The following is a 62,500-nucleotide window of genomic DNA, read 5'->3' on the forward strand; positions in this document are numbered from 1 at the left end:
GGCCGAAGTCACCTGTGCGTGCGTGTCTCACGCCGGCCTGAACATCGTCAGCGGCGACGACTTTGGATTGGTCAAACTGTTTGACTTCCCCTGCACAGAGAAGTTTGTGAGTCAAGGACATTTTTATTTGAGCTTTCCAAAATATGTGTTTGTTGGGGTTTTTGAGACACACATTAACCCTCCTGTTATCCCCCGTTATCAAAATGTCTATATCAGAAATATGGGGTTCTTTTTAACCAAATTACCCAAAAATAACATGGATGGTTCCCTACAACGCTTTGCGCAAGTACAATTAATGATCACTATACTTTTCATTAGACTTTGAGTGTTTTCTTCAATTTTATAGCATTTGATTAAATTGTAAATGGTTTCTAAACAGTATTCGGACTAAACTTTGACATACACCAGTCTGTGATTAACCATCAACATAGGCTACATTACTCTAATATTAGTCAAAATAAGTCATAATTTCTGCTTTTTTGACTCAAAAATGTGGTATAATTTCCTTCAAAATAGGTTTATTGACCATGAATTCCAAAAATAAGTGTAACAGTAGTGGTAATAAGTTGGTGATTGGCGCGTATACAGTACGGGTGATAGTGGACAAAAGGGCCAACAGAAAATTCTAAGGTTCGTCAGAGACCAAACCTCGTCAAAAAGCCCAATATTTGGCCGAATCCTGGATTCGGTGCATCCCTGATGTCTTCTTCTGTGTCTGCAGGCCAAACACAAGCGCTACCTCGGCCACTCGCCTCACGTGACCAACATCCGCTTCTCCCACGAAGACAAATACGTGATCAGCACAGGAGGAGACGACTGCAGGTAAATCTGAAACATGTAGTAGTAACATAAATGTTTTCTTTCCATCTGTCTGACATCTATAAACCAAGGGGGTAAGCCAGCATCCAGGAAGCATACCTCCTATGGCGCCATTTTGATGCTAACAAGCCATGACCTCCCGTTAGCATCCCATTGACTCCCATTCATTCTGACGTCACTTTGACAGAGAATAACTTTACATCTGAAGAGTTTAAAGACTCTATTTGTCCGTTGTTTATTTCTAAAGAAACACGACAATGTATAAAAGGCTCCATTACCTTGTAGCTCACGTTATGGCTCCGTAGCAGACGCTTTTATAAAAATAGGCTAACGATTGGGTCATAACCACGAGACTCACTGTCACACAGTAGAGGAATTACCGTATAGTACAGGAGAAGCTCACAGGCAGTTTGGACTTCCATTAGCTGTTTAAGTTTAATTACTAATGTTAACTAGCATTTTAGTTAGCAATAATTAGCCTGTGCCTATGTTATCTCCTTACATATACCTACGCCGAATTGCTATATTTGTAATTAAGTGTTTGTCTTTTGATGTCGTTTTAGCCTAAATCCCTGATTTGTAAGTGTATTTTATTTTATTACCCTGTGGCTAATGCGCTCTGTATAGCACTTTGGTCAGCGCGAGCTGTTTTTAAATGTGCTATAGAAATAAACTTTACTTACTTACTTACTTACGCTCTCCGTCTCTGTAAGATTGGGAATGATTGAGATTTCTCTCGGCACAGCTACCAGAAGACTTCACACTTTCAGACAGGTTGCTCACGTCACATCTACGTCTTCAAGCTCAGCTGGAGGCTGCTCAGTAACGCTCAGCCAGCACCGGGAAAGAGACTTCACTGGTCTCGGTCGAAGTTTATGGCATCGCTGTGTCTATTTCTGTAACTGTCTATGCTATAAACTGACCAGTTGTAGCGTCACGCCTTAAACTGTCCACGTCTGTTTGTGTGTTGCAGCGTGTTTGTGTGGAAATGCGTGTAAACGCAGAGACTTCCACCGTCTGGTGACGCTTTTTCTCCAAAGCGCCTTAACAGCACCACAAGTGGATCCAGGGGGGGGGGAATCGAACCCACAACCTCCAACCTTCGTTTTAAGGAGATCGATGCAGATGGAAGACGACTCGCTGTTGTAGCGACACAAAGTCGACTTCAGTGCTGACACGTTTGGATCCTGTTCGACTGAGACGCTTTATGATGGATTTCGTGAGCCTGAGCTGGAACGAAGGAAGAGTCGGAAAAGAACCTTGGACTTTTTCTCGGTCTGAACTTTTCTTTCATTTGGATTCACAACTGCCCAATCAGAAGCCAGCGAGTGACTCGATACGACTCTGCCACAGTGGAGGGGAGAGGTTTAAAGGGGCACTATGCAGTTTTGGCAATTTCTTCGCTGTTTTCTCACTTTTTGCTGGCAGGTTTCTCTATAGAGCTCCCCCTACATCTTCGGAAAATAGATATTTGGCAACACTGTCGTAAAAACTCATTGGCAACCAAGTCCACTGAGGTAGACAGCTAGTAAGCCCGTAACAGACAGCGATCATAATAAAAACCTTTACAGACAATAGCAAACATCCTGAGGTCACATTAACAAGAAATACAAAGATTAAACTGTTAAGGATAATTTCCGTGCGCACAGAGAAAATAAAACACAGAGAATGGTTACTAGTGATATATTGCAAAGGTTTTATGTAATTAATTAAAATTAATTGCAGGGGAGCTACAAAGCAAAGGTGTCATTCAGTTTCACACACAGAAACACATTGAATATATATAGTGGTTGCAAGTGTAGAAGCCTACGCTTATTGGAAAGCAGCCAAATGAATATTTTTACAAGCCAATGACAAGGTTTCTTAACAATTTCCAGTAGCCAATAGCAAGCTTTTAAATGTCTTGAGTCAAGTTTAGCTTGTCCTTCAAACATTCTGACATATTGTCTTCTTCAATGACAAGCTGCAACATACAGATTTTATAAATAGTCTCAAGCCTCTCTACAGCTCATCAATCAGTGAGACAAAAACCCTTTACATAGGTAATCTGACTGCACCCAATGTCATAGCTCATACAACAGTGAGACAGTTTTGAACAGATGCATTCAGAGAAATGTTGAAATGATTAACAAAACTTGAAGGAACATGATTTTTCTTTAACAAAACTGAGTTTATCCCAAAGATACTTACAAGTGCAACAGCAAGAACGCCAGGTCAGCATCGGATCTGCACGCTTCTGTTTGTCTCAGTTCTCGCCGTTCTGAAAACGCAGCTCCTATGTTTACTCGTGTCTGACTCCTCTCTCGGAGGAACAGAGGAAGAGGAAACCTCTTCCTCTGTTCCTCCGACAATGCTTTCCTAGCTTTTGTGTTTCTTTTTAACTGTCTCAGCCATGACGATAGTGTGAAAAACTCCATCGCTACCTTGTTAGCCAGTTTCTGAATGGGCGTATGTGTGCAGTGCCGTGAAGGAATTCATTACATGGCGACACCTGATATCACGCCATACTTCCTGACGCTGAGGTTGCAAGGGTGGTTTTTCCACTCACAGGCGCTAGGGGGGAGCGAGACGACCACCATTCAACCCGAAAAAAAGTCATATAACCATTCCAATGACTCCGAAGCTGTTCAGTTAAGGTAAATTAAGCTAAAAAAAAAACCCTGCATAGTTCCCCTTTAACAGGCTGTTGTCCTCGGGTCAAATTTGACCAGTTTCCAAAGTTTCTACATAAGAAATTTGGGGGTTTCTTTCAAGCAAATTGCCCGAAAATAACAGGGATGGTTCCATACGACGCTCTTCGCAGGTAAAACTAAGGATCAGTTCACTACTATCATTGAATTTTGGGTGTTATAGTCAATTTTATAGCATTTAAAAAAGTTTCTAAACAGTATCCTGACTAAACTTTGACAGTCTGTGATTATCCATTCAATCATAACTATTTAATAAGTTGATGTTAGTGGTGAATCAGGTGGTAGTGGAAAAAGATTGCAGAAACCGTTACAAAAAGGCTACAAAGATCTTGAAAAAAAGATTCAAAATCCTTGAAAAAAAGGGTGTATTTTCAGACATTTTAGTCGGGAAGACAACACAAGGGTTAAGTGTCCGAGGCTGTGTCTCATTCGGCATACTTCCGTCAGTACGCTGCTAATGTGCACTGACCACTTACTGCCGTAGAGCCCACTTCGGATGATTAGTAGGAACACTTATGTTAAAACACTTACCGGAAATGTCGAGCGGGATGAGCGTGTCGAACGCAACACATGTGAACACAAAATCTGACGAAAACCTTTTAAACTGACCTTTGTCAATCAAAATAACAGACAGATTCAGCAACTTTACAGCCTATTTCAATCAGTAGAGACTTCGTTGCAGATATGCAAACATTTATTTGTAAGTTACAAGTGCAAAGTAAGAAGGTACATAACTCTGGAGATTAGACTCCATCTTAAAAAGGTATAAATATATATATATATATTTATGAGGTTTAGAAAAACCCAAACATATCCCCCGATGGATTCTAGACACTGGTGGTGGCGACAAAAAAAAAACGGACGAAAAAAGCCAACAGGGAGCCGTCAGCCGGAAGAAGACCGAGAACACCGTGGTTGAAGATGCCTGGAGGTGGAAGGGGAGGAGGTTTAAAACATGGTTGTCATGCTGTGATTGACATACGTGCCCGATTCTGATTGGTTTGAACGAACGTCATTCCCACAAACCAGCTGATCAGTTTAAGAGAAGAGTGTAAACGTTAATGAAGTCTCCCTGACAGAATTTGCGCTGAGCTACATTTCTCGCTTAAAATGTTTTCAGAAACACGTTTCGGTGAGCTATTTTCCTAAAATACGAGATCGTATTCCGAACGAGCCGCCATGACATGTCGGTTTGAAATTCTCGAGCAGCCAGACCCACGTGACGCGTTCGTCCAATCAGCTGCCAGTGGTCCCTCCCCTTTCCGCTTTGTAGTCAAGATGGCGCCCGTTTAGTGCGAGTAGAGTCCATCGTTCCACACTGAACTTTTGGACTGTTTTTAGGGTGGTCATCCTGGTACTTTCAGTGCACTGACTTTTTGCGTTATCTACACTATTCACTTAAAACTAAGTGTTTGAAGTGTGCAAGCTTGAGACACAGCCGAGTCTCAGAAAAATTTTGAACATTTTGAATTATCACAAAGAAAAACCCAGAATGCATCAGTTCAGGGGCCAGATGCATAAATCTGTGTGTACACACGAGACAGAAATGTATGTAATGTATTTGTTTTCATCAGATGTATAAAGTTTTCGTGGAACCTGTCGCCCAGCGTGCACGAGCCTCATCTCTGTGCAAGAATCATAGTCTGTAAAGTGACCGAAGCTGTCAGATAAATGTGGTGAAGTAGAAGTAGAAAGTGGCATTAAAAGTAAAGTACAACTTGTACTTATCTATTTGAGTACATGTACTTAGTTACATTCCAGCACTGGTAAACACTTTCACCTATAAGGCAGAGATCGGTTGGTGCTATAAGTCTCTGATCAAATGTTAATACACAAAAGGGATATTTATTTATTTATTCATTTTATTTGTTAGGGACTATGTACAATTTTTAACATAAATGTTGCCATTTGATGCATTGTACCAGAGTTAGCCTTAGGCTAATTTACATCTGCAGTCCCCCACACACACACACACACACACACAGACAGACAGACACACACACACAGACACACAAACACACACAGACACACACACACACACAAACACACGCACACACACACACAGACACATACACACACACACACACACACACACACCTGTTCAGCACCATGTTGAAAAACAAGAAAATAAAAAATCAGGATGTTAGGAAATTGAAACTAAATTAGCTGTCAACCTAAATGAATGGTGTTGTATTATTAGATTCTGTGCATCTTTTATACATCTGCCTCCTGGACACTGCATTCAAGTCCCTTTTGGGAACAAAACAACAGTCTAAACTGACCGGACCAATGGAAGGACAAACTAACACGCTGGTTTATAACTGGTGTGATGACGCTGCTGTTAGAAATAATACCATTCCTATTGGAGGTTCTGTACTGTGGGGAAGCCCTGAAAGGCAAGGTTGAGCTTAAGCTACAATATAAGTTAATAGGGCAATTGTGCACCTTGTATTTACCTTCACAAAAGTGCTTGTTTTGCCGCGGACAGACTCAGATTATTATTCTAAGTGTCTGACAACATTATGGAAAGGATTTATAAGGATGTTGACCTTTTTGTTAAAGAGTAAGATCCTTTTTTTTTTTACTTAAAAACCCACCAGACTCCATGTAAATAAACAATAATTTAAGCATCGTAAAATACACTTCATTCAAAGTTGACAGAAGCAAAATAAAACTATGAAAGGCAATTTTGGGTCGTCTTTCCACTTTTCCAACCATCACAACTCTAGTTTTGGTTGAAATAAACACATAGTTTACAGATTTACATGTGAAAATATATTGGCTCTATACACGCTAAAAGTACTGTTTTTTAAATGGAGTCTGGTGGGTTTAGTGCTAGCGACCTTAGAGCTGTTTCTGGTTAAACAGAAAGGTCTTAAAGAGGTAAAGGCCTATCTCTGTAGGGATCCTTTCCATAATTTACACTTAGAATATTAATCTGAGCCTATCAGTGGCAAAAGCTGAACTTTTAGTGGACCAAATTGGCGATGCACATTTGCCCGATGCCCAAAAATACTTTTTCTTTCACCTTGCCTTTCAGGGCTTCCATAGTTCTGTGTTTGCTGGGAGAAAAGATCTGTTTCATATTTGTAGAGGTTGCGTAAAGTTTGTCTGTAACGGATTTAAAGGACAATTCCTGTGCAAAATGAACCTAGGGGTTAATAACATACAGTAGGTGTACCGAGTCGATCGTTCCCTGGGATATGTTTTCATCCTAATCAAATCCGTCTCTAGCTTGAAATAAGCTAGTGCGAACAGCTGATTAGCTTATAACGCTAGTCTTCAGGGCAGAGGGTAAAGTAAAAAGAAATCTCTATTTCTATACCACTAACAAGGCTCAAAATAGCACCACACTTCCACGGTAGCATAATGAGGGTCCCTACATGTAAACACAAGCACTGATAACTTTGTAAGTGTACAGACAGTTTATTAAAAACATAGATTATAAAGACACTACCGTTCACCGATACAGGCGGGCGCCATCTTGGGAAAACAGTCACGACCAGTCGAACGACGAACGCCGTGCAACCAGTAACCAGTAACATAGCTCAAACACGGCGTTCGTGTTGATTTCTTTTTACTTTACCCTCTGCCCCGAAGGCTAGCGTTATAAGCTAATCAGCGGTTCGCGCTAGCTTGTTTCAAGAGACACAGAGAGACACATTTAATTAGCATGAAAACATATCCGACAGAACGGTCGACTCGGTACACATATGTTATTAACCCCTAGGTTCATTTTGCACCGGAATTGTCCTTTAAAATCACTTTTCATTTCAAAGAGCCTTTACTGTATCAGTCGTTGGATATCATCACACTGAAGTGCCTTTCTGGATCTTTCTACCTGTGTTGGTTTTTCATAAAACTCTTTCTTCATTTAATCCATTATTGAGCTTATTTTGTACTCCGTCTGGTGCTACACTGAGAATGTTCAAACTTTAATTTATTCATGAAAAAAAACTGTTTTCTTTGCTGCTGCTTTTTGCATCCTGATAGTGACCATCCGAGGAAAAAGAAACACATGTTGGGATGAATATTTATGGAAATATCTAAATGTTATTTATGCCTAAATTACAGTGTGGGTGACTGTCCACTGACTGTCTGTCTGAATACTAACTTTTAACTGTTGTGAAAAGTGTCAAAAGAGAAATGTTTGTGTGAAATGAAAAAAAAGTTCCAGATGTTACATTTGTTGACTCATTTAACCTCAACATATTTGATTTCCTAAAGGCAGGGCTGTAGTACTTGAGTCCGGATTCGGACTTGACTCACTTTTCTGTGTTTTTTTTTTTTATACCTTAATTTATCCAGGTAAGTCGACTGAGAACAATTTCTCATTTGCAACGACGCCCTGATCACATTCACACAGTTCCACATTCATACCTGGAAGCTGCCCAGTACAACCACAGTCTGATCTGCTGGCCACTGAGCAGCTCCACTGGAGCGGTTGGGGCTAAGGGCCTTGCTCAAGGGCACCTCAGTGGTAACAAGCTCGCTTCTCTAACACCTAAGCCACCACTGCTGTCTTGGACTCATCTTGGACTCACTGGTATTTGGACTTGCTCTTGTCTCCGTCTCGGCCATTGGACTCGCCAAATATTCTAGCTAATATTCATTGATGAAGTGCGCTCATTCAGAAAACAGGTATTAGAACGGTCATCGTGATTGGTTGCCTGGTATACTCCTGGCTGCATCATATACCTCAATCATAAGGTATCAATCATTTTCATTTTAGCCACAGACACGATGTCAGCAAGCACTTTGTACTATGAATTCTTCAGGACAAGTCATAAGTTCAAGAATGGGAACATTTCCATTTTATATTTTAAGTAAATAATGTGTCCTAATTTGACCCTTTCTTTCTACGATCTCGACTCGATCTTTTGGACTCGGTCTTGTCTTGGACTCGGTCTTGACTTGGACTTAAACCTCTTTTTTACTCGACTACCGTAGTCCTGGTATTGGACTCGACAAAGGTGGACTTGAATACAGCCCTGCCTAAAGGACATAATTTTGCATGTTCAAAATGTTTTTAAACGCTTATTTGAGCCCATGAAATAGAGATGTTAATTATCTGATTGCCATATGCCATATTTTCCCTCTGGGCTCACCAAAACGGACGTAAAAGCATATTAACCATTCACAGCACGTGATCGCTAGTAAACATATTACATCTTTGATGTCATTTTTCAGTTTTTTAAGAATCGGCTTAGGAATCGGAATAGTTTTAAAAGTACATCGGAATCGTAAAAATATAAAACAATACCCAACCCTAGTCATGTAGAGAAAAAAAAGTACATGTAACTGACATCTTAATGATGCCAAAGAAAGTGGTAAAATAATGCAGACTGTGCTGTGGGTGAGCTGCAGACAGTCTGATGTACAGGGTGTCTCTGCAGAGTGCATGTGTGCTGTGTTTCTGCAAACTTCATTTATTAAAAGAGAAATATACCGAGAAGCCAAGGAACGTCCACAAAAAAAAAGGAAATACATGTCGCGGTTGTTGAAGATGTAAAATGCTGCACTGAGATCAGTTTGGGTTTGTAAATGTTTTGCTGTGTACAGGTTGTCACGTTGTGTAGCGCTTTTGATTTCCCATGATTTGTATCATACTGTACATGGAAATATATAAATGATGCTCAGATGCATGAATTTATTTTTAAACCAAAACATGTTTGTGGATGATAGATGATAATTTTATGGTGTGAATTATGTTCACCGGTTGATTTTTATACCGAAGTGATTGTGATCAAAGTGTGTGTACGTGTGTCAGTGTATTTAACGAATTAAATGAGACTTGTGCAAGAAAACTATTTTTTGGTTATTTGTTTTAAAAAGTTAGCTTTTTATTATTTTTTTTAATTATTGGTCTAATGTGGTCCAGATGGGAAAAAAGCAGTGAAGTCCTAAGTCATGGTATAGTATGTCAAAAAAGTCAAAAATAGTCATAGTATAGTATGTCAAAAAAGTCATTAAAAAGTCATAGTATAGTATGTCAAAAAAGTCATTAAAAAGTCATAGTGTAGTATGACGAAAATAGTCATATTATAGTACGTTGAAAAAAAGTCAGAGTGTATGTCGAAAAAAAAGTCTTAGTATAGTATGTCGAAAAAAGTCATAGTATATCATGTTGAAAAAAGTCATAGTATAGTATGTCGAAAAAAAAGTCATAGTATAGTATGTCGAAAAAATTGTTGTAGTATAGTATGGGGAAAAAAAGTTATAGTCATATAGCTCTTTTCTAGTCTTAACGACTACTCAACGCGCTTTTACATAGTACAGGAACCATTCAATCACATTCATACACTGAGGCTGAGGCTGCCGTACAAGGTGCCACCTGCTCATCAGATAAACATTCACACTCATTTACACTCTGATGGCTCAGCATCGGGAGAGATTCTGGGTTCAGTGTCTCGCCCAAGGACACTTCGACATAAGACTGCAGGGTCAGGGATCGAACTGCCAACCTTCCAATTGGTAGGCTACCACTCTACCACATGAGCCACAGCCACCCCTAGTATGTCTAGAAAATAGTCAGAGTATAGTATGTGGAAAAAAAATCATTGTATAATATTTCAAAAAAAGTCATAGAGTAATATGTCGAAAAAAATCATTGTTTAATATTTCGAAAAAATAGTCATAGTACAGTACGATGAAAAAAGTCATAGTAGAGCATGTCGAAAAAATAGTCATAGTACAGTACGATGAAAAAAGTCATAGTAGAGCATGTCGAAAAAATAGTCATAGAAGGGTATTTTGAAAAAAGTCATAGTATAGTATGTTGAAAAAAGTAGTGAAAAGTCATAGTATAGTATGTTGAAAAAAAGTCATAAAAAAGTAATTGTATAGTATGTCATAAAAATTCATAGTATAGTACGATGAAAAAAGTCATAATATAGTATGATGAAAAAAGTCATAGTATAGCATGTCCAAAAAGTAGTCATGGTATGGTATTTTGAAAAAGTCATAAAAAAGTCATAGTATGTCATAAATATTCATAAAAAGTCATATTATAGAATGTCGAAAAAAATCACAAAAAGTCCTAGTATAATAGGCTGAAAAAAGTCATAAAAAGTCATAGTATAGTATGTCGAAAAAAGTCATAGTATATTATGTCGAAAATAGTCATAGTATAGTAGGTCGAAAAATGTCGAAAAAAGTCATAGTTTAGTATGTTGAAAAAAGTCGATTTGTGATCAAAGTGTGTGTACGTGTGTCAGTGTATTTCACAAATTAAATGAGACTTGTACAAAACTGTCTTTTGGTTATTTGTTTTGAAAAGTTAGCTTTTTATTTAGTTAATTACTGGTCTAATGTGGTCCAGATGGGAGAAAAAAGTCATTAAAAAGTCATAGTATAAAATGTCGATAAAAGTTGAAAAAAGTCATAAAGAGTCACAGTACAGTATGATGAAACAAGTCGTAGTACAGTATGGCAAAAACAAATGATTGCATGTAGTATGTTGAAAAAAGTCATAAAGAGTCATAGTATAGTATGTTGAAAAAAGTCATAGTATAGTGTAGCAACCCTTGGATCCAAACAGAGACTTGACTTGACTGATGCATAAAGTGTCTTTTATTTAGTTTGCCAGACCAGCATGACGTTCAACATTATAGTATAGTATAGTATAGTATTTTGAAAAAAAGTCATAGTATAGTATTTTGAAAAAAAAGTCATAGTATAGTATGGCGAAAAAAGTCAAAAATTCATATTATAGCATGTCGAAAAAAGTCATAAAAAGTCATAGAAAAGTCATAAAAGGTCATAGTATAGTATGTTGAAAAAATAGTCATAGTATAGTATGTCGAAAATATAGTCATAGTATAGTATGTCGAAAAAATAGTCATAGTATAGTATGTCGAAAATATAGTCATAGTATAGTATGTCGAAAAAATAGTCATAGTATAGTATGTCGAAAATATAGTCATAGTATAGTATGTTGAAAAAATAGTCATAGTATAGTATGTCGAAAATATAGTCATAGTATAGTATGTCGAAAATATAGTCATAGTATAGTATGTCGAAAATATAGTCATAGTATAGTATGTCGAAAAAATAGTCATAGTATAGTATGTCGAAAAAATAGTCATAGTATAGTATGTCGAAAATATAGTCATAGTATAGTATGTCGAAAAAGGTCATAGAAAAAGTCATAGTAGAGTATGTCAAAAAAACTCATATTATAGTATGTCGAAAACATCGTAGTATAGTATGTCGAAAACGTAACTGTAAACTAAATTGACTGCATTTATATGGTATTTTTCTAGTCTTAACAACTACTCAAAGTGCTTTTACATAGTACAGGAACTATTCACACACCGTGGCCGAGGCTGCCGTACAAGGTGCCACCTGCTCATCAGATAAACATTCACACTCATTTATACTCTGATGGCTCAGCATCGGGAGCAATTCTGCATTCAAGGACAATTTGACATAGGACTGCAGGTACAGGAATCAAACCACCAACCTTTCAATTGGTAGGCATCAATTTGGCAACAGCTCTACTACATCAGCCACAGCTGTCCCTAGTATGTCAGTATGACGAAAACAGTCATAGTATAGTATGTCAAAAAAAGTCATAGTATAGTGTAGCAGCCCTTGGATCCAAAAAGAGAGTCTCGACTGATGCATAAGGTGTCTTTTATTTAGTTTGCCAGACCAGCATGACGTTCAACATTCGTTTCATCCATCGTCACCTTAGCACCATGAAAACTGTATTGAAAACAAACACAACAAACATTTAACACACGTGTTTTCACAGATACAAACTTCATTATGTGAACAAACATTTGAGGATGACAAACATTAATTACACAGCAAAATAGACCGTACATTTATGGAAACAATTTCTAAATTACTATGAATGAAAACATTGTACTTTGCCTTGTCACCAAGGAATGCAAAACGATACACGGTCGTCCTTTGTCAAGTTCTCAAAGTTCATAAATGAAACACAAAATCTCAGATAAAGTCCTGCAGGCCCAAACACAGCTGCGTGCCCTTCACACACTTTGAAAGCTACCTTTCAAAGCTCATCTTCCATTGTGCGAAAACTACGGCGCCACCAAAGGGATTTCAACATTGCGGGTGCACTGAATTTCCGGTCAATCACATAAAAATTATATTAAAGCACATACAAATATTTTACCCATTTTACTCATTATCTCAGCAGCATACATTAAAACTCCAAAGTCGTCTTTTACATATAGTATTTTGAAAAAATAGTCATAGTATATTATTTTGAAAAAAAAGTCATAGTATAGTTGTCGAAAAAATAGTCATAGTATAGTATTTTGAAAAAAAAGTCATAGTATAGTATTTTGAAAAAATAGTCATAGTCTAGTATTTAAAAATAAAGTCATAGTATAGTAGACTGAAAAAAGTCATTAAAGTCATAGTATAGTATGACTAAAAAAGTCATAGTATAGTACGATGAAAAAAAGTCATAATATAGCATGTCGAAAAAAGTCATAAAAAGTCATAGTATAGTATGTTGAAAAAAAGTCATAGTATAGTATGACTAAAAAAGTCATAGTATAGTACGATGAAAAAAAGTCATAATATAGCATGTCGAAAAAAGTCATAAAAAGTCATAGTATAGTATGTAAAAAAAGGCATATTATAGTATGTTGAAAAAGTCAAAAAAAGTGATAAAAAAGTGATAAAAAGTCATAGTATGTCGAAAAAAGTCATAGTATAGTATGTCAAAAACATTCATAAAAAAGTCTTAGTATAGTATGTTGAAAAAAGTCATAGTATAGTATGTCGAAAAAAAAGTCATAGTATAGTATGTCAAAAAAGTCATAGTATATCATGTTGAAAAAAGTCATAGTATAGTATGTCAAAAAAAGTCACAGTATATCATGTTGAAAAAAGTCATAGTATAGTATGTCGAAAAAATTGTTGTAGTATAGTATGGGGGAAAAAGTCATAGCCATATAGCTCTTTTCTAGTCTTAACGACTACTCAAAGTCACAGTAGAGTATGTCGAAAAAAGTCATATTATAGTATGTCGAAAAAAGTCATAAAAAGTCGTAGTATAGTATGTCAAAAAAAGGTCACACAATTCACACACATTCATACACTGAGGACAAGGCTGCCGTACAAGGTGCCACCTGCTCATCAGATAAACACTCATTTACACTCCGATGGTGCAGCATCGTTAAAAAAAACATAGATAATTGTAGTATAGTAAGTCGGAAAACGTCAAAGCATAGTATGTCAAAAAAAGTCATAATATAGTATGTCGAAAAAAGCAATAGTAAACTAAATGGACTGCATTTATATAGCGCTTTCCTAATCTTAATGACTACTCAAAATGTTACTCATAATACAGGAATCATTCACACACATTAATACACTGAGGCTGCCATACAAGATGCCACCTGCCACCAAATTCTGTATATTATATGTCTCTATATGTATAATTCAGTGTCTCACCCATGGACATTTTGACATAGGACTGCAGGACCAGTGATTGAACCACCAACCTTCCAAACGGTAAGCAACCGCTCTACCACATGAGCCACAGCCACCACTAGTATTTCGAAAAAATAGTCATAGTATAGTGTGTCGAAAAAAGTCATACTATAATTTCAAAAAAATAGTCATAGTATAGTATGTCGAAAAAGTCATAGTATATTATGTCGAAAATAGTCTTAGTATAGTACATCGAAGAATGCTGAAAAATGTCAAAAAATGTCAAAAAAAGTCATAGTATAGTATCTAAAATTTTTTGTCATAGTATAGTTTATCGAAAAAATTGTCATAGTATAGTTTGATGAAAAAGTCATAAAGAGTCACAGTATAGTATGATGGATTAAGTCGTAGTACAGTATGTCGAAAACAAATGATTGTATGTAGCATGTTGAAAAAAGTCATGAAGAGTCATAGTATAGTATCTTGAAAACATCGTAGTATAGTATGTTGAAAAAAGTAATTGTAAACTAAATGGACTGTTTTTATATAGTGCTTTTCTAGTCTTAACGCAGTGTTCGAATTACGAATTACCCATGAAAGCACCAAAGTCAAAAATCTGAGGGGGTCTCTCATATCTGAAGGTGTCTGCCATATGTGGCATTGTAATTTAATCTTAATCAACGCTCATTATCCATCTCTGTGCGATCTCTTACCATTAAAGACGTTAAATTAAAATATAGGCTACTACAGACGTAGACCTGAGCCTACCCTACGCTCATGAACGCAGCATGACTGCACTTCACCACCCCACCAAATGTGGCGGTGCTGCGGTGCAAATTCAACTCATGTTTAGTAGGCTACATGTTAACTCAAAGATTCGCAGAAAAAATATAAACGTTGGAGGCCATTAATCGGCGCGCAAAGTCCTTGAAATCCATTCTGCAGTAAGCATCATATAGCCATGGCAAAAAGAAAACAAGGCAGTTTAATTAATTTTGGTTTTACTAAGAAACTGTGTAGCGATGACGTTAATAGCACGACTAATTCACCGGCTGCAAGCCCTGTTAGCACACCTCCCCCCGGGGTGACAACGCAAGAAGAAGCTGAAGAAATAATGTCCTCTCTGGCTGAAGATGATCCTAACCCCTCTTGCTCCTCTCTCCCGTTAAATTGGAGCAGCCAGCAGTGGAGAGACTGGAAGAGCCCATATACATGGCTGTTTGGTAAGGATGGAAGCTTTGGGTGCGTCGCTATGGTCTAATTGAACGGAGGAATTCTGGTATTCTTCGGTAGCCTGAGTAACTTTAACAGTTGTTCATGTGAAATCTCAAAGACAGCCTGATGCTTTGTTTATAGACTATTTGTGGCTGTTTACAGTTTGACCTATCTATTCCTGTTGATAAAGTATGATAGGGTAAATCGTGTATAGTGCATACACTTGTAGCTGTTATGTATCTTTGTAAGTCATTGTAAGTCGCAAGCGCACGAAAAAAGTCATAGTGTACTATAACTTTTTTCGACATAGTATGCTATGATTTTTGATTTATAATGTAGCCTGGCTACAGTGCTGAAAAGAAACCTTGGTTTGTTCTTATTTTCTTCTATTAATGATGAGTTATTACTGATCTGGCATTTCTGAGGGCTTTCCTAAGGGTTTTCAGACTGTTTTGCCAATCTAAACGAAATTCTTCCAGTTTGGCGGAGCGCCATTTTCTTTCAAGTTTTTGCGAAGTTTGTTGTCATTTGCGAGTTATACCAAGGTGCTAGTTTCCTTTGTGTCATCATCTTCTTCTTGACAGGAGGAACAGAGTCTAAAGTAGTCCGTAGCGAGGCCGTAGCACCGTCTACAGATTATCAATTTGGGAGGGACTAAAGTTAAAGCAAAACTGCATCATTGAAATGCTGTTGAAATAATGTGAAATATACATAGATTTAATTTAGTTTCATTGTAATGGGCCAAAACACCTATTTGAAAGGTCCCATGACATGGTGCTCTTTGGATGCTTTTATATAGACCTTAGTTGTCCCCTAATACTGTATCTGAAGTCTCTTTTATACAGGCCTTAGTGGTCCCCTAATACTGTATCTGAAGTCTCTTTTATACAGACCTTAGTGGTACCCTAATACTGTATCTGAAGTCTCTTTTATATAGGCCTTAGTGGTCCCCTAATACTGTATCTGAAGTCTCTTTTATATAGACCTTAGTGGTCCCCTAATACTGTATCTGAAGTCTCTTTTATATAGGCCTTAGTGGTCCCCTAATACTGTATCTTAAGTCCCTTTTATATAGACCTTAGTGGTCCCCTAATACTGTATCTGAAGTCTCTTTTATATAGACCTTAGTGGTCCCCTAATACTGTATCTGAAGTCTCTTTTATATAGACCTTAGTGGGCCCCTAATACTGTATCTGAAGTCTCTTTTATATAGACCTTAGTGGTCCCCTAATACTGTATCTGAAGTCTCTTTTATATAGACCTTAGTGGTCCCCTAATACTGTATCTGAAGTCTCTTTCCCATAATTCAGCCTTGGTGCAGAATTACAGCCACTAGAGCCAGTCCCACAATGAGCTTTCCTTAGGATGTGTCTGTAGCTGAGGAGGAGAGAGGGGGGCAAGGTGTATGGTGAGGGTGTGGCCTTGACCAACTGCCACTTTGCTTGTTTGAAAGCCATGAAGTCTCTCTCTCATGGGGGGGCCAAATTCTCTGGGTGGGCAAAGCAGAGAAAGGGGAGGTAACCTTGCTCCTTATGACCTCATAAGGAGAAGATTCCTGATTGGTCCATCTGAGCTTTCATTTTCTCAAAGACAGAGCAGGATACCCAGGACTCGGTTTACACCTATCACCATTTCTAGCCATTGGGGGACCATAGGCAGGCTGGGGGAACTCACATTAATGTGAAATTTTCATGTCATAGGCCCTTTAAATGTAAATGTTACAGAAAACCTCTGTCAATTCACCTGTTTAACCCCAATAACAAAGTTAATCTTGCACACCACTGTTTCCCAAAAACAGACCAATCATGTGTTCAAGGATAACTCAGATCTTACATGTCTTGCATAATGTTAACACTCATAAGAGTGACGGTGCGTACTTGCTGGAAACAGGAAGGAAACATCTGGTTAATAACCAAAGTACCCACATACCTACATGTGTTCACTTGCTGTTTCCGCTAAAACTTACAAGTGGCCAAGGCTACATGTTTAAAGCAGGAAATGTACGTGACATTAGGCTCACAAGAAGATGTAGAGTCAATGTCAGGACACATTTTGTTCCACACGTCAGTGTGTCAAAGTCAGGAACTGAGATCCTGATTTCAACCAAGGGCCTTTTTCCCAAAATCACACAAAAGCTATCAGGTGATCCTTGAATCCATCTTACAAACCTTAAGAAACTCCACCTCATCTTTTCAACGACCCTGGATTCGTGCAACAGCTAGCATGCAAACGCGTATTAATGTGAATAAACTATGAACTAAAGCTGTAAAAGATGAATGTAGCGGAGTAATTAAAGTAACTAGTAACTAAAGCTGGAACAGATGAATGTAGTGGAGTAACTAAAGTAACTAGTAACTAAAGCTGGAACAGATGAATGTAGCGGAGTAACTAAAGTAACTAGTAACTAAAGCTGTAACAGATGAATGTAGTGGAGTAACTAAAGTAACTCGTAACTAAAGCTGTAACAGATGAATGTAGTGGAGTAACTAAAGTAACTAGTAACTAAAGCTGTAACAGATGAATGTAGAGGAGTAAAAAGTACAATATTTCTCTCTGAAATGTAGCGGAGTAGAAGTAGAAAGTGGCATGAAAAGAAAAGACGCAAGTAAAGTACCTCAACATTTGGACTGAAGTACAGTACTAGAGTACATGTACTTAGTTACATTCCACCACTGATCATTACTGAGACACAAACAGCTGTGCAATACACTAAACTGTGAATTAAATAAAAATAAAAAGTAAAAAGCAGCAGCACATAACACTGTTATTAACAACAATAATGAAACAGCAGCACAACATGTAGGCTACATTTTCTTTTTTTTGGACCAGGCCGGCCCACCACATAAGATCACAAATACCACCCGTCCTTGCGCTCCCCTGAATATGTATAGCAACTACTACTAATGCCATGTAATGAGTCAGCAAGAATCAGTGAGAGTTTAAATACAAAAGACACATTAAATTCAAAAAAGTGCCATTTATTAATATAATAAAACGGTATACTCGTCATGAATCATAAACAAGCTAAATATATATATATATATATATATATATATATATATATATATATATATATATATATATATATATACACTGCATATATTTTTATCATTTCACGACTGAAGAGGCCCTGTGCTTTATTTTGAAGAGGTCTATCATGAGTTTTTGTCTGCCAATGCAGATAGAAAAGCTACAATTCTCATTAAGAAAGTTTGCATGATGTGCAACGTGTATCTAGGCTACTTTAAGGACACAAATGCACAAGCACAAGCTTAAGGTTCGATGAACCTTAAGGTGGTGTTTTGGTTATTATTAAGATGTAGGCTACTTTGGTGAATGAAAGGTAGGCTAATATAGCCTAATAATAATAAAACGGTGAGAAAATGATCAGTCAAGACTCAGATACCCGCGCACTTAGCCAAACTAATGCAATGATACAGTATAGCATGCCTATTTCTTTTATTGTTGTAGTGTTATCATCAACAGTTTGTCCACCACTCAGTTTTATCAAGGGGTTAAGTGTTTTAAGGGGAGTTGTGCTTACCGCAGGTTGTAGCCTCACTCCCTCATCTCTGTCCCTCTCCTCCTGAGTCTCCTCCTCACTCTGCATGTCACTGTAGCCGACACCAGCACCACTATCATCGGCCACGGGAGCTGTTGAAGGTCCTGCTACTGCCCAAAACATGTCTGTCCATTTGACACATGTGGCAGCGTTTCTTTTTCTCACGCAGCTTCTCAGCACCTCCTTTGCGTTTCTTCTCCATGATCTCTATCACTGTTCTAGCCTGGCAGATGCACACCCGAAACTGCATGCAGGCAGAAACCCCAAAGAGGGTGCTGTTTAAAGATATGCTGTCCTCTTCATTGTCTTGGTTAACGTTATCCTCACCTAGCGCCACTTCACAGCTAGCTGCTGCTGCTGTAGCGGCATGTTCATCGCTGTTGTTCATCATGTCTGTATCCCCAACAGTAGTCGTAAAAAAAGTCTGTCATCTTTGGCAGTGTTGCCAAAGACTTATCGGCGTCTTTTTTCTTTTTTATTTGAGCCGCTTGGTTAACTTTGTTTCATTTTCGCGTTTAGACTCGTCTTGCTTTGTCTCTGTTTGTGTACTTCCCAGTTCTCCTGTCACTTTGTGTTTATCTTTCACGCTGCGCACCGTTATGGACTAGTCCATTTCAATGTGAAAGTAGGGGGTGTATGGAAACAAATAGTCTATGTGATATTTTTGACTAAAGTGTTTTCTGGCCAGCCCAGAGTCAATTGAAAAAAACAATGGGTCGCCGATCTAGGCCTAACACTTTTATGGGCCGGACAAAAAAAATAAAAAAAAGTGCCACGGGCCACCGGGAAAGTGCCCGGTATGCCAGATGGCCAGTCCGCCCTTGGGTAGCAGTATTTTTCGGCCTCTTTCTGTGTCCTCTCCTCCGCAGCAACAGGTGGAGGGGGGGCAGGAATTCCCTCCATCTCTGCCTGGGGCACGGCTGACCCACGAGCAGGTGAACTGTGTCTGCAGCAAGTCACTTTGGGTGGCTAGAACCTCTGACCCGGCCCCTCTGTCTCAGACTCCCTCCTATGATTGGATGGATGTGACCCAATCTACCAATCACGTGCTTGTTTTTTTTTTTAAATGTTTCCTATGGGCCAATTAGGGTCTTTTTTTGTTCGCGCTGAAGTAAATTCAAAATAATAATAAATTGTCTGGCCAATCCGGGTGCCCCTGCAGACGTGGGGCCCCTAGGCTGCAGCCTACGCAAGCCTGTGCATTAATCCGCGCCTGCATAGGTCACAACTACAACATTTACATTTACTTATGCATGTGTAGCATGTTGATTGGTCGCAATGGGTTTAATCACACTCACTCTCTCTGGACCAATCAGGAAGTAACTGCATGCTATATAGGCAGGGGGTTTGCCCTCTTGACACTCCTTACTCTTTGTCGCCAGGTTAGGGTTAGGGTTAGGATCACCCTTGTGACACGGACGATAGCTTTGCCTTTCTTTGGCTTGCCCATGCTTACTAATATGTGTATTAGGGCTGTTGGAATGAATACCGAAATTTGAATATAATTCGAATAGTAAAAAAAAATCAATACTATTCGAATGCTGAAATTACTATTCGAATGTGGATTTTTTTTAATAAATATGTTGGCTAACGTTAGCTAATCTCCCTCTTCTCGCCTTGACCTACCCGCATGTGTGATTCATGTCACGCTGTATGAACAATAACAGAGGGAGTGAGAAACACAAGGCATTGTGAGGTCTAACGTTATGTACCGAGTAACGTTAGTACAACATCACAGAGCTGACGTTACGTAGCGAGTAACGTTAGTACAACATCACAGAGCTGACGTTACGTAGCGAGTAACGTTAGTACAACATCACAGAGCTGACGTTACGTAGCGAGTAACGTTGGTACGCGGGGGAGTGACAGGCTCCGGCTGGAAATCGTAAGGAGGACGGCATGATTTTAACATGACTTTAAAATCGCCATCCACCGAGCCAAAATGCTAATGTTATCAATAGTTAGCTCGTTCTGGTTTCCTAACTGCGTCGGGAGGTAACGTTAGCGTAGCTGGGAGCTTCATGGAGAAAGCTAAAGTTTATGTTAGCTGCCCTACAGCTGTCAGTTAGCTTCCACGTCATATTATCTTCTTACAGCTGTATTCTCAGTAACTTGACAATCTGCTGGAAACAGGTTGCTTATAGCTAAATCACTAAAATAGTAGTGACAGCACCATTTGGCTTGGTTATTAATGCAGTTAACATCGTTAGTTACTTACCTAGTTTATGACAAATGGTTTCATTGTGCTAACCGAGCACCGTTAGCCTTTACAACAGAGCCGCTTCATTTGTTAGATCATGTTTCATTCCAGAGGTCTCTGTTGATTTGTGTTTGTCGCTGTGTGCTCGTGGTGGAAAATGAACGTAAACAAAGTTGCGTGCAGGTCGCCTCAAGGCCAGTCTAATGTCCCTAAAGTCCCTCTAGTGGACAGAACGTGTAACAACAACCACATGCTTGTAGTGGCATTGCCAATGCATAAGCCTGAGTAGTGTAGAACATATTTAACAGGCTGCAATTGAGCATTAAATATTCAAATATTATTTGAATATTAAAAAAAATCTCAAATGGAATTCGAATAGTATTATAGAGGAAGATTGACAGCTCTAATGTGTATGGAGATTGGGGTCTATGTTTATGGGTTTATTTGTTAAATTATGATTAAGTGATTTTTGGTTAATTTATATTTCTTTTGTTTAAGTTCTGATAGAAAGTCTGTTATTTCTGTTGAAACTTTATGATTTATCTGTTAATCTTGGTTATTTTTGTTTGGCTCTAGGCAGCTATTGAGTCACCTTTGCTGCCTAGATTTGCCTTAGATTGAAGTTGTTTTTTAATTTATTTTTGGTTTATTGATTTATTCCCCCCCCCAATAATTGAACGGTCTTTCTCCCACAGTTGCTACCGTGTGTGTGTGTGTGTGTGTGTGTGTGTGTGTGTGTGTGTGTGTGTGTGTGTGTGTGTGTGTGTGTGTGTGTGCGAGTGTTCACATGTGATTGGGGTCATCCTTCCCTGAGATCCCACACCCCTTGACACTGTCCCTCCACCGGTAAGGCCTCAGCACTTATTTCCCACATTTAGTGTCCATGGTATTTTAAATGGTATTTTATATTTGATGTTTTTAGTAATTGTATTAATAAAATCATTGTCTTTAACGGAACTACGTCTCTGGCTTTGTGCATAATTCGAACCTGTGTGCTTTCTGTATTTGGTGGTTTAACTATCGAGCTAGTCAAATCCTATTCTCGGGGTGAAATTCCCCGGGTGGCATTGCCGGTTTATTCCTTGGGTCTGGGCGTTGAGCAGCCAAAAAGGCGCTCCACACCAAAGAGTCCCACTCGCCACACATGTATATCTGCATGTATTTCAAAATGTAGGCCAAGTATTTACTTAAAAAAAAAGAAACAGGACCATATTGACACAAAAAAGAATTTACAGCAGAATGCACCATTTTATAACAGCCTACAAGTCCAGCTGAGATGATGAGACCATTAAACAGTAGTTGATTGACAGAACTGTTTGGTTTGTTTAAAAAATATGAGGATTTTTCAACATTCAGTACATTCACTTTTAATATTTCAAGTACATTTTCCTGATGATACATACTTTTACTTAAGTAACATTTTCAATGCAGGACAGTATGGTAGTAAGTAAAAGAGCTGAATACTTCTTCCACCACTGGTAATGATGTTGTGATTTTGCCTCAGTAAAGCCGGGTGTTCTACACTGCTGTTGATGCTGTAGCCTCCCTGTTGGTTTAGAAAGCTAAAAGTGATTACCAGCTTGCTGTTGAACTGTGAATCCAGGGAATTCTGCTGCTTTGCTGGTTAGTTACATTTCCATTGTAATTGTTTTGGTGCTGTGATGGCAGAGGATAATATCTGGTATTCTTTCCACTTACATCTCTGTTGATGTTACTTTTATGATATAGTTTTATCATTGTGTGTGTGTGTGTGTGTGTGTGTGTGTGTGTGTGTGTGTGTGTGTGTGTGTGTGTGTGTGTGTGTCTCAGTTCAACTTATTTGCGTGTGGACCATGTATTGCAATAAATAAATTTTTCCAGTAAAGCACAATGATTAAGGGGGGGCCTCACACAAAGAGCAGCCTAGGGGCCCCTGCCTATCGCCATTTCTAGCCACTGGGGGACCATATGTAGGCTGGGGGAACGCATATTAGTGTTAACAAACCTCATAAAGTGAAATTTTCATGTCATAGGACCTTTAAATGTAAATGTTACAGAAAACCTCTGTCAATTCACCTGTTTTAAAACCCCAATAACAAAGTTAATCTTGCACACCACTGTTTCCCAAAAACAGACCAATCATGTGTTCAAAGATAACTCAGATCTTACATGTCTTGCATAATGTTAACACTCATAAGAAAGACGCTGCGTACTTGCTGGAAACAGGCAGGAAACATCTGGTTAATAACCAAAGTACCCACATACCTACATGTGTTCACTTGCTGTTTCCGCTAAAACTTACAAGTGGCCAAGGCTACATGTTTGAAGCAGGAAATGTACGTGACATTAGGCTCACAAGAAGATGTAGAGTCAATGTCAGGACACATTTTGTTCCACACGTCAGTGTGTCAAAGTCAGGAACTGAGATCCTGATTTCAACCAAGGCCCTTTTTCCCAAAATCACACAAAAGCTATCAGGTGATCCTTGAATCCATCTTACAAACCTTAAGAAACTCCACCTCATCTTTTCAGCGACCCGTGCAACAGCTAGCATGCAAACGCGTATTAATGTGAATAAACTTGCATTAAGATAATATTACTATATGTTCAAGGATATTTAAACCTTCAATAAGCTCATCAAAACAATCAAAACACCAACATATAACACAAACTTAACATGCATCTGCTGATTACTACTTGTGGTGTTTTTCAACTATAACCTCTCTCCCCCCTCCCCTCCTTACCACACTACTTTCTGTTCATACTCATTTCATCACTCTTCCTTCAAAGAGGAGGCGTGGATTATTATCAACCTGCTGCATGTTGTGTAACTTTCCCATATTTATTGTAGACTGTTTGGATGCAGAGGACAACACCTCAGACATTGGTGTAGGGAACTCATTCGGTGTCTTGCAGCTGTCAAAGGTACATTTTGTCACATTTAATTTATTTTTTTTATTTTTATTTAGAATGTTTAAAAAGCTAAAGATATTGTAAATAGTCATGAAAATGATTATGCAACCTTTAACAAGCAGACAGCTGGGGACTGTACTGTCTTTAAACCAACTATATTTCATTTGGGTTTTTCCCTACCTTAAATTGTAAGCCTTATCGATATGTTATTGTGTAACAAAGACAGAAAATGTAGTTTAAGAAACCGGCTAAAAAAGATATAAGGAAAATCTAAATAAAAAAGTACATTAGCTGAAGGAAAAATTAGAGAAGAAATATGGGCCAGAGGTGTCAAAAGTATTCACATTCATTACTCAAGTAGAAGTATAGATACTAAGTTTTGAAAAGACTTCTGTAGAAGTTGAAGTATCAACTCAAGCTTTTTACTCAAGTAAAAGTGTAAAAGTACTGGTTTCAAAACTACTTAAAGTATAAAAGTAAAAGTAATGTAAGGGGAAAAAATGCCATTAAGGACAAAAGCTTAGCCCGCTCTACAGGGGCCTAATAGTGCATATATTGATAGACAGATATTTGATATTGTATTGCCATTATTGTTATTATTACTATTTTGCTTAATATTGGCTTAGCAACTTTAAAAACTGTTTACTGTTAATTTTAACTATTGTAAGATTCATATTTCATCGCTTTGGACAAAAGTGTCTTCTAAATACAATAACTATAACCCTTCCCAAAAGCTACAATAAAGCTGAGAGTAGAATATGCCCTGGAAAAGAGCACCAATACAAGAGAAGCTAATTAAGCTATTCAAGGAACACTGATGCTTGTATCATCACTGATTTTATAGATCCACAGACTTTTCAGCTAGCCAACAAGCTAACTGCTAGCATTTTCAATGTAAGCTTAGCAGTTAGGTTACCTGACAGCCACTAACTTTAATGTTACAGCCAAACTGCTTGTTGTCCTGACAGTTAATTTGCCTACTCCGTACCACATCGTCATCTACTCTCTCTTCCATCTTTTGCTCACTTGCTCCCATGGCCCTGTCACGGTCACTCTCCTCCTCCTCCTCGGCTTCTTCGCTGTTATGATCACTTTGTTTCTGCTACTCTGTATAGCCAGCCACCTCGCCTCCTTCCTCTACTTCAGGTAATGCTGGTGGTGAAGCAGCTGTAGATTCTTATTTTTTTTCTCCTGTCATTTCTCTTCACCTCCGTTGCGCTTTGGTGGTCGTTTGTCCATTTTAACGTGGCTGCTAAACTTCCAGCATAACTATTAAAGCTTGTGTCTCAGGGCGGGAGGCGTGGCCATAGTGAGATTCGGCCCAGAGTGGGGAAGGGGGTTCCTGGATTTGATTGGGTCAGGCCAGTGCCAATAAAGAAAATTAACCAATGGGCCGCCGCCAGTTCTTTATGGGCCGGCGCAGCCAAAAAAAGAAACAGAAAAATGTATTTATATCGGCGATTCGGCCCAAAAGTGCGTCGGCCCACCGAGAAAATACCCGGTATGCTAGATGGCCAGTCCAGCCCTGGGAGTAACGAGGCTATTTTTAATGTAAGGAGTAGAAATTACAGATAATTGCGTGAAAATGTAAGGAGTAGAAGTAAAAAGTATGCTGTAAAATAATTACTCCAGTAAAGTATAGATACCCAAAATTTCTACTTAAGTAAGGTAACGAAGTATTTGCACTTCGTTACTTGACACCTCTGGATAGAGCATACACAATTAATGGGAAATTAAACAACAAGAAGTAGAACTACTGTGTAGATATTTCACAAATGTGGTCCATATATCCGGATCGGGCCGAATTTTTCTTTCCGGGCCCGGCTTGCGTCCGACACAGTTCAAATCTCATTTTTTTCTCCTACTAATGACACATGTATGTTTGTTTGTGTGGAAAGCTTTTATTAAGCAACTGTAGGAAGGCATTCGGAAATGTCAACAGATGAGCTCATCGGCTCACATTGGGCATCAAACACACATTAACACAGGCACGCACCTACATAATAAGCTGTTTTAAATTTAAAATGTTCAACGCCTTATCGCGCTGATGTGACCGAGCCTGACCCGAACGTAATTTCTAAATAATACCTGTCCAAACAGGTCGGGTCAGGTATTCATCCTCTTACAAAGGCTATTTCTTACAAATGTTGTATGTATGTATGTATGTTCTGAAACATCATTAATTCACGGAAAGATATTTGGGAAATAATGATAATAATGATGATAATAATAATAATAATAATAATAATAATAATAATAATAATAATAATAATAATAATAATGAGCTTAGATATGCAAAATAGTTTTGTGTGTCATGAAAATACGATGACTGAGGTTATGTTATGTAACCCAAGACAGGTTACAGTCATTAACTGATTCAGTTAGAGATATTTAGTGAAATTTAATCTTTACACAAAAGATAATGCAGATGGTTTATCAAGTGGATTAGTCAGTCTCATCCAAAACCAGAGGGCAGAGGGGTAGTAGAGGAGCATCAGCACAGAATGTCCTAAACAAATGTAATTAACATTAATCATTTTAATAAATTACTGAAACACGGACGAGGTTCTGCGGCTGCACGCATTTTGTTTTAAATGATTTGATGTGTGAGTATTCTATATATGTATACTGCATTTGTAGGAACTGAACAATGTTAGCTAGATATTAAACAACATGTTTCACGTCTCTTTTTATAACCTGATCTCTTAAACAGGTTTCACTCTGAACAATGGAAGAATTCATCCAAGATGTTGTGACATGCATAATCTTCTTTATTGGACTTCCTTTGGCCCTCGTAGCCATATCTTGTCTTCATTCTCTGGTACGTACATTATGACTGAGATCTATTTGTGTAAATTGTCTGTCTGTAAACGGTTTCTGAGTTGCTGGAGAACCAAATGCTGCTGCCCTGACTGAGCTCTGCGGGGCTCGGTGGGCCGCTGCCTGTCCAGTAACCCAGAAAGAGTGACTTTGCGCTGGCCGCCGAGCCCTGCGGGCTGCTGATATCTCTGTGCCTGAGTAGCAGTGTTTCAGCTGTAGCCTACTTCCCAATATAGTCCCAAGTCAATATCTACCTAGGAAATCATCTAGTCTTAATCTGCATTGCTATTTTTACTCACTGTGAATATGCAGGCCACAAGAAGTAATTAGGTTTTGTTTTTGTTGTTGTTGAGTAACTTTTACTCACAACATGCTAATGGCAACAAAGGATTCTGTTCATTACGCTAAGCTAAGCTAGTGGCAGTGCCGCCGGACTAAGAGACAAAAATGTGTTTGCCCACCTGTATAAATATAGAGGAGACAGTGAAAAACCCAATTTCAACAAACGGTGGCGTATTTCTTTAAAATGTAAATTAAGATGAGTGGATCCTGCAGACATATTTGGGAGGAGGAGTTCAGAACATTTACAACAGCTTTCTTTACTTTAACCAATGTTTTCCTGCAGGTGCAAAAGGATAATGTCGCTCCGATCTACGTCATCAACCTTCTCATTTCCGACCTCATTCAGTTCTGCTGCATGATCAGTTTTGTGGCACAACCTTATGACCTGCATATTGTCGATGGTGTTTACTTCTCTAGTCTGATGGCCAGTGCTGGCTTCATGGTGTGCATCGCCCTGGAAAGGTATCTGTCTATCCAGAATGTGTGTAGCTACTTCTGTGTCTGACCTTTGTATTCCTACCTCATTCTGAAGCTGTGTCTTACATCTTGTATTACAGGTATTTGGTCGTCGCCTGCCCACTGTGGTACAGCTCCAGACGAACCATCAAGATCTCTGTGGTGGTCTGTGTCCTGGTCTGGATCCTTTCTCCCGTCTGTGTCATCCCTTTGTTTAACCGTGATTCTGAAGATTCCACAAGCATCATCTTAGTCGGCATCTTTTTCCTCCTTCCCCTCCCACTGCTCATATTTTTCCTGGGTGGGACCCTCAAAGCCCTGTCTGCTTCCATCTCAGTTCCTGCTGATGAAAAACGTCGAATTGTGGCAACGTTGGTCCTGCTGCTGCTTATTTACACGCTGCTGTTCCTACCCAGACCCATAATGGTTCTGAAAGAGGAAGACATTGGTGGCTCAGTGATTAGTGTGTTTCTCAGGTTGAGTCCTCTTGCAGACTTAGTTCTGTGTGTTTTCATGAGGAAAGGGGCCATAGACAAGTTTTTGGCCTCTGTGTGTTGTTGCTGAATGGACAGCAATGATGTCAGCAGTTCAGCAGTATAAGTGATGACAACATGTTTAAGCTGCAGGGCTTCCGGAAAGTTATCTGAATACAGGAAATTAAGTCTTTGACGCTCAAAAAAAGGGGGATGGGGTGGAGGGTTTAACAATAATAGTTTAACCCCCCCATAAATTTATGATAATGATGAATGTAAAATATTAACTGTTATAAAAAAATTATAAGTGGTTGGCTTTCTTGATTCAATGTAATTGGCAAGCAAATAATTTTTTTTTCACACAAACCTCCCCAACTCTGGGTGGGACTGGGTTGCGCCCAAACCTCACAGCACATAGCATGGCCAGCACAGCCGGTGCGCTTCATGAGTTTATTCAGTAAGCAGAGAAGTGTAAAAGACCGATCCACAGTCTGGGCTTCTTTTCCTAGAACTCGTATTTCTTTCAGAGGACTTTGTTCAATAAATCCATATTCTTCGATCTAATATTGATAGTCTTTTTTCCATATCTTATTCATTTTAGGTCATTTTATTGTCGTTAGCTATGATGCTAAAGCAGTTTTAGCATTCCCATGATGCTTTGGAAAGTTTCTGAACAATCAGAGGAGTTGCTTTCAGGGCCCATGAAATAAAGTCGGAAATATACATATTTGACCTACCCACAATGCTGCAATATATAGTATTGATTTTGGCTTTTTGAATTGATAGACATTTTGAAATGAGACATTTGAATATAGTGCTCACTGCTCATATGCCTACATGTATGTATCTGGATAAGTTAGTAAATTACATTTGAGAAATCCCCTTGATTATGTCTGATATTTTTGGCAGGGGGAAAGCAAGTGTTGGTTTCTCTTTGCATAATGAAAATGCTTTTTTGTTTGTTTTTGACTTGTCTGCTGGGCTGATGTACTGATGTATATTGATTTTTACATTTTGAATTGAGTGCTGTGCTTTTTGAATTCGACATTTTGAATTGAGACATTTGAATATAGTGCTCATTGCTCATATGCCTACATGTATTTAGTTGGACAAATTGGTAAATTACAGGGTAGTGGACGGGGGAGGGGGGGTGGCTTTGAGGTTTAGTTTTGTCTTAATACGGGCTTGGCTGTAGTGCAGGGAAATATGATCCGCCGTGAGCATGGTGTGTTTTATTTTGAAAATTAACCGGATGTTTTATTTTGCTTCTGTGCTCGAGTTCCTGTCCCACACTATCTGCCCATGCTTTTGACTGTTTGCTTTTCGCCGTTGCATATGGCTTGAGTAGAAGTACTGCTGAAAGAGGGAGTTCATATCTGACTGCTATATCGGCTAGTGGAAAGTTACTGACAGTTTGTGTAGAGCGCTGACAACAGAGGAAGTAGGCCAACCATAAACTATTGAATTATATTTGCTTAGCTTGTGGGACACATATGAACGGAACATGTGCGACCATAAACAATTGACCCTGGGAGAAGCGGCCTTGACCGTGAGTACTTAAAGGTCCCATGACATGGTGCTCTTTGGATGCTTTTATATAGACCTTAGTGGTCCCCTAATACTGTATCTGGAGTCTCTTTTATATAGACCTTAGTGGTCCCCTATTCTTTTTTCTAATTTTTTTTTTTTAAAACCCCCCTTGGCCCCCCCTTATTTTTTTTACCTTTTTTTTAAAAAACACCCCAATTTTTTTAGTCTCTTTTATATAGGCCTTAGTGGTCCCCTAATACTGTATCTGAAGTCTCTTTTATATAGACCTTAGTGGTCCCCTAATACTGTATCTGAAGTCTCTTTTATATAGACCTTAGTGGTCCCCTAATACTGTATCTGAAGGTGGAGGGTGGGGGTGTGGCCTTGACCAACTGCCACTTTGCTCGTTTGAAAACCATGGGGTGCCAAATTCTCTGGGCGGGCAAAGCAGAGAAAGGGGAGGTAACCTTTCCCCTTATGACCTCATAAGGAGAAGATTCCTGATTGGCCCATCTGAGCTTTCATTTTCTCAAAGGCAGAGCAGGATACCCAGGGCTCGGTTTACACCTATCACCATTTCTAGCCACTGGGGGACCATAGGCAGGCTGGGGAACTCATAGTAATGTTAAAAAACCTCATAAAGTGACATTTTCAAGCCATGTGACCTTTAAGAAAAATCATTGGTTGTAAAGATCCCCTCGGGCAGTGCTTTTCATACACAGGGGGACAAGAGCCCATGATTTGGGGACATCTAGGGTAAAAAGTAAAGCCGAACTCTTGCCTCGCCTTCGGGTTCCCTGATCCGAGTGAGGGCCCTTTTAGTACGGGCGTGTGTGTCTCTCTAAAAAACTAGCAATCAGGGAAGTATCTAAAATAATTCCTTTTAATATAGACCAAAACATCCGCTCCGCTGACAGTAACTGGTGTTGCCGTACGGCAGAAGAGGGCATAGTAGACGCGAGGGTTACTGAGCATTGTTTAGGTACAAACTTTTTCCTCGCCATAGCCTGTCAAGTTCTTTTGATAGGCATACGTGTTCATTACAAGATACGGCCATGAGAAATTTGGTGATCGTTGTTGAGGTACATTAAACCACGTTAAGCTTTTTCACATTAAGCAGAATGTCCTGACAGGCAGCGTTGTGAACAGAGAAGCGTGCAGCCTGCGCAGCAGCAGAGCGGCTGTGTCTGTACCTGCCCTGTGGGGACAGAGATTGTTGTGGATTTTTTGCATCTGTCGCTCAAGAATTATATGTGTTATGGACTTCTTTTTTTTAAAGGGGTGATAGAATGCAAAACCGATTTTACCCTGTCATAGTTGAATAACAACAGTTCGGTGGGTAAATAGGACATACATAGAAGCTCAAAGTCCCATTGACACCTCTTTACTATGAAAATCTCATATTTTGAAACTGCCGCTGAAAACGGGCGAATCCCAACAAAGCTGAGTTGCTTACGCAAGCGTCTCAAAATCCGGAACCTTAAGAGAACGGTCACGCCCCAACATTTACATAGGCTACACTGACCTGAGATCAGGTAGTCTTCCGAATCTAGGTCACGCAGATCTCTGCTATTCCATTACAAAATTCACTTCTGAAACTTTTTTATGCGAGAAATCAACTATGTAAAGCTCAAATATGGGCGTTTTACGAAAATTGATGGCTAATTGCAAATTTTGTCCGACTGTGTGTCGGAGTTCAGCGCCGGTGCTGCCTGTGTTGCTGCCTCGCCGCCTGGCCTGCCTTCCTTCACACACCCCGGCCTGCTCTGAGGTACTTAGAGCTCCGTTACGGCTTGCAGCCCACAGCACTCCATACCCGCGCAAAGTCACCGGTTTTTGGCAAATGGACTACTACACGCCGCTGCTCTGACAGAGCTCCAGGGCCTGCAGCTCCCCTCTTCCTGCTAACTAAATGCCCAGTGTGTGTGAGTAAGAGCGCGATCAGCAAGCTTGTTGCACCAGCAATCTGTTACCACAGGTTCCAGTTAATCTTTTAATGTGTGTAATTATAATGTGTTGAGTTATTTAACAAACAGACGTGGGGAAATAAACGCTGCTTGTCCGCGAGTCTCATTGATAGAACCTGCGGTCTGGATGTAGCTGTATCAATAAGAGGTTCGCTCCTCCTAAAATTGCTCTGAAATTCACAAATATTCATTAACTTGAAATCGGACACCGTTGTTAGCTTTATAAGACATTTAGAGATGTTGTATAAGTGGCGTGATGAAATTCAAACTGTAAATATACAGAAATTACGCCAAAAATGAAGCTAACTATCTGTGATTTTAGCTAGCTACACATAGCTAGGATTGAAAGGACAGTCATAGCTAACGAAACCCCACATTGTTCCACAATTAATTCATTAACTTGAAATCGGACACCGTTGTTTGCTTTATAAGACCTTTAGAGATATGTTGTATAAGTGGGCGTGACAAAATTCAAACTGTAAATATAGCTAGTTATGCTGACAGCCAGCCAAGATTAACTGGAACTGTTGTAAGAGATTGCTGGTGTAACAAGCTCGCTGACGCGCTTATCACTCTCACACACGGGCCATTTAGCTAGCAGGAGAGAGGGGAGCTGCAGCCCGGGGTCTGTGGAGGAAGGCAGGCCGGGCGAGCCGGCAGCAACACAGGCAGCACCGGCAGCTGAACTCCGCACAAAGTCTTACCAAATTTGCAATAAGCCATCAATTTTCGTAAAACGTCCCATATTTGAGCTTTATATAGTTGATTTCTCGCTTAAAAAAGTCTCAGAAGTGAATTCAATAACGTAATAGCCCGACAAACAATGTATAACTTTGCAATGAGACCTGCTGTCGAGTCTCCCATGTGTTTCTATGTGGTTCGCTCAAACCAATCAGCGCATAGCTCATTCTGAATATTCATGAGCATACCATATTTGGAAGAAAAGCTCTTGTTCCAAATAGAGCCATATTCACAGGGTAGTTAAGGGCCTAATAAAATAGCATTCTGGCAATTTTCAGCCCAACCAATGTTACATACCCCATTAGGAGACCTTAAGGAACAGTGTGAAATACCCTATATAATCATTCTATCACCCCTTTAACTAAATTGAGCTCGAGGTTTTAAATTGTTACAATGTAATTTCAAATCTGCTTACAGTTTTTTTGGATAGCTTACACACTAAAATTAAAAGTAGTACACTATTAGCAAAACCGTACACTCAAGAAGCAAAACATCAGCCCATATTTGCACAACTATAAGCACACACCAACCCTTGTCAACTCCCTGTTGCAAAACTCTACACACAGTGATTTGCAAAACACTAAACACACTTAACATACATTACACACAAAAATCTATCATGAAGTCACTTCCTTGCAATACCAAAGCACTGACCGTCAAATTACCGCACCGTTCAACCAATTGGTTCAACACAGTCATCAGGTGTGCAAACACTTGTTTGCTTAATTGTAGACACACCAATCAGGTGTGTAAGCACTATAAAAAGCAGCAGAATCTGTCAGAATCTGACAAATGAGATCCGCGCAACACTGGTTGACCACGTTGTCAACCATAGCCTAACGCTGAGGGAGGCTGGACTGCGAGTACAGCCAAATCTAAGCCGATACACAGTGGCAAGTGTGATAAGAACATTTCGATTGGAAAATAGGTATTGTAAAAATATCATCATATCAAACACATCTGCACGGTTTCAGTAACTGCTTACAGTACTGTATTCTATGCACTATCAGCACTTCTGTTACCTTTTCCTGTGAAATTACTGTACTATTGTATACTGTTATTTTTTTTCTACATAGGATTGAGGGTCGGGAACGACGAGGGGGAAGGCCTCCTATGTTCACAGAACAGCAAGAGAGGGAGATGGTAAACATGGTTTCGGCCAACAATGCTATAACACTCAATCAGCTCCAAACTAACATTGTCAATGACCACGCCAGTTTCAACGATATCCAGCAGGTCTCAAAATCACCACTGGCACGCATCCAAAAAAAAAACATATTCAAATGAAGCAAATTTATCGAGTGCCTTTCGAGCGCAATTCCGACAGGGTGAAATGACTGCGGCATGATTATGCAGAGGTGTGTATTCACTTTAGCAGTGTGATCTTGCTTACTGTCTTATAATCTTTTACTGTATTGTAATATGTATACTACATCTACACTAAACTACACAATTTAGCCTGACACTGTTCTTCAGAGAGTTTTACGAATGGATGGAGAGGAGATCCAGCATGAGTTCATTTACGTAGATGAGGCTGGGTTCAACCTGACGAGAACACGAAGGAGGGGAAGAAACGTCATTGGCCACAGGGCTATAGTCCATGTCCCAGGGCAACGTGGGGGTAATATAACACTCTGTGCAGCCATTACACAGAATGGGGTCCTCCACCGTCATGCCTATTTGGGCCCTTACAACACAGCACTCATACTTACATTCTTGGACCAATTGCACAACATAACAGCAGCAAATCAAATCGATCATATGCAATACATTGTTGTCTGGGACAATGTGTCTTTCCACCGCTCTGCTCTGGTTCACAACTGGTTTCAGCAACATCCACATTTCACCGTCCTATATCTTCCACCATACTCTCCATTCCTCAACCCTAGAGAAGAGTTTTTCTCGGCATGGCGGTGGAAGGTATAAGATCTCCGTCTCCAGGCTGAGGTACCCCTCATCCGAGCCATGGAGGAGGCCTGGGACCAGAGGGAGGTAGCAGCAATGCAAGGATGGATTCGTCATTCAAGACCTTTCTTTCCAAGGTGTCTTGCTAATGACAACATTGCCTGCGATGTTGATGAAATTCTCTGGCCAGATCCAGCTAGGCCAAGAGACAATGTCTAGTTTTGTAGTGTTTGTTTTTTTACAGTAAACTTACAGTACAATACGTAAAGTGACATTTTGTTACAGTATTATGAATCTCCATGTCAACATTTTGGGCGTGTTGAGAAATAAATGAGTTTCTTCAGTCTGCAACATTGGTCTTGTGTAGTGTTTGGTGAATTGACATTATATTTGTTCTTTGTTGATGGTAGCCTACTCTAATCATAGGGAAGTAGAAGTGCTGAAAGTGTTTTAGGTTTATCACAGAAGAGTGTAACTCGTGCAAACAGAGTATAGTAATGTGAAACGTGTGTGTTTCATATGGTAACAAAGTGTGGTTTCTAAACAAAAGTGTATAGTTTTTACAAGAGTGTTTAATTATGCAAAGGATCTGTAGTGTTTTGCTAATTGGGTGTGTGGTTGTGCTAAATGTGTGTAGTGTTTTGAAAACACGGGCCCTGTTTTGAAAATCATGCTTAAGCAATCCAAAAAAACTGTAAAAAAATAAACATATGTTTATTTAGCATGTTTGTTTTGTCCATATGTGCTCGTGCTGTGTTCCCCAGGTCTCAGCTGCTACAATGAGTTTTTTTTTTTTTTTGCCCCCCCTGGCTCGAATGTCAAACTCCGCCTATGCCTGTCACGGCTGCTAGCAAACTTTCAAAAGGAAAAATTAACAAAAAAATAATTATTTATGAATTTTGGGTGCTTTTATTAAATTTTCTAGCATTTAAAAAAAAAATTGAAAAACACCACAAGTAGTAATCGGCAGATGCATGTTAAGTCTGTGAAATATGTTGGTGTTTTGATTGTTTTGATGAGCTTATTGAAGGTTTAAATATCCTTGAACATATAGTAATATTATCTTAATGCAAGTTTATTCACATTAATACGCGTTTGCATGTTAGCTGTTGCACGAATCCAGGGTCGCTGAAAAGATGAGGTGGAGTTTCTTAAGGTTTGTAAGATGGATTCAAGGATCACCTGATAGCTTTTGTGTGATTTTGGGAAAAAGGCCCTTGGTTGAAATCAGGATCTCAGTTCGTGACTTTGACACACTGACGTGTGGAACAAAATGTGTCCTGACATTGACTCTACATCTTCTTGTGAGCCTAATGTCACGTACATTTCCTGCTTTAAACATGTAGCCTTGGCCACTTGTAAGTTTTAGCAGAAACAGCAAGTGAACACATGTAGGTATGTGGGTACTACCAGATGTTTCCTGCCTGTTTCCAGCAAGTACGCAGCGTCTTTCTTATGAGTGTTAGCATTACGCAAGACATGTAAGATCTGAGTTATCTTTGAACACATGATTGGTATGTTTTTGGGAAACAGTGGTGTGCAAGATTAACTTTGTTATTGGGGTTTTAAAACAGCTGAATTGACAGAGGTTTTCTGTAATAAACTGTATAAATTTAGAAGTTAATGAACAGTTACATTTAAGATAGGTGTTTTGGTCTATTACAACAAAACTAAATTAAATCTATGGATATTTCACATAATTTCAACAGCATTTCAATGATGCAGTTTTGCTTTACTTATCCAGTGTTTGACTACAAAGGCTGCACCTGCTGGAAACTGACAGTAGTAGAACGTGTATGCCTATTACAATTGTATCAAAAAAGTGCACATAAACATAAAGCAATAACAAAAACATCAAACCAAACATTTTTATGCAGCTCTTATAAATGAAGGACCATACGTTCCAAGTTGATTTAATTTATATAGCACTTTTTGGGCGCTTCCAAAAGACAAAAACATATGTATACAATACAAGCATAAAACACAAATGTTCTTGGCCTTGTGAACATTAATACAGTGGTGTAGTCTAATGTATTGTAGTGGGTATACTGTACTGTATATAAATATATTGGCCTATATATATGGGCCAGAATCTACCTTTTTGGTGGGGGCATATCATAGTGGGGGCTCTGGGTGTCCTCCCCCAGGGTTATTCTGAGTGTCAAAGACTTCATTTCATGCTTTCAGATAACTTTCCAGAAGCCGTGCAGCTGAAACATGTTGTCATCTTTCATAATGCTGAACTGCTGACATCATTGCTGTCCATTCAGCAACAACACACAGAGGCCAAAAGCTTGTCTATGGCCCCTTTCCTCATGAAGACACACAGAACTAAGTCTGCAAGAGGACTCAACCTAAGCAACATAATAAACAGTCCCCTGAGGAAGGTAAGTCTGAATCCATCTTTCAGAACCATTATGGGTCCGGGCAGGAACAGCAGTGTGTAAATAAGCAGCACCAGGACCAACATTGCCACAATTCGACGTTTTTCATCAGCGGGAACTGAGATGGAAGCAGACAGGGCTGTGAGGGTCCCAAGTTCCCAACCAGGAAGAATATGAGCAGTGGGAGGGGAAGGAGGAAAAATATGACTAAGATGATGGCTGTGAACTCTGAAGAAGCTGAAGAAATACAGAAAACCATAGTGATGACACAGACTGGAGGAAGGATCCAGACCAGGACACAGACCCCCACGGAGATCTTGATGGTTCGTCTGGAGCGGTACCACAGTGGGCAGGCGACGACCAAATACCTGTAATACAAGATGTAAGACACAGCTTCAGAATGAGGTAGGAATACAAAGGTCAGACACAGAAGTAGCTACACACATTCTGGATAGACAGATACCTTTCCAGGGCGATGCACACCATGAAGCCAGCACTGGCCATCAGACTAGAGTAGTAAACACCATAGACAGTCTCCAGGTCCTTAGACTGGGGTTTTAAAACAGCTGAATTAACAGAGGTTCTCTGTGATAAACTGTATAATTGTAGAAGTTAATGCACAGTTATATTTAAGATAGTTGTTTTGGTCTATTATAATAAAACTAAATTAAATCTATGTATATTTCACGTTATTTCAACAGCATTTCAATGATGCAGTTTTGCTTTAATTATCCAGTGTTTGACTACAAAGACTGCACCTGCTGGAAACTGACAGTAGTAGAATGTGTATGCCTATTACAATTGTATCAAAACATAAAGCAATAATAAAAACATCAAACCAAACATTTTTATGTAGCTCTTAAAAATGAAAGACCAGATTAAAAGTTTCAAAAGAAAAACAACACAGATGTGGTGCGTCCCCTCGAAACTGATAAGCCTCGTGGTGCATTCAAAGTTATTGGACTTGTCTTGGACTCGACAAAGGTGGACTTGACTACAGCCCTGCCTGAAGGACATCATTTTGCATGTTCGAAATGTTTTTAAACAATTATTTGAGCCCATGACATAGAGATGTGAATCACCTGAAACATGTTAAATCCCACCGTGGTCATTTAAAGCCTTCTTCTTTAAAGTCTGGCTGATCCAGTTAGATCTCATTCTCATTTTGTTAAATAAAACAGAATATGAATCTCACAGATATTTATTGATATCACACACACAGCAATTAAAGCTTAGCCAATCTCCTGTCTAAAACACTTCTCATATTTATTAGGAGTCAAACAGTGAAAAATCATGACATTTGCTTATGCCAATACTCAAAAAATAATAATGTCATATTTATTGATATCACACACACAGCAATGCTACACAAGCATTTGTGTTGTCTAAAATCAGTTCTCCTATATATTTGGAGTCATCCAGTGCAAAAATAAACATATTGAACATTATAACTCCTATATAAAGGACAAACTAGTTACATTTCTTACATACAGTGTATCAATCTTGGATGTAACAGTATGGATTAATTGCACAAAGACGCCGAAAAACTCTGGACTTCTAGGCTGGATACAAAACCTTCTGTAAGGGCTAGGAAGACACCAAATTAAAGACATCAGCAGAACGGGGAGACTGTTAGCTTTCAGCTCCAAAAGACGGTATGTTTCTACTAGTTATTATTATAAAGTTACTAAGTTATGAATCAGAAGTGCCATTTGGCGTTAGGTGTGTGTTTGGGGTGTGCTACAGTCATCACTGTGATGATTGTGTTTGATCTGCCCATCTTTCAACTCTGTTGTCCCATTTTCTGTTTTATTTGTTTCATATATTTATGCCTTTTTAGGCTTTATGTAACTGCCTTTGTGTGAGCAGTCACCGTTTCACAGTCACGACAGGTCACCATGTATAATAATGATAAACATTACATAGACTAACAAACTAATACAAGCATATTTGATTGACATTTGTTGAAGCCATCACAGTGAAACAGGACAAGTTTACTAAACATTCCCAGCAAGCAGAACTCCCACAGTATAGTCAAGACAATATTTTATAGTATCAACAGTAAGGTGTCTATTTATAATGGCGGATAAATGAATATTTAAAAAATAAAATACAAACAGACAAAACACCCTTCAACCATGTTCTGAGTGTTGGTGTTGCATACCCTGTCCACCAGAGGGCACTCTGTTGGCAACACTTGTGTTTAACCCTTTAAGTTTCATATCTTAAGTTTGTATTTTTATACATTATATTCATCAGAAATTTAATATATTTTGATGTTCGGTTGTGACAATAAAACAAACAAGTTTATTTTTTAAATGGCATTATCATATTATTTTAGTGAGGACTCATAAATAACTACAAATAACTAATGTTAGAGAAATCTGTTTATTTTTTGTTACGGGTTTCTGGATTTGTTTTTTAATATATATCGGCCGATATATCGGAATATCGAATTTTTAAATCACCAAATATTTCTATCGATATCGGCATTAAAAATCCTTTATCAGTTGTGCTCTAATAATAAGCATAGTTTTCTGTCACGAAATGTGTCTAAAGACTTTGAAAATATGTTATGATTAGTGTTACACACTGAGTTCCTGTCATGTAGGAAGAGAATACTTGTAACTGACATCTTAATGATGCCAAAGAAAGTGGTAAAATAATGCAGACTGTGCTGTGGGTGAGCTGCAGACAGTCTGATGTACAGGGTGTCTCTGCAGAGTGCATGTGTGCTGTGTTTCTGCAAACTTCATTTATTAAAAGAGAAATATACCGAGAAGCCAAGGAACGTTCTCAAAAAAAAAAAAGGAAATATATGTCGAGGTTGTTGAAGATGTAAAATGCTGCACTGAGATCAGTTTGGGTTTGTAAATGTTTTGCTGTGTACAGGTTGTCAGGTTGTTTTGATTTCCCATGATTTGTATCATAATGTACATGGAAATATATAAATGATGCTCAGATGCATGAATTTATTTTTAAACCAAAACATGTTTGTGGATGATAGATGATAATTTTATGGTGTGAATTATGTTCACCGGTTGATTTTTATACCGAAGTGATTGTGATCAAAGTGTGTGTACGTGTGTCAGTGTATTTAACGAATTAAATGAGACTCGTGCAGGAAAACTGTCTTTTGGTTATTTGTTTTAAAAAGTTACCTTTCTATTTAGTTAATTACTGGTCTAATGTGGTCCAGATGGGAAAAAACAGTGAAGTCCTAAGTGATGGTATAGTATGTCGAAAAAGTCATAAAAAGTCATATTATAGGATGTCTAAAAAGTCATAAAAAAGTCATAGTATAATATGTCGAAAAAAGACAAAAATTCATAGTAAAGTATGTTGAAAAAAGTCATTATATAATAAATGACTACATTGCTGCATTTATATAGCTCTTTCCTACTCTTAACGACTACTCAAAGTGCTTTTTACATAGTACAGGAACCTTTCACACACTGAGGCTGAGGCTGCCGTACTCATCAGATAAACACTCACACTCATTTACACTCTGATGGCTCAGCATCGGGAGAAATTCAGGGTTCAGTGTCTTGCCCAAGGACACTTCAATATAGGACTGCAGGGCCAGGGATCGAACCACCAACCTTCCAATAGGTGGGCGACCACTCTACTACATGAGCCACAGCCACCTAGACTCAGTATAGTAAGTCAATAAAAGTAATAGTATAGTACGTCGAAAATATAGTCATAGTATAGTATGTCGAAAAAAGACATAGGGCCCTATTTTAACAATCTGAAACGCAAGTATCAAACGTGAAACGCAAGTAGCTTTGTGGGCGAATCTCGGGCCTGGGAGCGCAAATACATTCTTTAATTTACCGACGTGCGTCTGTGGAGGAAAAAGTCCGCTGTGCGTCGGGTGCTAAATAGGAATGATACATGCGTCGGTGTACAAAGGCAATTGCGCTGAGTGCAAGATAAGGCCCTTAGTATAGCATGTCTAAAAAGTAATAAAAAAGTAATATTATAGTATGTCAAAAAAGTAGTCATAGTATAGTATGTTGAAAAAAGTCATTAATAGTCATAGTATAGTATGTCAAAAAGTTATAAAAAAGGTGGAAGTTTTCCTTGAAGCAGCAGAGTTTAGTAAATATCAATGTTCTTAATGAAAACGAATAAAAGACTGTATGAGAATTAAACCAAAGTCTGGTCTTTGAGCATTTATTTACATTTGCAAATGCAGAGAAAACAGTTTCACAAGTACCACGGCACATCTGAAAGGGTCTTCTAACCTAAAGTCTAAACATCCACACATCATATAGTGAAAACCTCTGTTAAGCCACCCCTCTACACTTATCTCTTAGCATGGCCATAGTTGAAAAGAGGACATCATAACAGTCACACCACTGTCTCACCTTCCCCTCTGCTCTCTGTTCCTATAGCCTAAACAACAGTTTATCTCAGGAGGAACTTTATCTGCTAAAAGTTAAACAAAATGAGAAGCTAGAGTTTCTTAAAAATAAAATTACTAGGCTGAGATTTCATGGCTGCAGCTGTCCCTCTCTGGTCTTTAAGAGTCTAAGAGGAAGGAACAGGATTTTGTGGAGGTTTAAAACAATCATTAAACAAATGGTTAACATAATTAAACAAAATGGTTGAAATTAAATTTGCCATCACAGAAAAAATAGTCATAGTATAGTAGGTTGAAAAAAGTCATAAAAAAAGTAATAGTATAGTAAGTCAAAAATATAGTCATAGTATAGAAGGGGAACTAAACAGGCTTTCCTAAGATGTATTGCCAAAAAGCATTGTTACCACAGAGAAATAATCTACCAAACACAAATTTCCTTACTTTTTGTGCTAAGTTTAAATATTTGAGGCCTGGCCTCTGATTGATAGGAGGTCAAAGATGGAGTCAAACAGTTTGAGATTAAATACATGATATGGAAAAGAGTTTTATTTTTCATCATGTTCAGTGATGCACTATTTTTGATATACATACAGCACAAACAGTGATTGTTCATAGTTGTTATTGGCCATAATGTCATCACAGTTGTGTTTAAAAGAAAACTGACCTCTAAGACTTTAGCTGCTAAACGAGGTGCTGTTTGGCAAAAAAAAACAAAAAAAAAACACATCACACCTAGAAGACAGAGAAGTGGATCTGATAAACTCTAAATGCAAACCAACTGGGCTGAATGTTAAAACCAAAACAAGGTGCCTGAAGTTGCACAAACTGAGTGTGTTGAAGTACGCAGAAAAACACAAACTGGTCTTCAAACACAAGTCAGTTTTTCTCTTCACAAAATTTCATTACTGAGGTTTACTCTGCTAAACTCTACAATTTAAGTTAATATGAACAGAAAAATACATCACACATATATATCATGAGACAGGTGCGTCAGAGAGGGACGAGTGGGTCATAAGTTGCAAAGAGAAGGTGATTGGTGCAAACCCACAATCCCCTCCTACAAAAGATGGCTTTTGGCTCAGTAAGTAATACCATTTGCCTGGTGAAGGTTTAGTACCAAAACATTGCCAGCTATTAAAGCTACAGTATCTCTGCAAGTTAGACAGTGTGCAGAGGTTTCTTTGCAATTCATCCGTATGTATTTATCTTTTTAATTATTCAGATGGCACTGCCTTTTTATACTAACACAGGGGGGCACCAAATGTTTAATCCTACATATAAAAGACATTAAGCCTTAAAGGATTTTTGACAACCTCTGGTCCGTCTGGTTTTATTTTCTATAAAAGCTTGTAAAACATCAACCCTGTTGTCCATAGTCAATCTATGAACATCATTTCTTTCAGAAAAAAACTGGGCTATTAGAATATTTGTGCTGCAGTGAGGTCACTTGAATGTTAAAAAAAGGTTGTAGGACCATAAAGACAAATAAATAAATAAAACAGAACATGAATCTCACAGATATGTATTGATATCACACACACAGCAATTAAAGCTTAGCCAATCTCCTGCCTAAAACACTTCTCATATGTATTAGGAGTCAAACAGTGAAAAAATAAACATTGTTACTTATACACAGTGGACAAAATATCTACATTTTTTCAAGAAAAGTCCAGACGCTTTTGTCCTCATGACATTCACTTATGCCAATACTCAAAACATAATAATGTCATATTTATTGATATCACACACACAGCAATGCTACACAAGCATTTGTGTTGTCTAAAATCAGTTCTCCTATATATTTGGAGACATCCAGTGCAAAAATAAACATATTGAACATTATAACTCCTATATAAAGGACAAACTAGTTACATTTCTTACATACAGTGTATCAATCTTGGATGTAACAGTATGGATTAATTGCACAAAGACCCCGAAAATCTCTGGACTTCTAGGCTGGATACAAAACCTTCTGTAAGGGCTAGGAACGGGGCAACTGTTAGCTTTTAGCTCCAAAAGACGGTATGTTTCTACTACTTATTATTATAAAGTTACTAAGTTATGAATCAGAAGTGCCGTTTGGCATTAGGTGTGTGTTTGGTGTGTGCTACAGTCATCATTGTGATGATTGTGTTTGATCTGCCCATCTTTGAACTCATTATCTTTAAATTGTCCCATTTTCTGTTTTATTTGTTTCATATATTTATGCCTTTATAGGCTTTATGTAATTGCCTTTGTGTATGAGCGGTCGCCGTTTCATGGTCACAAAAGGTCACCATGTATAATAATGATAGACATTACATAGACTAACAAAGTAATACAAGCATATTTGATTGACATTTGTTGAAGCCATCACAGTGAAACTGGACAAGTTTACCAAAACATTCCCAGCAAGCAGAACTCCCACAGTATAGTCAAGACAATATTTTATAGTATCAACAGTAAGGTGTCTTATTGGAAACCATATCAGTAGAAGACAGAATCTGTGTTGTCTTCTAGCCTTTGTATTTGCCTACATGTCTCCTTCTGTTTCTCCCCTCTCTCTCTCTCTCTCTCTCTCTCTCTCTCTCTCTACATGAAGCTGACTGTGGACATGTTGTCATCATTCATACTGTTGAACTGCTGTCATCATTGCTGTCCATTCTGCAACAACACACAGAGGCCAAAATCTTGTCTATGGCCCCTTTCTTCATGAAAACATACAGAACTAAGTCTGCAAGAGGAGTCAACCTAAGAAACACACCAGACAGGATATTGATTGTAATGCCATCTCCCCTACTCAGAAGCAATATAACTATGGGCAGGATCAGCAGCGTGTAAATAAGCAGCACCATGACCAACATTGCCACAATTCGACGTTTTTCATCAGCGGGAACTGAGATGGAAGCAGACAGGGCTGTGAGGGTCCCAACCAGGAAGAATATGAGCAGTGGGAGGGGAAGGAGGAAAAAGATGGCTAAGATGGTGCCTGTGAACTCTGAAATATACATCAATAAAAAAGAGAAGCAACAGACAAGAGAAAGGATCCAGACCAGGACGCAGACCCCCACAGAGATCTTGATGGTTCGTCTGAAGCGGTACCACAGTGGGCAGGCGACGACCAAATACCTGTAATACAAGATGTAAGACACAGCTTCAGAATGAGGTAGGAATACAAAGGTCAGACACAGAAGTAGTTACACACATTCTGGATAGACAGATACCTTTCCAGGGCGATGCACACCATGAAGCAAACGCTGGCCATCAGACTAGAGTAGTAAATACGACGGAATATTTGATATATGTGGTCCTCAGGTTGTACCACATAAACAATCATGCAGCAGAACTGAATGAGGTCAGAAATGAGAAGGTTGATGACGTAGATCGGAGCGACATGATCATTTCGCACCTGCAGGAAAACATTGGTTAAAGTAAAGAAAGCTGTTGTAAACATGTTCTGAACTCCTCCTCTCAAATATGTCTGCAGGGTCCAATCAGCTTAATTTACATCTTAACTATGCACTTCATTATTCCTGTAAACGTATAGGTCATTAAAATACTTCACCCCAGCCCCCTGACATGTGGCCCCCAACTCAGATCAAGATCCTTTACAGACAGACACTTTACACAAATAGATCTCAGTCATAATGTACGTACCAGAGAATAAAGAGCATAGATGGCCACCAGGGTCAAAGGAAGTCCGATACAGATGCTTATGCATGTTGCAACATATATGATTCTTGCAAAGTCGTTGAAGGTGCTGTCGTAATCATAGTTCCTGTCCCGTAAAGTGTTGTTAATGTGGACATCTTCCATTGTTCAGAGTGAAACCTGTTTCAGAGATCAGGTTATAAAAAGAGTTTAATATTGTTTAATATCTATGTAACATTGTTCAGTTCACACAAATGCAGTATACATATATATAATACTCACAAATCAAATGAGTTAAATCAAAATATGTATTGCTTTCAGTATTAAAATCCCTTAATATTTGTTACCCTATCTGCTTATAATATTTAATCAAATACTAAGTTTCAGATAGCACATTCTGGTGATGAAATATTTAACATGCTGATATGAGGTCATTACTGCAGCCGCAGAACCTCGTCCGTGTTTCAGTAATTTAATATAATTATTAATGTTAATTACATTTGTTTAGGACATTCTGTGCTAATGCCCCACTACTTGTTGAATGCCCCTCTGCCCTCTGGTTTTGGATGAGACTGACTAATCCACTTGATAAACCATCTGCATTATCTTTTGTGTAAAGATAAATTTTCTTATTTCACTAAATATCTCTAACTGAATCAGTTAATGACTGTAACCTGTCTTGGGTTACATAACATAACCTCAGTCATCGTATTTTCACGACAAAAAACTATTTTGCATATCTAACCTTATTTTTATTATTATTATTATTATTATTATTATTATTATTATTATTATTATTATTATTATTATTATTATTAATCATTAACACCCAAATATCTTTCCGTGAATTAATTATGTTTCAGAACATACATAAAGTAATACAGAAATTGTTTTATTTGTGAGCTTTAAAAGTTCTTGCTCATCTGTAAATCCAGTAGACATGTAAAAATACAAGCATACAATACATTAGATTCAAACATACATACATACATACAGTTTTACTTTTTTCAGTAACGAGTAATCTAACGCGTCACTATTTACAAACCAGTAATCAGATTAAAGTTACTTATCCTGTGCGTTACTATTTTTGTCATTTTCCTTAGTAAAAATATATAATTTTGCTTTCTTCTTGCGTCTCGGGGAGTGAAGTCACCTATGCAACAAGTCACGTTTTCAGCATGAGGACAGTTCACGTGTACCACGCAGCGACACAAACGTAAAAAACAATGGAGGGAGGAGAGAGATGGAAATCCAGTCACTATTTAGAGTTTGTGTCAGCTAAAGACGGCAATATTAAGGTTGGTTGTACACTCTGTGCTGGTGGAGACAAAGTGCTATCTAGCTACAAAAACACTACGTCAAATTTGAAGAAACATTTGGAGTCGCAGAACTGCAGTCAAACTTACAGAGCAAGTCCCAGCAGGTGGTGCGAAGCAGAGAGCAGGAGGCCCCCCACCACCCAAACAACAAAAGCTGGACTTCGGTGCAAAACCAGTAAGTGGGGGAGAGTTGAAGAAGTCGGTCTGGCAGTATGTTGGAGAGGAAATGCTGCCCTTAAACACGGCTGACTGGCTCTCTTTCGTGCCATAATAAACCAGATCCTACTACTAGCTGCCTCACAGTAAACCGGTTGTCATGTTTATGTTGAGGCTGTGGGGGGGTTGTCGTCAGTTGCTGAACGTACCTAATAAAGTAACTTGTAATCTAACTTCGTTACTTTTAAAATCAAGTAATCTGTAAAGTAACTAACTTACTTTTTCAAAGTAACCGTGGCAACACTGCATACAGTACATACATACATACAACACTTGTAAGAAAAAGCCTTTGTAAGTAGAGGATGGATACCCGACCCGTTCGGACATATATTTAGAAATGATGTCCGGGTTTGGGTCGGGCTCGGTCACATCAGCGCGATAAGGCATTGAACATTTTAAATTTAAAAAAGCTTATTATGTAGGTGCGCATCTGTGTTAACGTGCGCTTGTTGTCCCGTCTGCGCTGATGCGCTCATCTGTTGACATTTCCGAATGCCTTCCTACAGTTGCTTAAAGGGGTGATAGAATGCAAAACCGATTTTACCCTGTCATAGTTGAATAATGACAGTTTGGTGGGTAAATAGGACATACATAGAAGCTCAAAGTCCCACTGACACCCCTTTACTATGAAAATCTCATATTTTGAAACTGCCGCTGAAAACGGGCGAATCCCAACAAAGCTGAGTTGCTTACGCAAGCGTCTCAAAATCCGGAACCTTAAGAGAACAGTCACGCCCCAACATTTACATAGGCTACACAACTGACCTGAGATCAGGTAGTCTTCTGAATCTAGCTAGGTCACGCGATCTCTGCTATTCCATTACAAAATTCACTTCTGAAACTTTTTATGCGAGAAATCAACCATATAAAGCTCAAAATGCGGCGCGCTATTGCGAAAATGGATGGCTAATTGCAAATTTTCTCCGACTGTGTGTCGGAGTTTGGTGCTGGTGTTGGTGCTGCCTGGGTTGCTACATCGCCGCCCTGACCGCAGTGTCAGCGAGCTTGTTACGCCCGCAATCTTTTACCGCAGCCCGCAGGTTCCAGTTAATCTTATAATGGGTATGTGTGTTGAGTTATTTAAACAAACAATCGGGGAAATAAACGCCTCTTGTCCGCGAGTCTCATTGATAGAGCCGCGGTGATATGGAGTCCATCAATGAGAGCTAGCTAGCCTCCTCCTAACTCTGACATTCACAAAAATACATTCAATTGAAATACGAAATCGGACAAGTGTTAGCTAAGCTTTGTAAGACCTTGAGGAACCTGTAATATTCATGCCGTGATGAAATTCAAACTGTAAATATACTTTAGTTATGCGAAAGTGAGCAAGCTGCGATATTTCCCCATTGTAATGAATGGGACATATAGAAAGCAGCTGCTCGTCCTACAAAGACGCCTCGCGTTCATAAAAATGCCTTAAAATCAAATCGGACACAACGGTTAGCTTTATAAGACATTGGGGAATGTGTTGTATAAGTGGCGTGACGAAATTCAAACAGTAAATATAATTTAGTTATGGCGAAAGTGTAGCTAGCTAGCTGCGGTATTTCCCCATTGTAATGAATGGGACATATAGCAAGCAGCTGCTTGTCCTACAAAGACGCCTCGCGTTCATAAAAATGCCTTAAAATCAAATCGGACACAACGGTTAGCTTTATAAGACATTGGGACATTCAAACCGTAAATGTTTTATTTATAGATATAGTTATGCCGGTAGCTGGCCGCAGAGCCCCGTATGCAGTATCCACAAAGGGTGACTTTGCCCTGGGTATGGAGCCCAGCAGGCTGTCGCTTTCTCGTCAGACTGTGTGGAGCTCCTAAAGTCCGACACGTTTTACCAAATTTGCAATTAGCCATCAATTTTTGTAAAACGGCCCATATTTGAGCTTTATATAGTTGATTTCTCGCTTAAAAAAGTCTCAGAAGTGAATTTGGTAATGAAACATTGCAGTGTCTGGAATATGAGATTCTGTCGCTTCTCTAATGTATGTGTATTGGGGATTGGCTCAACCAATCACCGCGCAGCTCATCTAAATATTCATGACCATACCATATTTGGAAGAAAAGCTCTTGTTACAAATAGGGCCAAAACACAGGGATGCATAAGGGCCAGTAAAATATCAACCAGGCCATTTTCAGCCCAACCAATGTTACATACCCCATTAGGAGACCATAAGGAACAGTGTGAAATACCCTATATAATCATTCTATCACCCCTTTAATAAAAGCTTTCCACACAAACAAATGTACATCATTAGTATGAGAAAAAAATTAGATTTGAACTGTGTCGGGCTCGGGTCAGGCTCAGACATAAATATCTTAATGCCTGTCGGGCTCGGGCCAGGCTCGGACAGAAAAATGCGGCCCGATCCGCAATCTATTTGTAAGCACGTTTTCGATGTATGGACTACATTTCTGAAATATCTAGTTGTTCTACTTCTTGTTGTTTAATTTCCCATTAATTGTGAATGCTCTATCCCATATTTCTTTTCTAATTTTTCCTTCAGCTAATGTACTTGATTTTGCATTTCTTCTATGTTTTTTAGCAGGTTTCTTAAACTACATTTTCTGTCTTTTTACACAATAACATATCCATAAGGCTTACAATTTAAGGTAAGACAGTGAAAAACCCAAATGAAATATAGTTGGTTTAAACACAGTACAGTCCCCAGCTGTCTGCTTGTTAAAGGTTGCATAATAATTTTCATGACTATTTACAGTGTATTTACCTTTTTAAACAATCTAAACAAGAATAGAAAAGGTAAATGAATATAATAAAATGTGACAAAATTTACCTTATGTGTGTGTATGTGATGATGTGGGGGGGGCGGGGGGGGTGGGGGTATTTTAATTCCAAAGGAAAATAACTGGCCTTTAAAAATAAAAATCTTTTTAATTTTTTCACATGACTGTACATACACACATGACTGTACATACACACATACATTTGCCTTCTGGCTCAGCTCTCTTTTCGTCACAACGGTGCGATAGATGGAATGTAATACCGCACATTTGCCTTCTGGCTCAGCTCTCTTTTCGTCACAACGGTGCGATAGATGGAATGTAATACCGCACCCGCTGCGCCGATTCTCCAACCAATCTCCCGCTCCATTGTCCCCTCACTCGCGAACAAAACCCCAAGGTACTTGAACTCCTTCACTTGGGGTAAGGACTCATTCCCTACCTGGAGAAGGCATTCCATCGGTTTCCTGCTGAGAACCATGGCCTCCGATTTAGAGGTGCTGATCCTCATCCCAACCGCTTCACACTCGGCTGCGAACCGATCCAGTGAGTGCTGAAGGTCGCAGGCCGATGATGCCATCAGGACCACATCATCTGCAAAAAGCAGCGATGAGATCCCCAGCCCACCGAACTGCAACCCCTCCCCACCCCGACTACGCCTCGATATCCTGTCCATAAATATTACAAACAGGATTGGTGACAAAGCGCGCCCTGGCGGAAGCCAACCCTCACCTGAACGAGTCCGACTTACTGCCGGAACCCGGACACAGCTCTCACTTTGGTCGTACAGATTGGGATGGCCCTGAGTAGAGACCCCTCACCCCATACTCCCGCCAGCACCTCCCACAGTATCTCCCGGGGGACCCGGTCATACGCCTTCTCCAAATCCACAAAACACATGTAGACCGGTTGGGCATACTCCCAGGCTCCCTCCAGGATCCTTGCAGAGTGAAGAACTGGTCCGTTGTTCCACCGACCAGGACGGAATCCGCATTGTTCCTCCTCAACCTGACGTTCGACTATCGGCCGAACCCTCCTTTCCAGCCCTTTGGAGTAGACTTTACCAGGGAGGCTGAGAAGTGTGATACCCCTGTAATTGGCACACACCCTCTGGTCCCCCTTTTAAAAGGGGAACCACCACCCCAGTCTGCCACTCCTTTGGCACTGTTCCAGACTTCCACGCAATGTTGAAGAGACGTGTCAACCAGGACAGTCCCTCCACACCCAGAGCCTTGAGCATTTCTGGACGGATCTCATCAATCCCCCGGGGCTTTGCCACTGTGGAGTTGTTTGACTACATCAGTGACTTCCGGCCCGGAAATCGACGTCATTCCCCGTCATCCTCCAGCTCTGCCTCTAACATAGAGGGCGTATTAGTCGGATTCAGGAGTTCCTCAAAATGCTCCTTCCACGCCCTATTACCTCCTCAGTTGAGGTCAACAGTGTCCCATCCTTACTGTACACAGCTTGGATGGTTCCCTCGCTCCTCCTGAGGTGGCGAACAGTTTTCCAGAAGCACTTTGGTGCCGACCGAAAGTCCTTCTCCATGTCTTCTCCAAACTTCTCCCACACCCGCTGCTTTGCCTCTTTCACGGCAGAGGCTGCAGCCCTTCGGGCCCTCCGTACCCTGCAACTGCCTCCGAAGTCCTCTGGGATAACATATCCCGGAAAGACTCCTTCTTCAGTCGGACGGCTTCCCTGACCACCGGTGTCCACCACGGTGTTCGTGGGTTACCGCCCCTTGAGGCACCTAAGACCCTAAGACCACAGCTCCTCGCGCAGCTTCAGCAATGGAAACTTTGAACATTGTCCACTCTGGTTCAATGCCCCCAGCCTCCACAGGGATGCACGAAAGTCCCCGGGAGGTGCGAGATGAAAGTCCGTTGGCTGTACAGGCCGCCCCACGTTCCCAATTTACCCGCACTACACGTTTGGGCTTACCAGGTCTGTCCAGAGTCTTCCCCACCCCTGACCCAACTCACCACCAGATGGTGATTGGTTGACAGCTCTGCCCCTCTCTTCACCCGAGTGTCCAAAACATACGGCCTCAGATCAGATGAAACGCGATTATAAAATCGATCATTGACCTTCGGGCCTAGGGTGCTCTGGTACCAGGTACACTTATGAGCATCCCTATACGAACATGGTGTTCGTTATAGACAATCCATGACTAGCACAGAAGTCCAACAACAAACAACCACTCTGGTTTAGATCAGGGAGGCCGTTCCTCCCAATCACGCCTCTCCAGGTGTCTCCATCATTGCCCACGTTGCGTTGAAGTCCCCCAGCAGAACAATGGAGTCCCCCACTAGCGCCCCATGCAGGATTCCACTCAAGGTCTCCAAGAAGGCCGAATACTCCGAACTCCTGTTTGGTGCATATGCACAAACAACAGTCAGAGTTTTCCCCCCCACAACCCGCAGGCGTAGGGAGGCGACCCTCTCGTCCACCGGGGTAAACTCCAACGTAGCGGCGCTCAGCCGGGGGCTTGTTAGTATCCCCACACCCGCCCGGCACCGCACACCCTGAGCAACTCGAGAAGAAAAGAGTCCAACCCCTATCCAGGAGTACAGTTCCAGAACCGAGACTGTGCGTGTGAGGTAAGCCCCACCAGATCTCAACCGTTAGCGCTCCACCTCCCGCGCACCAGTTCCGGCTCCTTCCCCACAGAGAGGTGACGTTCCACGTCCCCAGAGCCAGCGTCTGCTGCCCGGGTCTGGTCCGTCGAGGCCCCTGACCTTCACTGCCACCCATGTGGCAGCGCACCCGACCTCAGCGGTTCCTCCCACAGGTGGTGGGCCCATGGGCTGGAGAGATGGGAGCCACGTAGCTTGTTTGGGCTGTGCCCGGCCGGGCTCCGTGGCAAACCCGGCCACCAGGCGCTCGCCGACGAGCCCGCCGTCTGGGCCTGGCTCCAGACGGGGGCCCCGGGCTTCCTCCGGGCAGGGTCACTCCATTTCTACCTTGTTTTTCCATTGGGGTTTTTGAACCATTCTTTGTCTGGCCCCTCACCTGAGACCACTTTGCCTTGGGAGACCCTACCAGGAGCACAAAGCTCCAGACAACACAGCCCTCAGGTTCACAGAGACACACAAACCTCTCCACCACGATAAGGTGATGGTTCACGGAGAAGTCCTGCTAGATTAGAGGGACAATTTAAGCTGGTGGCGAGGAGACATGCCTAGCTTCTAACTGCCTTCATCTGTACATCTACCATGCTTACACTAGCCCGACACCCGACCGAATGTCATACACTTAATAATCAACCAATAATCATGCCTCAAATGGTTACATTCTTCATATAATCTTTTTCGAATTACCATACATGTTTTGCTTGTAGCGTTAAAATCACCTTTTAACTTTTAGCTATTATCCATTGTGCCTTCATCACCTACTCAGGTGGAAAGTCCCCAATCTTCCTAGGTAGAGACTAATGATAGAAAGTCTCTTGTTTCCCACTTGTTGGCCAACGTCAGGGATCTCAACTTACTTGACAATACATACATACACACACACACACACACACACATACATACACACACACACACACACACACACACACACACACACACACACACACACACACACACACACACACACACATACATACATATACATACATTTGTAAGAAATAGCCTTTGTTGACTACATTCCTGAAATATCTACACAGTATTTCTACTTTTTGTTGTTTAATTTCCCATTAATTGTGCATGTACTTGATTTTGCATCCTTATATCTTTTTTAGATAGTTTCTTAAACTACATTTTCTGTCTTTTTACATAATAACATATCCATAAGGCTTACAACTTAAGGTAAGACAGAGAAAAACCCAAATGAAATATAGTTGGTTTAAACACAGTACAGTCCCCAGTCGTCTGCTTGTTAAAGGTTGCATAATCATTTTCATGACTATTTACAGTGTATTTACCTTTTTAAGCAATCTGTATAATAAAATGTGACAAAATGTACCTTTGACAGCTGCAAGACACCGAATGAGTTCCCTACACCAATGTCTGATGTGTTGTCCTCTGCATCCAAACAGTCTACAATAAATATGGTAAAGTTACATCATAATCTACGCAAAAATGTTTGGCAACAGGTGCAGATGTTTCCTTCCTGTTTCCAGCAAATACACAGCGTCACTCTTATGAGTGTTAACATTACACAAGACATGTAAGATCTGAGTTATCTTTGAATAACTGATTTGTCTGTTTTTGGGAAACAGTGGTGTGCAAGATGAACTTTGTTATTGGGGTTTTAAAACAGCTGAATTGACATAGGTTTTCTGTAATAAACTGTATAATTGTAGAAGTTAATGCACAGTTACATTTAAGATAAGTGTTTTGGTCCATTACAATAAAACTAAATTAAATCTATGTATATTTCACATTATTTCAACAGCATTTCAATGTTGCAGTTTTGCTTTAATTATCCAGTGTTTGACTGCAAAGGCTGCAGCTGCTGGAAACAGACAGTAGTACGTGTATGACTATTACAATTATATCAAAAAAGCAAACATAAAGCAATAAGAAAAACATCAAACCAAACATTTTTATGTAGCTCTTAAAAATGAAAGGCCAGACCAAAAGTTTCAAGTTGATTTCATTTATATAGCACTTTTTTGGTAGCCTGGATGCCAGCCGAACTTAGCCACGCCCACAACATTCAAGGTCGGGAAGTTCGGTCCGGACTTGATCCGTTGAGGAGCAATTATTCTCGAACAAGATCTGTTCGGACCAATCAAATTGTCGGACAGATGATCAACAGTAACAGAATCAACCACGTCACCAAAGAGCGCTTGGGTTGAATATGTTTACAACAGGTGGCTGCCGCTGGAGAACTGAGATGTGTAGATTAATTATGTCTATGTGTAGATTCCACCATCGCGTCTGTTACAGAAGATATCGACAGCGCATTAATTTGCGACACAGTTGTTCAACTGGCAGAAAAAAAAACGTTACGTGGGTTTTAGAACGTGAGAGGCCTCAACAACCACCCGAAAGTACGGTAGCATTATATGGTGGAGAGAGATAGAGAGAGACTGAGAGCGCCCAGCGGCGTTTGAACAAAATTAGAGAAATAAAATGTGTTTTGGCCGATTCATCTCTAGAAATGCGACTGTAGCGAGCATGTCACTATCACTAACGTTATCCACATTTATATTCACACGCAACAAATGATATATCCAGCTTCAAAAAAGTCTAAAAGTCAGAAGAATGCATTGTGCAAGTGGTTGCTATGGAGACGATACACAGTGTTGAGTTCTGTTGACATTTGAGTTGAGTTCTGTTGCTCTGATTGGTTGTAGGCAAGGGGGTAAGCTTCGCTTCAGAACTCGAACCTCCAATGGCGCCATTTTGTTGCTACAAAGGTATCACCTCCTGTTAGCATTCCACTGACCACCATTTTTTTTTTACGTCACTTGACTGCAAATAACTTTACATCTGAAGCGTTTAAAGACTCTATTTGTCCGTTGTTTAGTTCTAAAGAAACACGACAATGTATAAAAGGCTCCATTACCTTGTAGCTCACGTTATGGCTCCGTAGCAGACGCTTTTGTAAAAATAGGCTAACGATTGGGTCATAACCACGAGACTTACTGTCGCACAGTAGAGGAATTACCGTATAGTACAGGAGAAGCTTGCAGGCAGTTTTGACTTACATTAGCTGTTTAGGTTTAATTGCTAATGTTAACTAGCATGTTAGTTAGCAATAATTAGCCTGTGCCCATGTTATCTCCTAACATATACCTACACTCTCCGTCTCTGTAAGATTGGGAATGATTGAGATTTCTCTTGGCACAGCTACCAGAAGACTTCACACTTTCAGACACGTTGCTCACGTCACATTTACGTTGTCTCCGTCAGTTGGAGGCTGCGCAGTAAAGCAAGGTATCACCGCAAAAGTGCTTCTAATAGCCTTCACTGGTCTCCGTCCAGAGCAACGGGATCTATTGGTCCATTTTATATATGTCAATGGTTGTAGGTCTATCCAATGAATGCAGAGGTATTCTCTTTCCTGGTTCAGTTGGAACACGCCCCATAATCATAGTCCAATGGAGCGGTTTCAGACTCACATTCTGACTAGAATCTGAGTAGGACCACGTCAGGCTACTTTTTTGGTGCACACAGTGCTTTAAAAAGATAAAAACATATGTATACAATACAAGCATGAAACACAAATCTTCTTGGCCTTGTGACCATTAACAGACTTCTTGACTCTGTCACAAACTGGCTCAGTGAATGTGACTGTGACGGGGCGCATAGCTGCCGTCACTGTAGCGATGCACTACCTAGTTTAGCTCACAAAGACGGAGTGTGAATGTTGCCTGTGTATGTTTTGTTAGCATGTCAATATGCTCGGTTACATATCATATGCTCCGTTTCAAATCATCTGTTAAACTTACCATTCATCTGATTCCACACAGTAATCCCGTAGTGTTCTTGTGCACATATTACAGCTAATACTGCGGTGATTTAAAGGCTATAGCTATATCTATCAATACATAATTCTCTGTTGTTTAAAACCATACAGTTTATCACAAACATCATCATTTATAATAATCACACTTAGAACAATTACATCTTTGTTAACTTACTGTTTATTTAGTTTAAAAGGTAAAAGTATAACAGGTAGTCTTTGTGGCTTACCGGCGTCTGATCTTTTGTTAATAAAGGAAAGTTTGCCGCAATCGGCGAGTTTAAATTACATTATTACATCCGGGGTAACAGGAAGTGACTGTAATTTTGAGGAATTATTTATTGTGTCTGTTAAAGTATTTTGTGGCTTAATGAAATGTTTTGGTGAGTCATGTATAAATCATCGGTAAATTTCTAGTCTACTAGATTTATTATTGTTAGCTGTTTGTAGCTGTTATTGTCTGTTCGCCTTGGAAGAGGGTGGACGTAAGTCTGTGTAAGGCTCTAGTGACTAGTTTCACAAGTCAACTTATATACAGCTGTATGTGTATTTTTGGTATCATTTCATAAGTTTTGACTCTCACGTCAATTTATTTTATTTTTCGTGAAAGTATTAATTTTTTTTTTTTCTTTAATTTTGGTTTTATTAATTGTTTGTTTTGCCTGTGGGCCTTAATTTGGACAGAAATTAATAAAAGTCCATCACTCCAAACTTCATCTTTGACTAACCTGAGTGTCAATATCTGCTCACGATGACTCTCCTACATCTACCCTCAACAGTGACAAACAGTGATCTGCGCCAGATATGTCAGACCAACGTGATCTCACAGAATTCTGTGAAATGAACACGGCCCTTAACTCAAAATCTGTGGCAGCTTCATGGAATCGCCGAAAATTCCGTGACGAGCCCACAGACTTTTCACACATTTCGTGTCACCACCACGGATTTCTGTGAGACCAGGCTGGTCAGGCACCACAAAAAACAGGAAGTTGACTAGCAGGCACCCAGATAAGCCCACACTCTATTTTACTTTGTTTTTTCTTGAGAACTCTGTCTCTGACATATGCACAACAAATGGTTTTTACTTCCTCATACCTCTCTATGACTAGGTACCTACAGTATTATCTGTTCTGCTGTTATTCAGAATTACAAGGATGATTTACGGATTGTATAGACCTTTTTCACGGCAGACATGTTGACATGTTATAGTAGGAAAAGCACAGGTGTATTCAAAACCATTACTGATGGCTGCATTCCACTTAGGAGAGACCCTGGTATTAAACCATTACTGATGGCTGCATTCCACTTAGGAGAGGTCCTGGTATTAAACCATTACTGATGGCTGCATTCCACTTAGGAGAGACCCTGGTATTAAACCATTACTGATGGCTGCATTCCACTTAGGAGAGGTCCTGGTATTAAACCATTAATGATGGCTGCATTCCACTTAGGAGAGGTCCTGGTATTAAACCATTACTGATGGCTGCATTCCACTTAGGAGAGGTCCTGGTATTAAACCATTACTGATGGCTGCATTCCACTTAGGAGAGACCCTGGTATTAAACCATTACTGATGGCTGCATTCCACTTAGGAGAGACCCTGGTATTAAACCATTACTGATGGCTGCATTCCACTTAGGAGAGGTCCTGGTATTAAACCATTACTGATGGCTGCATTCCACTTAGGAGAGACCCTGGTATTAAACCATTACTGATGGCTGCATTCCACTTAGGAGAGACCCTGGTATTAAACCATTACTGATGGCTGCATTCCACTTAGGAGAGACCCTGGTATTAAACCATTACTGATCGCTGCATTCCACTTAGGAGAGGTCCTGGTATTAAACCATTACTGATGGCTGCATTCCACTTAGGAGAGGTCCTGGTATTAAAGCATTAATGATGGCTGCATTCCACTTAGGAGAGGTCCTGGTATTGTGCATGCTGACTCACTGAGATATCTTACTGGGACACTTGATGGAACTGAGTCACCGTTAAGGTTATCAATCTCAGCTGTGCTTTTCCTACTATGACAAGTCAACATGTCTGCTGTGAAAAAGGTCTATTATCAGTGTTCAAAGTTTGGAAACAGATAGTTAAGGAAACTTAAGAAAGCAAAATTCCCCTGCCAAGTTATTATTTTTTTACAGAGGAGCAATAGAAAGCATCCTGACTGGAAACATTACAAACTGGCATGTTATTTAATCTAATTAAAAAAATTATTATTCTATCTTCATTTATTTTATTCTCCCTTATTGCCTTTTGTGTAATGTACAGTATATAAAAACTATTTTAAATGAAAATACAGACTCTTTTAGGAAAAGTCAGGTACCAGCAGGATTGTATTTTTTTATCAAGCAAAGTTATTACACATATAAATTTCAAAACGGTTCAAAATGACCGTCCTGGCCGTTCTAGTGTAACCCAGCCTTGGAGTTTTTTTTCCAAAAGCCAAGAAAAATCAAATGCACACTGCAAGGCTGCCAACTTTGCCAATGAGGCAAATATGCAATTAGTTCCATTATGAATGGTTTCATACTATATATAGCCTACTTTGGGTTTTGGTTTCCCTATGAAGAAGTTCTTGTAAAATTAATTTTGTAGACCTACAGTTCCTCAAAAATACAGTTCAATCAAAACGAAATGAAAATATGCCTCATTGTGTGTGAATAGAGGTGAATAAATATATTTGTTTGTGTTGCAGCAAAGTGTCAGATCCGTTTAATAAGTGAAACATTTGCCGGCGGGGGTGGGGTCCGACAGATCTGCCCCCACTGATAAAACAAATCCTAGAGGAAACACTGAGGAGGTGCAAAGGCTACGCAGGGGAGGCCCAGTCCACAGAGGGATATTGAATCACATCGATTCTTCACATCCCAGAGACTTCCAGGGTTTAGAGATTCCCAGTTCAGGATCGAGACTCTGAACGTAGACGGATTTCCCTTGATTCATTCTTCATGGTGGAAGGACAAACGGAAACCAAACTCATATGGGCCCCAATGTTGAACATCTCTGAACTCTTGTCATCAAAGAACAATTGAGCTCATAGAACTGAAAAGGCTTTCTTTTGTGTGCACACTTTATTTTTTTCAGTTAGTTTATCTGTATGTATGCCATATTTCTGTGTATATTAATACCACTTTACTTGAGGTCAAAGAATGTATTTGTTACACTGTCATAATGTTGTCATGACAGCAAGTCTTATCTATGATATCTTAATGACAAATACAAATGTTACCACTTCATTTGAGGTCAAAATATGTATTAGTTACACTGTCATAATGTTGTCATGACAGCAAGTCTTATCTATGATATCTTAATGACAAATACAATTGGTACCACTTTACTTGAGGTCAAAATATGTATTAGTTACACTGTCATAATGTTGTCATGACAGCAGGTCTTATCTATGATATCTTAATGACAAATACAATTGGTACCACTACTTGAGGTCAAAATATTTATTAGTTACACTGTCATAACAGTGTCATGACACACAGTTTTGTGAAATTTCCTGTCAGACATCTATCTGAAAAAGTGCTAAAATTGGTCTCTAATCTTGCACATCTAATTATAATAATCATTAGGTCAAAATGCCATGAATACAAAAAGAGGTGAATTTCTGTTTATGTCAAGTTGTCATGACAAAGACATCCTCTGGTAATGTCATCCTGCTTAATGTCAAGTTGTCACACAATCACAAACATCTACCAGAGCCGCGTGTTTAATATAAGAAGAGCAAACTATAATTCTACATAAATATGAAGAACACAGACACGGTTTTACAGGGAAAATGCAATACAGTCGCTGCTTCCTAAAACAGGAAGGATAGAGGGCAAAATAAAGAGCCGACGCTGTCTATGCGTAAATCACAACTCTTATTAATATCACTTCCCCATCAGTCAGGACCAACATCTGACCATAATTACACTTGTGCTTTCCATAAACTGTCGTTGCTTTAGCCTGTTATTCCAGTTGCAACCCTGGCAGTGGGAAGCAATCGTGAGAGCAAATAAAACATATAAAAACATAATTCAAACCGATGTGCGCATTGGCGACACATGGCTCAAGAAGCTGATAAATAGCCGATATGTAATTCCCTCCCATTAAATCTATATATTTCATAAATATACACATCAGGTAATGTTAATGGGGTTGTCGGTCTCTAAATGTTTTAACTTTTATGAGCGCACCTCCCTCTCACCTCTCTCTCTCTCTCTCTCTCTCTCACCCTCTCTCTGCGTACCGAGCTCTGCCTGATTTTCTAAGAATTGTGACGCCGTTATCAATCGAGTATTGATTGGTCAGTAGGCGGTGCATTAACACCGGTTGATCTCTGATTTCCAACATAACCTGCTCCTGACCAGGTTAGGTGTTCAGCATGAGTTACCACGGCGATTGAACCCGATAACAACTGATCCACCTTCGTAGTACAGAAAATCCTGGGTTGAGCCTTAAGTTAGCTGGTTAATGCCAAATCCTGCTTCGTAGTACAGGCCTCTGGTGTGTATTTATCCTGTTTTGTATACTTCTGTTGTGTATTTCTATTTTTTACTCGTTTTGGGTATCTACAGTATACTTGAGTAATTATTTTACAGCAGACTTTTTACTTCTACTCCTTACATTTTCACACAATTATCTGTACTTTCTACTCCTTACATTTTAAAAATAGCCTCGTTACTCCTATTCCAGTTCGGCTTGTTTTCATTCCGGCTTGTCATTGTTCAAAAAAACACACACACAAAAAAACCTATCCAGATAAATCGAGCCATCCGGATAGAGTGAATTTGATTGTGGTTGAATGAGAAGTATAAACATATACCATTCTGACACCCTATTGGTTTGTACGCGATCTTCGCACCTTCACAGACCCGGTGTTAATAAGGCACCGGTGTCTTAATGACCTTATCTACCGGACCGAATAGCAACGTGGATTTCAGTGCCTTATTTAGGTTCCACTTAAATGACTGTGCTTCTCTCTGATGCTTTTTTTATTATAGTCTGCAACAACACACAGAGGCCAAAAGCTTGTCTATGCCCCCTTTCCTCATGAAAACACACAGAACTAAATCTGCAAGAGGACCTAAGAAACACAAAATACAAGACAATGAGGAAGTTAAATCTGAATTCCTCTTTCAGAAAAATTGAGGGTCTGGGCAGGAACAGCAGCGTGTAAATAAGCAGCAGCAGGACCAACGTTGCCACAATTCGACATTTTTCATCAGCGGGAACTGAGATGGAAGCAGACAGGACTTTGAGGGTCCCACCCAGGAAGAATATGAGCAGTGGGAGGGGAAGGAGGGGAAGGAGGAAAAAGATGATGACTGAGAACCCTAAAGTCAAACAGAAAACCAGAGTGATGAAACAGACGGGAGAAAGGATCCAGACCAGGATGCAGACCCCCACAGAGATCTTGATGGTTCGTCTGGAGCGGTACCACAGTGGGCAGGCGACGACCAAATACCTGTAATACAAGATGTAAGACACAGCTTCAGAATGAGGTAGGAATACAAAGGTCAGACACAGAAGTAGCTACACACATTCTGGATAGACAGATACCTTTCCAGGGCGATGCACACCATGAAGCAAACGCTGGCCATCAGACTAGAGTAGTAAACACCATAGGCAATCAAATCACTGCCCGGCACCCCAGGTTTTGTCACAAAAACGATCATGCAGCAGAACTGAATGAGGTCAGAAATGAGAAGGTTGATGACGTAGATCGGAGCGACATTATCCTTTCGCACCTGCAGGAAAACATTGGTTAAAGTAAAGAAAGCTGTTGTAAAGATGTTCTGAACTCCTCCTCCCAAATATGTCTGCAGGGTCCAATCAGCTTAATTTGCATTTATGCAGTTCATTATTCCTGTAAACGTATAGGTCATTAAAATACTTCACCCCAGCCCCCTGACATGTGGCCCCCAACTCAGATCAAGATCCTTTACAGACAGACACTTTACAGAAATAGATCTCAGTCATAATGTACGTACCAGAGAATGAAGACAATAGATGGCCACGAGGGCCAATGGAAGTCCGATACAGATGATTATGCATGTCATAACATCTATGAATCTTGATAGCATGATGCGACATAGTGTGATGTGTCGTTAATGTAATCAAAGTATGATGTGTCGGTAACATGGACATCTTCCATTGTTCAGAGTGAAACCTGTTTAAGAGATCAGGTAATAAAAAGAGACGTGAAACATGTTTAATATCTACCTAACATTGTTCAGTTCACACAAATGCAGTATACATATATAGAATACTCACAAATCAAATAATAAAAATAAAAAAATGCATATTACTTTCAGTATTAAAATTCTTTAAAAAGGTTCCATGTCATGAACATTTTACTTCATGAGGTATTTTAACATTAATATGAGTTCCCCCAGCCTGTCTATGGTCCCCCAGTGGCTAATGGTGATAGGTGTAAACCGAGTCCTGGGTATCCTCAGAGCCTGTCTATGGAGAGCCTGTTCACTCCCTATCTCACTCCCTATTAAGCCCCATTGTACCAACCCCGAATTTTCCCGAGAGTGGAAGTTCTCCCCTTATTAGACATTCTCTGGTATCTTGCTCTGCCTTTGAGAAAATGAAAGCTCAGATGGACCAATCAGGATTCTTCTCCTTATGAGGTCATAAGGAGCAAGGTTGCCTCCCCTTTCTCTGCTTTGCCCATTCAGAGAAAAAAGAAAGAGGGGAAATAAGTATGAAGGTCTATTAAGAGATTGAAAGTATAGTATAAAGTATATGGCACTAAGTTAATAAGAAGTACGTATTGACCACAGTATATAAAAGAGACTTCAGATACAGTATTAGGGACCACTAAGGTCTATATAAAAGAGACTTCAGATACAGTATTAGGGGACCACTAAGGTCTATATAAAAGAGACTTCAGATACAGTATTAGGGGACCACTAAGGTCTATATAAAAGAGACTTCAGATACAGTATTAGGGGACCACTAAGGTCTATATAAAAGAGACTTCAGATACAGTATTAGGGGACCACTAAGGTCTATATAAAAGAGACTTCAGATACAGTATTAGGGGACCACTAAGGTCTATATAAAAGAGACTTCAGATACAGTATTAGGGGACCAATAATGCCTATATAAAAGCATCCAAAGAGCACCATGTTATGGGACATTTAATATGTGTTACCCTATCTGCTTATGATATTTAATCAAATACTACAGTTTCAAATAGCACAAGTTCTGGTGATGAAATATTTAACGTAGTGATGTGAGGTCATTACTGCAGCCACAGAACCTTGTCCGTGTTTCAGTAATTTAATATAATGATTAGTGCTGTCAAACTATTAAAATATTTAATTGCGATTAATCGCATTAATGGCATAGTTAACTCGCAATTAATCGCACATTTTT

At 39.6% G+C, this 62,500-nt stretch overlaps 3 protein-coding genes and 2 pseudogenes across 3 annotated transcripts in view; 2 read left to right on the forward strand and 3 right to left on the reverse strand.

Annotated features, from left to right (window-relative positions):
- LOC120548433 (echinoderm microtubule-associated protein-like 6) overlaps positions 1-3,107 on the forward strand; it is a 108,097-nt gene extending 104,990 nt beyond the window's left edge. Inside the window, 3 exon segments of the mRNA XM_039784693.1 lie at positions 1-106; positions 722-822; positions 1,793-3,107. The exon segment at positions 1-106 is cut by the window's left edge and continues 48 nt beyond it. Coding sequence (XP_039640627.1) covers positions 1-106; positions 722-822; positions 1,793-1,817 — 232 coding nt within the window. The 3' untranslated portion in view covers positions 1,818-3,107.
- Positions 3,108-23,687: 20,580 nt separating this feature from the next.
- On the forward strand, positions 23,688-29,509 carry LOC120548306 (G-protein coupled receptor 4-like). Its single transcript, XM_039784452.1, has 4 exons — positions 23,688-23,806; positions 26,508-26,615; positions 27,240-27,418; positions 27,514-29,509. Exons 2-4 carry the CDS (start codon positions 26,523-26,525, stop codon positions 27,974-27,976), a joined length of 735 nt encoding a protein of 244 aa, XP_039640386.1. The 5' UTR covers positions 23,688-23,806; positions 26,508-26,522; the 3' UTR covers positions 27,977-29,509.
- A 6,749-nt stretch (positions 29,510-36,258) lies between these two features.
- On the reverse strand, positions 36,259-37,503 carry LOC120548434 (mas-related G-protein coupled receptor member A4-like). Its single transcript, XM_039784694.1, is given in 4 exon segments — positions 36,259-36,564; positions 36,567-36,780; positions 36,876-36,961; positions 37,495-37,503. Coding segments are annotated over 4 exon segments (615 nt in total).
- A 5,849-nt stretch (positions 37,504-43,352) lies between these two features.
- On the reverse strand, positions 43,353-52,721 carry LOC120548307 (annotated as a pseudogene).
- A 7,169-nt stretch (positions 52,722-59,890) lies between these two features.
- LOC120548308 overlaps positions 59,891-62,500 on the reverse strand; it is a 3,178-nt pseudogene continuing 568 nt past the window's right edge.

This window comes from Perca fluviatilis, chromosome 19 (genome assembly GCF_010015445.1).
Source record: "Perca fluviatilis chromosome 19, GENO_Pfluv_1.0, whole genome shotgun sequence".
NCBI lineage: Eukaryota > Metazoa > Chordata > Actinopteri > Perciformes > Percidae > Perca > Perca fluviatilis.

Excerpts from the sequence above, each read along its gene's own strand:
- LOC120548306 (XM_039784452.1), top strand. The coding sequence starts at position 26,523 with ATGGAAGAATTCATCCAAGATGTTGTGACATGCATAATCTTCTTTATT. Across the intron at positions 26,616-27,239 it reads TATCTTGTCTTCATTCTCTG|GTGCAAAAGGATAATGTCGC; the intron begins GTACGTACATTA and ends GTTTTCCTGCAG. Across the intron at positions 27,419-27,513 it reads GTGTGCATCGCCCTGGAAAG|GTATTTGGTCGTCGCCTGCC; the intron begins GTATCTGTCTAT and ends CTTGTATTACAG.